The sequence below is a fragment of the Trichosurus vulpecula genome, chromosome 8, assembly GCF_011100635.1.
Source record: "Trichosurus vulpecula isolate mTriVul1 chromosome 8, mTriVul1.pri, whole genome shotgun sequence".
NCBI lineage: Eukaryota > Metazoa > Chordata > Mammalia > Diprotodontia > Phalangeridae > Trichosurus > Trichosurus vulpecula.
Window position 1 is genome coordinate 130,758,426 of NC_050580.1, and position 72,089 is coordinate 130,830,514.

Consider the following 72,089-nt stretch of genomic DNA (forward strand, 5'->3'; position numbering starts at 1 on the left):
ACCTACTATATACCAGGTTTTATACTAGGAACTTCAGTAATAAAGATATAACCAAAATAATTTCAGCTCTAAAAGAGTTTAACATTCTTCTGTGGTGGGAGGAAAGTAGGGGGAAAACATGTACACAGAGAAGTACAGAATATTTATCCATCTTCCTTATTTCTGTTCCAGTCTCACAGTTTCACCACTTCAGAACCACCCTCAATTGTTCCCTCTATTCAATCCCTTTTATCCAATTAGTTGACAAGCCTTGTTAATATCACATATTCATCCTCCTCTCTGCTCACACAGCCTCCATCCTAACTCAGGCCTTTATATACCATATATTATTATTATATTATATATAACAATGCATATATTGTAATAACCATCTATTTGGTCTCCCTGCCTTCATTCTCTCCCTTCTCCAATCCATCCCTGACAAGGTCACCAAATGGATATTCCCAAAGCTACTCTTTTGCCCAAGTTCTAATGGCTCTCTCAAAAGAGGGGCTTTGAGATAGGGGTTACATCTCTCTCCTCTCTCTCTCCCTCTCTCTCTCTCTCTCTCTCTCTCTCTCTCTCTCTCTCACACACACACACACACAGTGAGTTAGTACTCACAGAATTATAAAATTGATGGATCTATACATTTATAAATTCTCAATCCCCTCTTGTATATTCAGAAGATTGCCCATCCTTTTAAAGTTATTAAAATATTTGGATATGGGATGTGTCTAACTGCAGAGAGCAGCAATTTTTCATTGAAGACATAATGGGTAATTACATACAGTAGTTGAATGCGGACATCAACAAATAGCAACTCAGATAATGGACTCAGTCATATGCTCATGATTTTTTTGACATAAATGTTTTTCCCTTCCCAATTATAGTTTTAATGAAAAGATTCAAAGGTCATTCCAGACTGACAGAAGAGATGGTAACTCCCAGATTGCTTCTGTCGCATGGAGAAAGCTTTACCTTTCTCTTTCTCCATATATATTCATGGACACAAAAAGGTTCTTTGAAATTTGCTGGAATCTTACTCTAACACTGTGAGTCCTAGAATACAATTTTTTTTCCATCTTGAGGACTAAAGTTACAAAATGTTCAAGAGACCTTATTGCAGGGTAGTTTATCAGTAAGGTTTGGGCTTTAATGATGATTTTATAGGTATGTATTTTAAAAAATTCCAGACCTGTGATTTCATTGATATAGGGAATTCCCAGAGTAGAAATGATACTCAGTGACACAGATTGGCCAGTCCTCTGTAATTTATAATTTAGGGTCTCATTGATGGATAGCTTAACTGACTTGCCTACAGACACACAGCTAGTCTGTGTCAGTGGCAGGATATGGACTTGAGTCTTCCTGACTCCTAGGCCATCCCTTTCTTTGCTATATCATGCTACCCTTCTTAGTCTATCATAGCAGACTGTACATTTCTAGTCCCACTCTAGATTCAGACCAAATTTGAAGGATTATAGAGTTTGAGTTTATATTTCTAACAAAATATGGTATAATATGCAGGCTAGAATAAATTTCAGTTCCTCTTGTGGACCTAAGATAAGTTACCTGTACTTTCTGTGTCTCTCTCATTCTAAAAATAAAATTGACCTGTGCATGAAATGAGAAATAAATGGGAGTGGGCTGGTTGGTGTAGATAGAAAAAGAAAGAAATGGTCTAGGGTTTCTCCACAGACCCAGTTCTATTAACTAAGCTAAGAGTGTCTTAGGTATAGTTTTAGATCTTACGAAGTCAAGGAATGACCTTCCTCCATCTCATCTCTTGACCTTTTTTTTATATGGCTCTCTCTCAAACACTAGAATAGTAGCACTTGCCTATTCAGTAGTTCTCAAGATGTTGTAAAGAAGAGATATCGAAGTTTTTGAGCTTCTTGAAATATGGTGCTATTTAAATTCCTAGTGATTATTTTTAAACCTGCCCTTCCTTCCTTGGTTTCTAACATCCTATGTGATTAAAAATAGATAGCATTTTAAACACCTGCATTACTTTTCTTTCAATCATTTATTGTGCTCTTTTGCTTTCTGTAGTTCACTCAGGTTAGAAAGAGAAACCTCAAGGTCACTTGCAATTCCAGGAAGTTTTACTTACTGATTTACCTGCTCTGCCCTCATGGCTTATGTGTAAATTCAAAATGACAACAAAAAGAACACACAAAAATTAAAACACCCCCCTCCTCCAAACCCCACCCCATATTTTATTCAAAACATGCTATATCTTTTTGTATATTAGCTTATCCAAAGCTTACAGGCCTAAAACTAGAAACTCTATTTTTAAAGTATAGAAATAACATCCCTACCAATGAGTGCCAACCAGACTTAAAGTGTGATAGGAACACTCAGTCAGATAGCTTGTTCCTCTGTATGTGTAAGATCCAGGTACTTCTGAAACACCAACCCAAGTGCAAAAATGTTTTCCTTTGTACCTTATTAAAACTATTCTTGTTCTAAAAAGGCTCCAGACCTAAGGGAGAGTGTACAGGCAGAAGCCTAAGTGGGCATTTCAATCAAATTTTCACTGTGGTCACTAATATTGCCTTTAGTTCTTTCCTCCTTTTATCTCCTCCCCACACTTCCAATCTCACTCAGTCCTAGTGCTCTGTGGACTCGTGTTAAAATGATGAAACTGTTGACTGGTCCTTCCCGCCTCCTCCCCCCACCCTACTTAATTGATTGAAGTCTTTCAGAGTGAGGAAACAAGCCTCAGAGGGCCCCACTTTGCTTTTAAAGGGACTGTTCTTGAGGCTGCTGGTGCAAAGCCCTATGTGAAAGACAGCCCTGAGTGTTTGACATGCTAGAGAAGCACAAGCTTTCAATTTTACTCTGTAACAGTGTCTGGAATCAATACTACATAGTGCAGAACAATACAAAGGCACTTAGGAGTCTGTGTGTGACCTGGAGTCCTGCTCCTTATGTATAAGTTGTCAGACTGCATTTATATCCTGAGAGGAGCATGAGCAGAATCCAAACAGGATGGTATTTGACAAATTGGATTGTTCTCTCTATCACGTACCCCGTTACTGCTTTCTGTAGGTACCAGGTTAGTAGTGGAAGAGAAATGGAACCTTGAATTTTGAATGATTATAGATTCCAGTCTCTGATCTACAAATCAAAGCTGAGGGGTGAAGATCTGGGGGGAAAATGCCAATGTCTTGGATTCTGCTTCAGAATGGTTTGTTTGGGTGGTGTTTCCAGGGTTGAAATCCATAAAAAAGCCAGTTTTTTTCCTGATGAAATTCATCAAAATGGTCTAATTTTTGATGGATTACTAATTCTGACCAACATGGGACCCAATAAAAATGATAGGTAGCACGAGATCAGCTTTGATATCAGATATAAAGATGAGTTCATCATGTCTTGTTATTAAAACAAATCTGTTGATTGAGTTAGGCCTAGGGAACTCCCATTTGAGGAAACTGCTACTACAAGTCACTTTCATTGCTGTTTATAATTTTCTACAGTTGCTTAGAGCACTGAGAGGTTACATGATATGTACACAGTCACACAGCCAGTATATGACAAAGGTGAGACTTGAACCCAAGTCTTCCAGGTTTCAAGGCCATCTGTCCTTTCACTATGCCACTGATGTACTGAAGTGAGTCCAACCTATTAAACTTAGAATGATAGATACAAAGGTAGTGGGTGTGATGGAATAAGTTTGCATTTTAAGAATAGAGCTACAATTTACATAGGACTAATGAGATTTGGCTCTAGATTGTTGATATGGGCTGGTGTGTATGTGTGTGTGTGTGTGTGTGTGTGTGTGTGTGTGTGTGTGTGCAATAACCATTCCTCTGTCTCACCTTACAGATTCCTTTTTTAATTTTTTTTTACTTTTTTTGTTTTATTCAGTATTTTATATACACACAGACACACAGACACACAATCACATAAACACAATAGTACCCTGGTTAACACTTCCAAGGTCTTTTAACCTGGTAGCTTTCTCCTAGAGCCTACCTTTCCTCCCAAGCTACACATCTTCTGGAATGATTACACTCATTGTCCAGCTGCCAAGTGTGTTGTTGCTATTGTGTGCTGCACCCCTTCCCCAAATTAATTTGCCCCAGGTGCTGTTATGACTAGTTATGGCTCTAATTAAGACAATATCCTCACATGAGGAAATCCAGAAACCAGAGGGAAGAAGTATGGGGAAGAGCATTTGGATGAGGATCAAACAGGCAGAATCAGAAATGATATTGTCATCAGATTTTACCACAGAACACCTGGACAGAGAGAGGAAATCGATGAGAAATTTGGGAAACAGATCACAAGCCTGGCACAGAGGTGTGATACAGTAGTGACGAGGGACTTCAATTATCTGGACATCTGCTAGAACTTTCTCTGCCAAAAGAAAAGCAGCTAATGATTTCTTGACTTGCCTTAATGACAGTTTCATCCTGCAAAAGATGGGAGAACCAGCAAAGAGGAAATTCTGTTCTGGGTCTGATTCTTACCAAAAAGGAAGAGATGGTTGTTGGAAGGAACAATGGGATTCTTGGGGAGTAGTGCCTGTTTCATCTTAGAATTCATGATATAGTAGGAAACAAAAGCCAGGCATAGTCTGACATGCTTTGTAGTATTTGAGAAAATGGATTTTAAAGGGATCAAAAAACAAATAAAGTGTGTGTATATGTGTGTGTGTGTGTATGTGCATGTGTAAAATTCTACAGAGGAATCTAACTGAAGGATAGAAAGCTCTTAAAAATAAAATTAGGAAGACACAAAGATAAATGATTTTGCTAAAGAGGAAAATGAGGAGTTATCTAAGAGATTTTTTTAAAAAGCCATGTCCGAAAGATAACAAGGGCAACTGAGGTAGCATGAATATGCAGGAATACTGAGTTATAGATAAGCAAGGAGATAGCAAGAGAATACTAGATGTTCTTGATGAATTCTAGTTGCCAGGTGCAGATGAACTATGCCCCAGGATATAGAAAATACTGGCAGGTATGATTGCTGGGTCACTGTCACTGATATTAGAAAGACTGTGGAGAACAGAAGACAGTGAAGGATAAATGCTCTTCTCATTAAAAATGGTGCAGGGTGGGGAAGGGGGTGGGAGAAGAGAACTGAATATTTTAACTATATAGTAGCATGACAGGTTTCTTGAAAAAAAAAAAAACCAACAACTGTAGATCATGTAATTAAAGGGATAGTGAACACCTAGGAAAGGAAGCAGTTTTTCAGGGAGAGTTAACATGGATTTATGAAAATTACATCTTTCCAGATTAATATTATTTCCTTTATTCACAGGATTACTAGCCTGGAGATCAGGAGAACCCTGTAGGTAGAGTTTATCTAGAATTTAGTAAGGATGTTATAAGTCTCTCGTGCTATTCTTGTAGAACAGGCATGTGCTAGATGCCAATAGAGTTAGATGGATTCACAACTGGTCAAATAGCCAGATTATTTACTCAAGGATAGTTATGAATGGTTCATTGTCAACTTGAAAGGAAGCCACTAGTACAAGGATCTGGGTAGGTGGGGTGGCAAGAGTTTCAACATTTTTTATCAACAACTCAGATAAAGTCAGTGAAGTAGAGTGGATAGTATCTGGAGTCAGGAAGATCTGGGTTCAAATCCTGTCTGACATTTACTAGGTGTGAGACCCTGGAGAGATGTGATTATATAGTAGGTCATCTGAAAAAGATGTGAGACTTTTAGTGAACTGCAAAGTCAGAATCAGTCAGCAGTGTAATATGGTGGCTAAGAAAGCTCCTGCTGTCTTATGCCATATGAATAATGGCAAAGTGTCTAGGACTTGGAAAGTGCACTTTTTTCGTGGTCATTATGCATATTACACTCAGTTTTGGAGACTACTTCTCAGACTAGATATGCATAAACTGGTGTGTTCAGAGGAGGGCAACCAGCCTGGTGATGAGCTTCAAATTTCTATCATGCTTGGGCTGAGTAAAGGAAGTTGCAGTGTTTAGCCTGGGAGTGGAGGGAAGATTTTGAGAGACAGGTTGGTTGTCTTAAAGTGCTTGTGTGGTTGTCCTGTAGGAAGTGGGAAAAGACTTGTTCTCCTTTGTCCTCTGAATTGGTAATTAAGGTGGGATTTTTAAAAAAATACTGTTTTCTCTTTTAGAATGCTAAAGTAATCAAGTGCCTTTGATTAACTCTTACTAGGTGCAAAGTCCCAGGCCCGCATCCTTTTGTTGATTAGGTGTGAAACCTTCAGGCCCTGAACAGGGTATAAAAACTCAGAGGTTAGCATTTTGTTTGGGGCTGTCACTCACTGGAACAGTGTTGGTGTTCAGACTCTGGGTAGCCACTGGAGCCCCCCAGCTTTGGAAAAAAAACCCCGATGTTGGTGCCTCTCTTATTGGTCACTATGTATGTGATATCTTGATCAGACAAAGCCTGTCTGTTGAATTGTGTTATTTGCTCTGCTTATATTGTCTGTGTTCGTAATTTCTGTTTATATTTGCTCTGAAGTTCAGGGTATTGACTTTTCCCTCTGAACTAAGTAAATAATATATGTATGTTTGATTAAAGTGAGATTGTTAACCCCTTAAAGTTGCTTTCCTTAGAAAAGCAGTTCTTGTGGCCGGTCTTGTTGGGTCTTACACGCCTATAGCAGCAGCAAGCCACATTGTTGTTACATCCTCAGAAAGTGGAATCAGGAATTCTTCCTGAAGTATATGATTGCAAAACAGCAAAACTAGGCTTGATGAAAAGACAAACTTCCTAATTATTAGAGGTATTCAAGCATGGAATAGATTTCCTTGAGGGGTAGTAGGTTCCCCCTCATTGGAGTCCTTTAGGCAGAGGCTGTACATACTAACTTGTTGGGCATGTTGTAGAGGGAATTCTTGTTTAGGTGTGGATGGATCAGACTAGAAAGCTATCAAGCTTCCTTCCATCTTTAAGATTCTTTCATTTAAATCAATAATAATAATAATAAATAGCATCCATATAGAGCTTACTATGTGCCAGGCACTATGCTAGGGATCTCATTTGATCCTCACAAGGCAGGTGCTATTTTTAGCCTCACTTTACACATGAGGAGACTGAGGCAAACAGAGGTTAAGTGACTTGCCCAGGATCACACAGCTAGTAAATGTCTGAGTCCAGATTTGAACTCAGGTCTTTCTGACTCCAGGCCTAGTACACAACCTAGCTGCTCCAAATCAAAGCAGATATATGAAACTATAGGTTGACCAAGCAAATACATTAGATAGTAATTATTTTCTTTACAAAAAGATTCTTCACAAGATTTGGTGAAGCATGTCTTTCTTGCCATCAGTATCCCCATTCTGTACCCATTTCTGTCTCAATGACAGCTTCTAGTGCCTGGCACATAGTAGGTGTTTAATAAATGTTTATTGACATTGATTAATATTCTTGTAATAAAGCACACAATGTCTTCATGCCCTTTCTCCTGTTTCCCTTTGGAAACTGGCCCACTATTAACAATTTATTCACTGATGGCTTAAAGTGTTACTGCTAGAAGTGTATGCACCGCATCAATATATCAAGCTAAAGGCACAAACAGAGCTTGATGAATTTTAGATATTAGCCAATGGGAAGAGGATTTTGTCTGCCTTAGGGCATAACCTTGAAATCACAGACTCAGAGCCACAATTAGCAATTTTTGTGCCCAGGGTAAGTGGCAGGAAACATCTTCAAACACTGCTGGTGAGGCAGGGTGTTTGTGTGTGTGTGTGTGTGTGTGTGGTGTGTGTGTGTAAGTATACAACCTATTAGGTTTCTATTTTAACTAGTTATTCTTCAAAACAAAGCTGAAACTGAGCTGAGCTCAGTTTTTTTTTTAAATTACTGGAAGACTACAAGTGTTGTTTGTTACTACTTTCAGTACCTTTGTGTAAAGCCCTTGGTTGTACTTCCCTAGTTATGACTTTGAGTAGGATCTGCCTATTCCACTTATGATGGATCAATCATTTATTTGTTTTAGAAAACGATTCATCCTCTGTATAGGGAGGGTTCCATAGTTTATTTAAAACATGATTCAGTTGACAAAGTTTGATTTACATACAAATTTTCAGGAGTACACATTATGTAAAATGTAGGACAGTTGAATACAGCATATCTTTTATATTTGGAAGTCATTGAAAATGACCCTAAGAAACTGGATATTTATTGATAACTGTGGCTGCTTAGTTTTAGGTCTGAGTATTTTACTGTCCCAGGAAGGCCTCAGGAAGCTGTCAATGGGGGGATTGACATTGTGAAGTTCTTTACTAATGGACTGGACAATGAGTTTTTCCTTGCTCCTTATGGCTTCCTTAATGTTCATATATGATGATCCATTCATTCGTTGGTTGAAATGGTTTCTCTGAGCAGTCAAATAAAACTTATGGGAAGGGCATATTTTATGATGACCCTCATTAAATGAGAACTGGACCAAGACTGTGTTTGCTAGCCCCTCAAATCAGTGTTGCCATCAAATAATAATACACTTTCATCTTGATTGATCAAAGTCAATTTTGAATCAGTGACCTAGAAGTAAGAGACCCTCATAATCCTTTTCATTCATATTAATGACTTTTGCCTGATTATTCTCCATATTCATGGTTCACTTGTCTAAAACATGTTTTAAATTTATCTTTTAATTTGTTTGATGGATAGCCACATTTGAGGGAAGGAGCAACTGAGCTCTTGAATGTTTAAATTTTCCATATTTTTAAAAACCAGTGTAAATCAAAAGACTTGGAAAATTGAACAACAGGAAGAAAAACAGGTCAACCACCATCCTAGAGATCGATAGAAAAGTTTGATTTTCTAGAAACTCCATTTCCTGACACAGGGCAGTTTCTTTCATTACCTTTTGCTTTATGCCCAGAATTAACTATACTGTGTAGAAATGGCCCCATTTTTTCTACTAATGTCTTTATTCTTCATTTTTTCATCTTTCTACCTTTATGTTTGCTCAGGTGAACAAAAGGAGATTAAAAAATAAGCCTAGTTCTGTCTGTAATTACAGAGCACCAGAACAAGTGATTGAAAAGCAAAAAAAAAAACCAAAGACCCTCAGTCAAACTGGTTATTTGGAATTGTAGAGAAAAACCTAAAGGTTCTCAGCTTGTTTGATTGAATACATTGATGCATTGTTTCCATACCACCTCTTCCTCCAGTTCTTTATATCTGTTTTTCTGTCTGACTGCCAGTGTGTTTCTCTTTCTATCTCTGCTTCTATTTTCTTCTTTCTCTCCCTTCCTCTCCAAATTGGTTTCAGGATGCTCACCAAGCTTATAAAAATATTTCACAGCTGTCATTTGGACATGGCAATTCTTGCAAATTGTCATATTAGAGTAGGACCTTGTCATGGTAATTAGGTCACTTTAAGTCAAGGGTAATAAAATGGCACTTCAGGTTCATTTGCTTTCCTCCTCTGATATGTTAGAGCATTTATAGTTAATGAAAAGTTAGGGATACTATCACAATTCCTAACATTTAAGAAGTGGATTCTCTAGCTCACAGCTGAAAACTTCCCCTGTTAGTATGTGAACTCTTTGAGCATAGTGCTTTACCCATCATTCATCTATTCATTGATATTATTCATCCTCTATCCTATGCTATAGTATCCACTAATGGACAGGCACCTGGAGGGGAAATTGAGGAAGGAGCAGATTTTTCTTGGACTTTCCCTCAGGCCTTGAGGAGATAGGTACAGTTCCTGGCATCCATCTAAGACTTCAGGTGTGGGGAACTGTAACAGCAAGCACCCTAGAATACCCAGAATGGCCTGCTAGCACAGGTTCTTTGATCTGCTTTTAAAGGAAAAATAGCTTTTAAAGGGGTCAACAATCTTGCTTTAATTAAACATATATATCATTCACTTAGTTCAGGAGAAAGGTCAGCACCCTGAACATTGAGAAAATACAAGCAGAGAAAACAGCTCAGATCAACAGACAGGGCTTCTGTCTGAGAAATTAGCATAGATCAACAGACAGGGTTTCTAACTGTCTGACCAAAGTAATACATACATATTACCAGAGAGGAAAGCACCAACATCTGGGTTTTCAAAGCTGGGGGGCTCCTTAATGACTACCCAGAGTCTCATCTGGCCAAATCACATGAACTTTTTTCCCATGAGTGAGCCCTGAAGCAAAGTGCTAACCTCAGAATATGTGTGTGTGTGTGTGTGTGTATGTGTATTATATGTGCAGCCAGAAGGCATCACAACCCACTGTACATCAGTGCCTAATTACCAAAAGGTGTGAAAGCCTTCAAGCAAGCAAGCCTCCCTATAAGCAAACTTCCCTTTTAAGCAAGTTCCTCCCCCAATGGGTTGCACATGACTCAGGATGTATCACAGTTGTGAGCTGGAGTTTTAAAGAAGCAAAACATTGTGATTAAACACATATGGTCACATTAGCCTATTAATGGAATTACAGGATTACAGGAACCTGCAGCCTCAAGGCCACATATGACCCTCTAGGTCCTGAAGGGCCACACTTGAGGACTTAGAGGGCCACAGATGGCCTCAAGGCCTGAAGTTCCCCACCTCTCTAAGTGTTCTATTCCAAGTTGCCTGTAGGGGTGATATTTCCCTCCCTCCCTCTCTTTATTTGTCTCTCTCTGTCTCTCTCCCTCTCCTCCTGCCCCTTCTCTTTCTCTCTCATCAAATACTTCTGTGGGGCCTAGTTTAGGCCACATACCCCGGACTAGATAGGCCTTGCCTACAGCATTCAATTAGGTCAGACAGACCCAAATACTGTCCTCTCTAAGTAGGTACTGAAACAGATAAGATAATCAAACTATGGAAAATACCAAGCAGAGATACTTTGGTTTGAGAGAAACTCAGGGTATAAACCCAGGGGGAGGATAGCAACCCCAAGAGTCCAGCTAAAAGAAAAAATGTTCTGGATATAAGGACTGTAGGGCTACCTGCAAGAAATGAAAAAGGAGATACATGAGGGGGAGGAGAGAGGAAAAAAAAACCAAACAGAAAACTACAGCCAAAAGAATGGCAAGGAAAATTGATACCTTAGAACAAATTGTGAAATCTTCAGTTAAGAAATGAGTGCTTTAAAAATTTGAATTGGCCAGTCAGAAACAATGACTCAATAAGACAGCAAGAAATATTTCAAAAGACTAAAAAAAAAGAATTAGTAAATAATATACCAAAAATTGTTGACCTAGAAAATCGGTCAAGGGGAATAATCTAATAATTATTGAAATGTCCAAAAACCATGAGAAAAAATCTGGTTACCATATTTCAGTAATTATAAAAGAAAACTGCCCAGAACTCTCAGAAGCAGAGGGCAAAGTGAAAAGAGAAAGAATCCACTGCACCTCTGAAAAGAAACTCCCCAGTGAAAATTCCCAGGGAAGTCAAAGTGAGAATTCATAGTTTCTGGGTCAAAGAAATAATATTAGAGGAAGTAAAAATAAAAAAAAGAAGGTCTTTAAGCTCCAATGAGCAACAATACAATTCATAGAAGATTTAGTAGCTGTTGTTACTAAGATTGATTGGAATATGATATTTTAAAAGCCAAGTGATAAAGGCTCACCACCAAAGATATCCTAAATGGCAAAACTAAGTATAATTCTACAGGAGAAAAATGAAACTTTAATAGAATAGAGATTTTTCCAAGCATTCCTAATGAAAAGGCCAGGGTGGAATAGATAGTTTGAAATGGAAACATAGGCACCAAGAGAAATAAAAGTCCACGTATTTGTTAAATTGAGAATATGTGGGAATGAACTGTCCACATATTAATAGGATAATAAGAAAGAACTATCTTTTCAGAGCACTAATATTTTTTAAGATCATAGAGAAGTAAACATGACAGAGAGTAAGTGGTTTTGTTTTAATGGTCTTAGTAGAAGACAAAAATGGTGGGCACATGGGGTCTATACTGGTAAGAAAGGAAAAAAAAGAAATCACTTTTTTCACAATGGAGGTGCATGAGATGAAGAGTGTATCTGTCTATCTGTCTGTCTGTCTGTCTATTGAAAGCTATTGTCATAGAGGAAGAGGTGGGGAGAGTAGCATCTTATGAACTTCAGATTCAGTTGGATAAAGGAAACTGAATAGAAACATAACACCCTCTACACCCACCTGCCTACCTCACATCCCCCCCCCCCACTCCCTGTGAGAGCTTGAGCGCACAAGCACACACACACACACACACACACACACACACACAGAAAGAGAGAGAGAGAGAGAGAGAGAAAGAGAGAGAGAGAGAGAGAGAGAGAGAAAGAGAGAGAGAGGAGGGAGATTTTGTATAGAAATACATTAAACTAAAAAGAAAAAAAATGAAGAGGAAGAAAGGGAGGGACAGATAAGGGTCTAAGAGGAAGGGCAAATTAGGTAATGGAATAGTCATAACTAAAATTCAAAATAATGGGGTTTTAAAAGGAAAGGAAGAAAGAATAAAGACCTGGGATTAAGGTGGGGTAAGAGGAAGAGAGGAGCTGCAACTCCTCTGGAGAACAACTCTTTTACTTACAAGATCACAATTATCAGGCAAACTCACACTGATTATACCTTTTATTTGTAAGGAGCTGAGGTGGGAACAAAGAGGAAAATGTCACAAGGGGATGAGATAGAGGCCATGGCCTCTAGTTATGAATTCTTTTTAAGCTCTTGATAGCCCCTCCCCTTCCTCTGCATAGTAGGACCCTTGAAATCTTTCCTCAGTTCTCAATTCCCTCCTTCCTTTAGACAAACTTATCAAGGCATGACCAACTTCCTTATTCAATTAGAGCAGATGTCTTGTCACGTTTAATTGAAGTATCTTTGATTCAAGGCCTTCTTTACACCTGGTAAGCAACTGTGATGTATGCTCACTTGATAAGTGTATTTAGCTTAGCTTCTTAACACTTACTTTAAATGGGATGTGGTGATTTGACTGACGATCATTGCCTATCTTTACAAGAGGGGGGCGGGGGGAGGAGAAGAAAATCCCTTCAAGCTTTGCTTTTTTAAAAGAAGAAACAGTGCCCCTAATTATTCTCTCCTAGTTTGTAAAGCATCTCAACATTGTGCCATCCAGTTCCGCAGAGAAGAATTCCTTAACATTTCTTCAAATCTTCCTAATTTTTCACCTCAACTACACTTTAAAGTCAGCTTATAGCATTGTGTGTGGGCTTCTGTTTCATGCTCTTGCATAAATGGAACACTGAGGGTAACAACATCCTATCCACAAATCTGTGGAGGGATTTCACTGCTAGGATTATGTGAGATCTCATTCATCCTGAAGGTGAAAGAATCATGCTCTGTGCTCTTTTTTCTAATTTGTAGAGAGTTTTAGAAAGTCACTAATGGTCTTTTCTTTGTAGGTAGTTTTACATAAACATAGGAAGCTGGATTAAATGACCTCCAATTCCCTTCCAGATTGACGATTGGTAATGACCATGTTCCCTTTTTTCTTTTTCTTCTTTTTTGTTTCCTATATTCTGCACCATATGAAGTGAACACAGTGTTGAATTTCTTTAGGTCTTCCCACTGCATTGTCTTGCTTCTAAAACCTAATGTTATGATCAATGCCACAGAGTATTTCTAGCTGTCACTTATTGACTTTCTTTCAGTCTCTGGTATCAAAACTTCTGTCCCTGAGTGAAGCCAGCAGAACCGATAGTGAGAGAGATGAAAAAAGGTCAGAGAACCATCTCCCACCTCTTTTAGAAGAAACTTTAATTAGATTGCATGATGGGGAAAAAAATCACCTCATACACTCAACTTGGCATAAGACATGGGAAAAGACCAGAGAGAGGAGTATTGATATATTGATAATGGTAGGAAAAATGGCTAGAATTTTGAGAGAAGATTATTTATTTGTGTGACAGATGGATTCTTCCATATGTCATTTTGAAAAATGATTGTCTCATTCCAAAGACCAGGAGCTGTCCATTAACCAGTGATTTGGTTTTCTCCAGTGTATATTTGGCTGATCAGTATTCTTTATAGAGAACTGATGAGAATGTGAATGCCTATGTATATCAGACCAGATTTTCATCTGCTTCTTCAAGACCTCCATGTCAATTTCATATATAAAACTCCCAGAAAGGTCCAAAAGAATTGTGAATACAGAAAGTAGTGATGGTTAGTACTTCTTCTAAGCTTCTCTGATAATTAAGGAAAAAACCTATTACTTTAAACAAGTTTAACTACCAGTATTATATTTCAGCAAAATACTGACAAATTCCAAATTTAGAGAATTCAAGTATATTTTGGACAATCTTTTGATTCCACAAATGTGAAAAAATGTTCCCGTATACTAAACTGGCACACACATAGGGGACTTAATTTCAGTTTTGCCTTTTATAGATTAGTACTTCATCTAAACTTCTCTGCTAATTAAGGTAAAAACCTATAACTTTAAATAAGTTTGACTACAAGTAATATATTTCAGCAAAATATTAACAAATTCTAAATTTAGAGAATTCAAGTATCTTTTGTTTCCACAAATGTAAAAAAAGTTCCTGAATACTAAGCTGGCATACACACAGGGGACTTAATTTGAGCTTTGGCTTTTATAAGGACCAGACTAACAAGAAATGCCACAAGGGCCAATAGTTTTCTAACAAAACTTACAGTTTTTGAGACCTTTAACAAATCCTTCCATCGTAATCTATCTTGCTTGGCTCTGTCCTTATTCAACAGGGACAAAGGACTTCTCTTCTTATGTACTATGGAAGTGGTCAAGTTGGAGATTTTAAAAATAGCCATAATAACACAATAATAACAGCCAACATTTATATAGATAGTGCTTTCAAGTTTGTGAAGCACTTTATATCTTATCTCATTTGTTGGCTTTAGAGAAACTTTGCTTCTTTGCCATTGATGAAATTGTGAGAATACATACACACACACGTATGTGTATGTATATGTATATATGTATATGTGTATGTATATATGTACTGCTGTACTTTATTAGACAGTGATTCAGTCAACTAACATTTGTTATCCTATTATGGGCCAAACATCATGCAAAGCATTGGGGATACAAAGAAAAGGTACACCCCCCACCTTCCTGCCCAAATGGTTCCTAATCTCAAGGACTACTCAGTCCAATAGAGGAGATAACATGCAAATGACTTTGTACAAACAAGATACATGAAGGGTAAATTGGAGGTAATCAACAGAAGAAAGTCAGTAGCATTAAAGGGACTGGAAAAGGTTTCTTGGTGGAAAGTGGGATTTTAGCTTGGACTTGAAGGAAGCCAGGAAACCAAGATGAGGAGAGAGGGTAATCTGGGCATAGGGAGATAGCCAGTGGAAATACCCAGAGTTGGGAAATAGAGCATCTGTGCAAAGAAAAATGAGGAATCTAGTGTCACTGGATTGCAAAATGTTTGTGTGTGTGTGGGAGACCAGAAATGTTGCACATTATGAGGAGCTTTGAATAACAGAGGATTTTGCATTTGATCCAAGAGGTGATAGAGAGCCACTGGAGTTTACTAAGTAGAAGGTAGTATATATAAGGAAGGAAGGTTTATGCAGCATACATTTTTTTTTCACTGTAAGTGGAATTTAAAATTTAGTAGATTAATTTTATTTTGGTGCATAGGTTAATAATGTTCAACTGCAGGTTGGTGCCTGAAATTAAATGGTTGATGTTTAATATTTGTTGGCTATTGTTTAAGATTACCTAGAATACTTTTTTGATAATTGGATATAAAAACAATATTTTGTCCTCACAATTTTTCCCTGATTGGTACAACTAATTTAATGTAGCATATCTGTCAGGGAGCATACAATTATGAAATTGAAGGTAAAGCCACATGTCAACAATTTTCCATGTTTTAACTTAGTTAACATCCATGAGCACTTGGGTTAATATTTAGACATTAACATACTTTGAACACATAATATATCTCTGTCTGTCTAGCTGTCTGTCTATCTATCTAATATACATATATGTATATATATATATATCACATTTTAGAACTTTTTTCCTTGTAAGAGAAAATAATTAAACCCTTACTTAAATTATTTGACATACTTTTAATAATAAATCCTTCTTCAGTATATCTTGGACAGTTTATGAAGGGACAAAGAGACTGGGAAAGATAAAGATGGTCCTGTTCTGTTAATTTATAAAAGAAAAACCCAACTTTGATGTCTTCACTGAGATACAGATAATAAACTATTTTCAGTCTTGCTTCTTCCTCCATTTTTAAAAACAAGGATATTTTTAAAATGAAAGAAGACAACCTATTAAGCAAATACCTTTTAATAAGGTCACTGTTGAAAGGTATAAAGCACATTGCTGATGAATTTTTTTTTCTGAAGACCTAAAAATTTGGTCATCTCACCATTTTCCCTGGAGAACTGATTATATTTCCTACAAAGTATTCCTATTTTCCTTAAGGCCATTAACCTGTAAATATTTAGTCATAGAAACAATGAATGAACTTTTGATTCTTTTTTTTTTCAGGAAAAAGCAAAGTTTATTAAGGATTCACCATATTGGGTTGTCTTAAGAATCTTAACTTTTGTGACGCTTGTTTCACAAGCGGGCCAGATTCAATCTGAGCTAGATTGAGTCTGAGTGCCTTCATGGAGGCAAGATGGAGATTATATACAGAAATATCGTGGGAGGGATTGAGGGGTGGTCTGGGGTGACTAGAGGAGGGGTTTAGTGAGTGTCTTGAGGAGGAGTCCAAGGAGGATCCCGTTGGGACTGGGGTTACCAGAGGTCAAGACTCCAGGAAACAAGAGAATGGGATTTTGGTAGGATTAAGGTGGGAAGCAGCAGGGCTAGGCCAGGCAGAGATTTGGGCCTAGTGATAAGGAAAGGCTTATGGCCTCAGGGGAAGGCCAGATCTAGTGGGAAAATTCAAAGAGAGTTCAAGGGGGCTCCCAGAGACTGTATCCCCTCAGGTTCAAGGGAGTTCCCAGAGACTGTACCCTCATCATTCCCCGCCTCAAACAAATAGGATCTAAGTTCTTTTGGGGTCAGGGACGAAGGTCTCAGCTTCTGAAACTGCTTCCTGCTGGTGAACTTTGGATTCTTGCCTTTTCAGGTATTATTACTTGCTAGGATATGGTTATATCTGATTATGAACCTAATTTTTTTGCATTAATTGATAATGCAATCCAATGACTCAACACCAGACCTTCCATCACTTTACTTTAAATGATTAGTGACAGCTATTAACCAGGAGAGATTAAAGAGCAACAGAAACTAATCAGATATATTATAAATTATGGTCCTGCTCTAATGTCAACTCTATGAAAGCATCATTTCCGATCAGCTCTTATGTACAAGTCAGATTTTTCCTTCACTGAACTAGACTTTTGTCCAGGGAAACAGTAGAACAACTGAGATGGCTACATTTTGTCTTTTGTCTTTGTCTTGACAAGCTAAACTTCGATTTTTTGCTTTGAGTAGTAGGATAAGCAACATTGTTTTCCAGTAGTGCTGGTAGAGACAGTTGTTACCAAAAATAAATACTTTTGTAAGTGAAGATCTTACTGATTCAGACTCAATGGGAAAGAAGTCCTGCCTGAATTGTAGACTTGTATTAAAAAAAAATAGAGTCATCATTTTCAAGTACAAATAGTATCTTACTGCCAGCAAAATGGGGGTCATGCTAAATAGAGTTCTTATGGGTCCTGCTTTAATGAATAACCAAAATTCATTTGCATATAATATTATCCTCTTGCATATAAAATAATTAATATGCTCCAGCCTTAAGATAAAAAAGGCTACAGGATCTTAATCCTATTAATCCTTCAAATTTATTTCATATTATACCCCTTCATATACTATATTTTCTAGCTAGGCTGGTAAAGCAGTTACCCAGATTTATTGTCTCACTTTCCACTTCCACGTGTTTGTTCAGGCTGTTTCTAAAAGCTGGAGTGTACTTCTTCCTCATGTCTACCTTTTAGAATCTGTAACTTCCTTCAAGACTTAGTTTAGGTGTCACCTCTGATATAAAACGTTTTCTCATGCCACCATTTATTAGCATTTTCTCCTTCCTCAAATAACCTTCTATTTATTTATCTCTGTATGTCTATTTCTTGTTCACCCATTCCAACCCTCTAGCTTCTTAAGGGCAGGGAATATTTTGTTTTTTCTTTGTATCATCCATGTCTCTAAATTTCCAATTTTTATTGAGAGCATCACTGCTTTGGATTAGCACCTCTGGTGAGAGGGCTTTATGAGCCCTGTTCAAGGCTGCTCACCCACCTTTGGTGTCCACCTATCACCCAACTCTTACCCATGGCTTCAAGAAACTGTAGCATGCACAGCAGCTATACCCTGGTAAAAACTGTCTTGGCAGATGGGATGAACAAGGTTGAGAGTAGCCAATGAGTTTTAATTCCATTGGTGAGTTAAGAGGATGCCTACCTCAAGCATGTGAAGACTTCTTCTGGTGGAATAGGCAGATGAGAACAATTTGTTCCAATGGCCATGAAGGCAGCTGAAGCAAGCATTGTGAAACACTTAGAACTTGGTGATACATCAAAGATGCCAAGGTCATCCACTGAATCCTGGGCCATTGCCACTCATCCTGACATTTGCTTTGCCACTGAACTTCAATGACTGGAGGAGAGTGAGACAGATGATTTGTACAAATCCACTTCACTTAAACCCAATTCGCACAGAAGTCAAGACATCACTTGTGTGTGATGTTATTGGTTCTAGAAAACAAGGGATGAACAACGACCAACATTTGTAACCTTGGCATTATGAAGGAAGTCTTCTTGGATACTTTCCTTGCCCTCATTGCCCAAATGCAATTAGTTACCTAGTCTTTCCAGTTCTAGTACAAGAACCATTCCCTTCTCTCCACCCACACTGATCACCCTAGTTTACTTCGCAATCATTTCCAGCCTGGATACATATTATATCCTCCTGATTGATTTTCCTGTTTCCAGTTTCTTCCCTCTCCAACCCATCCTCCTCCCTGATGCCAAAGTCATATTCCAAATTCAGTTGTGACCATGTCATAATCATGTTAAAAATGTATAGTGATTCCCTTTGTCTTCTAGGACAAAATGCAAACATCATTTCGTTACTTAAAGTCTCCTACATTCTGGCTTCAATCTACCTTTCCAGACTTGTCAATCCCTTACCCCTCACCACACCCCCACTTCATATACTCTATTCTAGACAAACTCAACTACCAGGGATTCCCTCAACTCAATGTGCCATCTTCTGCTTCAGCTTATTCATCAATCACCAAATATTTAGATATCTGCTACTTACTACCTGTGTTACCTTGGGCAAGTTATTTTATTTCCTGTCTACCTCCAGAGTTCAGTCTAAGAAAGATAAACAAAATTAGGCCATATGTGTGTTAATTTATCTCAAAGCAGGTGGGCATGCGTATAGGAGCTGCAGTCATAAACTGAGCTCACTTTGGGGTGAGGCTGCACAGATTACAAAGCCATGAAGCAAGGAAGAGCCCCTGACTGAGAATGACTGTCCTTTTGTTAGCCAAAATTACAGTTTCCATAAAACAAGGAAGTGCCCCTGACTTTAGGATGTCTGTGCAAGCTTATTCTGGTCATGTGGTTGTTGATACAGCAGAAGGATTTTGAGTTCATTTAGAGAGCATCTCAAAGGATTATTATTATTACGTCAGTCTAGAAGGACTCAAATTGTCTTCTCAATTTACTAGTCCAGGTTTTCGGCCTTCTTTGGGTGAAGAGGGGTTCAAGCAGGTCTCACATTCCTCAAGCTCTGGTTTCTTTATCTACAAAATGAGATTAGACAAGGTGACCTTCCTAATTATGTCTTGTCTGTAGTCTTCACTGGTTCTTTATTGCCCTAATTCAAATGTTCCTCAATGTTCGTCGAACTATTTTCATCACTGAAGGATCAGCTTGGCTAAGTTCAGAAAGCTTTGTTGCCAGAGGGTTGGCCACTAGGTGATGATTTTTTTTTTTCAGTTACAGCAGCTAATGAAGATTTTTACCAAGGAATGAATAGGCTGTGATACCCATCAGGGAGGAAGTGCCTACATCAATGAAATCATGAACCTTTTAAGTATTGTTAAGTATGACCAAGAAGCTGTTAGTCTGTATGTTTTATGAGTTTTTATTCATCCCATAAATAGGCTTAGCATAAAACTAGTATAATTTTATTTCTTATTCAGGTGGGGGAAAATTACAAGATAATTAATATCCTAAAGTCAGAAAATTACTCCTATAGGAAAGTGTCTCTACTCAAAAAATATAATCATTCGTTCTGATTTGGCTCCTATACAACAACATAACACCTGTGTAGAAAATTCATATAAATTAGAATGATTCTCGGTCTGTCCCATTTGGGATGTTTCTACATTCTTATTTTGTTCCTATTTTTCACCAAAGGTCGATTTGACCGGCAAACAAACAGATTAATGGCTGAGTAGGTGATGCTGTCAGTTAAAGTATTGAATTAGACAATAAATCATAGAACAGGTTAAGGTTGGCATCTTTAATACTTACAGAAGTGTACTTTAAAGCAGGGCAACACTAGCAAATTAAGAGAAAAAGAAACCCTAAGAGGATTCTTAAATGGCTTTAGAAATTCTTCAACTTTTAAAGTTATAATCCAGGACAATTAAAGCCATTGATCTCTTTCTCTCTTTCTTCTGTCATTCTCTCCAAATGGTTTTAATGTTCTCTCATCCATCAGAAAAGCCAATATTCTGCCCAGGCTGGAGAAAAGAAATAGTTCATATTGTCAATGAAATGATTCCATTATCTTTGCAAAACTAGAAATAGTGTTTTCAAGAATTTATTCAGATTCACCATCAATCTAGCTAGGTGTTGCAATTATTTTACTATGCCCCATGATGGACAGGGTAAGCAAGTAAGTGGTGACTAGGAAAAAATATATGGAAACTCAACCCATGGGATGTCATCATCTCTGCTATCTCTTATGGAACTTGAATTTTTTCCCTCTCTTCTGGAAGCTTTCCATTTTCCTACAAACAGACTGAGGTCTCTCCAATCCTAGAAGGTATTTGTTTGACTTACAGCTCATTTAACTTCCATTCCAACCTTTACCTCTCCTTTACTTACTGCCAAACTTTTGAAAAAATTTATTTACCCCAAGGCCTTTGTTTATCTCCTACTTTCTTGTCAACTCCTTAAAATCTGGCTTCTACTCCTATTGCTTCCTTAGAGGATACTACTGAACTTGGATTTGCCTAACCTGATAGTCCTGTTTTCCGTAAGTGCTCACCTTTGGACCATTTGGTTGTTGTTGTTTGTCCTTTGTTTTCTAAGAGAACCAGTGACATCACGGGGCGATGTCTTGATTCCAGGGTGAATTGGATTTCAATGAAGCAGAATTGTATAAAGTCTTCAGCCTCACTTTCTCCTTCAGAGTCATCAAAGTTTAGTGGTAAGACAAAAGGGAATGCAATGGATGACCTTCAATATCTGACCAAGCTCTAAGCACACTATAGTGCTTTAGCTGCCTTTATGGCCGGTGGAACAAATTGTTCTCATCTGCTCATTCTGCCAGGGGAAGTCTTCACATCTGGTGGTTACATCCTCCTAATTCACCAACAGGTTTGAGTCTTGCCTGTTACCCTCATCCTGGTTTAGCTGGTCTGCCAAGACAGTTTACTGGGGTGTGGCCTCTGTGCATATTATATCTTTTTGGAGTCACAGGTGAGAGTTGGGTGAAAGGTGGACACCAAAGGTGAATAAGCAATCCTGAAAAGGGCTCAGCAAGCCCCCACATCAGAGGTGATAGTCCTCCTGGAACACCCATACAACCTATACGCTATCATTTGGTAGCATTTAATAGTATTGATCTTCTCTACCTTCTAGATATTCTCTTCTCCCTCAGCTACAGCTATTCCTTTTAGTCAGGTCATTTTTCAGGTTTTTTTTTATTGGATTGGCATGGATCTGCTGTTCCATTAGCATGAATATTCTCCAGGGTTCTTTCCTGAGCCTTTTCTGTCTGCACTCTTGCAAAACTTCTCAGTTCCCACTGGCTCTGCAAAGATGAATCCCAAATTTATATTTACTCCAAATATCTTCCCTGAACCTCCATCAAACATTGTCACCTGTTGTGTATCTCCTCCTAGAAATCCCTCAGGCCCCTCAAATGCAACATGTTCATAAAAGAACCCATTATCTTCTATCCAAACCTGTCTGTTCTCCAAATTTCTATTTCTTTTGAGGTCACCACCATGATCATGTTCTCTAAAATTTATCAGTTGGGCATTACAAAAGGAGTTATACTTTACTCTTCTATCTCCCTTGTCACCCATATAGAATCAGTTGCCAAGTTTTGTCAGATTTTTCCCCTTTTTAACATCTCTCACATTTGTTCTATTCTGCCAACTCAATGCCAGGTCACCATCAGACTCTCACTACCTCTTCCCTGGACAACTATTATCTCCCTAATTACTCTTTCTGTTTCTGTTCTCTCCTCTCGCCAATCTATCTCTCCCATCTCTCATCTCCCCTATCATCTCCCATCCCAGTCTTTCTAAGGCCCAGGGAGAGATCACTATGTCACTCCTGTATTCACAAACTTTTGATGACTCCACATTGCATTTAGTACAGAACTCAAATTCCTTGCTTGACGCTTAAGGTCATTTATAATACCCACCCAACTTACTCTTTGAGGCTTATTTCATATAACTCTCCTTTCTTCACTCTTGACTAGCCAAAATAGACTGTTGGTTGTTCTCTGAGCTTGATTCTTCTATATGTATACATTTATGGAACCTGTGCTCTGTGCTCATAAAAATGCACTCTTGTCTCAGAATCCTTGTCTTCGTTCAAGGCTCAGTTAAGGCCATTTCCTCCATGAAGCCTCGTTTTATTCTTCCAGTTACTGTTTTACCCATTCCCACTAGAATAGAAACTCCCTGAGAGCTGGGTCTGTATAATTTTTTCTTTGTGTCCCTAATTCCCACTACATTGTATTCCACATAGTAAATGCTTAATAAATTTTTTTGAATTAAACTAGAGAGACACCATACTTCATTTCCCCGTTTTAAACCCTCTTTTTCTGCCTTTATTTTCTTTGTCTTGGTGAGTACTCCCAATGTTTGGATTTTTGACACTCTCCTTTCTCTATCTTTTCTCCCTTGGTATTCTCCATTACTCTGCAATTTTTAGAAAGTTGCCTAAAGCTGCAACTTGTAGAGAGAATATTAGAGAATTTCCTGGAGAACTGCAAAGTTAAGTGACTCACTTAGCATCACAGAGCTAATATTTGTCAGAGACAAGAAATAAACCTAGGTTTTCGGGACTCTGAGGCTAGTTCTCTATCTCTATGCAACACTGCTTCTTGTGCCTAGAATGACTTAATGACTTTCTTATAAAGTACGAGAGGGTGTGTATATATACATATATATATGTATATACACACACACATATATACATATACATATATATACATACATACATATACATACACACACACACACACACACACACACACACACACACACACACACACACACATATATATATATATATATGAAATTGGTTGTGTCACATGGGAGAGGGCCATAGGAATGGGAAGCTTTAAAGGCTAACCTATAGAAAGAGGAGAAACATTCCTTTCATAAGAAAGTTGGAAGAAGGGACAGTTTTGCTTTTTCTTCTTTTAAAGCTTAAATTGGACCACTGTGAAAATTATTCTTCCCTACCCCTCCAACATGTCTACTTTTCATGCCCTGAATCATAGCTCCAGGCATGGTGGATAGAATAATCAGTCAAAAGGGCTTAGTTTGCTAGTTTCAAAAGACAACTTCGAAAGTTTCAAAGAAGCAGACCCTGATTTTCAGGAGTTGTTAAACTCTTTTTAAATCTGGTTTTTCATATGATTCCCTCTTCAAAATGTCTAGTTTTAAACTTTGTTTTAAGGAGGAGAATTGAAGAATAACATGGATTCATGAATGCCTGATATTTTTCACTTAATTTTAGGAAGGTTTTAGCATGAGTTCTTGGAAAGTCTGTGATGTTCTGAGATAATGTAATGTATACTATAGCAAAATGTGACATAATGGAAAGAACACTGGGCTCAGAAACACGAAACCTGGTTTCCGATAAATTATTAAATTAGCTTAAAAACTGTATCACCATGCCAGGCCTCAGTTTCTCCATCTGTAGAATTAGAATAGGGATGAGATCATTTCTTACATTCTTTTCCAGTTGTATTATTCCACAGTTCTTTGATGATTTGTTTGCTAAGGTAATGCATTGTGGCAAACTTCTGGTTGGATATATTTCCATCTTCTGCCTTGATTTCCCATTGGAACTTGTAAGCAGGCTAGATTGCCTTTTCGAGGTTTTCTTTGGAGACCAGTGATACAGACAGACATTGCCTCAGCGAAAATATTTGGCTCCCCTTGAGTTATGCTTTGTCATCCCTGGCACACTGATAGTTTTATGTAACATATGTGCTGTCTCTTTTATTATACCAAAATAGATCATTTAGTGTTGTGTCATGGGAGAAAATACTACTGAGTCCCTGAGCCTTACTGTAAGCTTGCACTAAGCTCCCAGGATACTGTATTCTATATTCTTTGTTCAGAGCTCTTCCTCCTATGATTCAGTCTCTTGGAACTGGCATAAAGAAGCATGAGATTTCTCCCTGTTGGCCCTTGGAAAGTTGCCTGACTCTGGAGGTCCCAGTCAGAGAGGTTTCATGATTCATCTTTCTAGCTTCTTATCCCCCACAGAAAAGCCTACATTGCTCTAAACTGCAGTTCCATTTGTTAATGCCTATTTCCTGCCAAAGTAACCATTTCACCAAAAGAGGGAAAAAAAAGATGGTCAGAATATTTTATTAATTTCTCTATGTGCAATGAATGAGGAATTAATGTAATGGGCTCTATAATAATGAGCTGATGACTGAGAGGTGATGGCCCAAAGGCAAGTATTCTCAATAAGCAACTTAATTATATATATAAAGAAGATTGGAGTCTGGGAACATTATATTACTAAATCAATCAACTCAGGCTTGTAGGCTCATTAAAACTAGTAATGTTCAACTGAAAAGGTCAGTTTATTAAAAATAGATCAGCATTTTCCAGTTAAAGCATGTATCACTTACTGGTGCTAGGGAGAATTGAAGTCTGGTGAATCATTTATTCCCTAACTGTAAAGATATGATATTAATATGCTATTCATGCTATATATAAGAATATACACATAATAATATCTCCCTTTACTTTCTACAGTTATCTTTATCAGCTGTAAAGTCCAAATTGCATTATTTATGTTGCAGGCAAGTATATCTAACCACCTAGTGTTATTTTCCCCAAGATATCTCTATTCCCTTACCTTACCCGACTTCTCTGCATTGATTGTCTACATGGCCTGTAAGAAGAGAGTAAACAATTCCAGATTGGTCTTATTATTCAAATGGTTTGAAGCTGAAATGTGCTCAAAACAGATAATTTTAGGCCAACAAATAGTTAATGGAAAGATATTCTCAGAGGGAAAGATAAGAGAAGGAGCAAGTGTGTAGCTATAAGTGAAAGATGTCTTATTAGTATAAGTAATTGAATTGAACTATATTCAACAAATCCTTTTTAAGCACCTCCTATGTTCAAGGCACTGAGTTAGATGCTGGGGATGCCAAGACAAAATGGAAAATAAGCTCTGCTCTTAAGGAGTTTACTGAGGAATTGAGAGAAGAGTTTTACTGAGGACATGGAAAGAAAACTCACTTTTTATCATTTAGGTTACACTGAGTAAAAGGCTTTATTTGATCTAAAGGTAGGAGGCAAGGAGAAGTCCAAAAAGAAGTTTGGAGAAATATTCCATAGATACAGAATATTAAAAAAACATAGTTATGCTGATTTCACAGATACTGGCCTAGGAGTAGAGGTGGACACAGACTTAGTCTTTTAGAGCTTCTTGGACTCTGATTCCAGCTGTCAATCCACTAGGCCTCTCAGTAGTTGATAGGTGTCTTAGTGATATTAAATCCCTTAAATATGGTCTAAATTTAAGAAACTGGAAAAATGTTTTATTTAAACTTAGCCTTTTCTGAGGTGCCAAGATAACTGTACATATTTTTGTCAATCTCATTGATTTATTTTATTTTTTAACATTCCATTTGGCAAATCTATAAACATATGCTAAACTATGTACATATCACATCTTTAATCAGAAAGAAGGTGAGTGATTCACCCCATGTCACAAAACTAATGAGTAGCAGAGCTGACTCTTGAATCAAATATTTCTGACTCTAAATGCAACCCTTTCCCCACAATAACTTTCTGCTAATAATGTCTGTTACAACTTACATTTGCATAATACTGTTTTTCAGAGCGCTTTCACATGTGCTATTTTATTTGATTCTACAACAATCTGATAAGACAGGTAAGAAGAGCATCATTATTCCAATTTTGCAGATGAAGAAATGGACTCAGAGAGGTCAGGTGACTTGTTTAAGGTCATATGGTTAAAGAGTTAAAAACCCTGCTCTTCTGACTCACACTTCATTGTGCTTTCCATTGTACTCTTCTGTTTCTCATGAAAATCTTGTTCATTAGGATCATATATTCAGAGCTGGAAGGGACCTTAGAGATAATCGAGTTCAACCTCCATGTTTTATAGATAAGGAAACTGATATTACGTGCCTTGCTCAGTCATTCAGGTGAGAGAGTCCAGATTTGAACTTAACATTTGACACCAAATGTAATTTTCATTATAGCACAGTGCCGCTATATTCTCTGAGGCCGCATGGCTTTGCATCTTTCTTTATTCTGATCTTTTCAGAATCAGAATCTGAATGAAAATCACCAATCCTTATTTTTAACCTTTCCAGTAGCCTATATTAATAAATTAAATTATTTATCATGACTAGGATTGTCCAGAAGCCACAAACAGACTCTGCTTTTAGGAAACTGTAATCACTCATTTGGGTCTTTGCCTTATTTAATGGGAAAAAGCAAATAAATCATTGTCATTATCACCACCATCATGATTATTATAGGATCTTATATTTATGTAGCAATCAATCAGTATGAATTTATTAAGGGCTTAATGTGCCAGGCATGGTACTAAGCAGTAGGGATACAAATACAAGAGTCACGTGGTCCTTTACCTTAAGGAATTTATATACTAATGGGGGAAACATCATGCACATTCATGAATATGTAGATACTGCATATATATATATATACATGTATATATATATATATATATATATGTAGTGTGTGTGTGTGTGTGTGTGTGTGTGTGTGTGTTTATATCAAAGTATTAAAGGGGGATACAAGCAGCTGATGGGCTCAGGAAAGGCTTCATGTAGAAGGTGGAACTTGGGCCAAGCCTTAAAGGGAACCAGGGAGCTAACAAGGAAGAGAGAGTACATTCTAAGTATGGAGGGATAGCTAATGTAAGGGCAAGGAGATAGGAGATAGAATGTCATGTGTCTAGAACAATAGGTAAGGTGGCATGTTTGGTTGTTGTTCAGCTTGTTTCAGTCATGTCTGACTCTTTGTGGCCCTTTTTGGGGTTTTCTTGGCAGAGGTACTGGAGTGGTTTGCCATTTCCTTCTCCAGCTCATTTTATAGATGAGGAACAAATGAGGTTAAGTGACTTGCCCAGGGTAACGCAGCTAGTAAATATCTGAAGCCAGATTTGAATGCAGGAAGATGAGTCTTCCTGACTTCAGGCCCCACACTCTATCCACTATGCCACCTAGACCATAGAGTAAATGGAGTGGAGTAATATTGTAAGAAGATTGGAAAGGTAGACTGGATCTAGGTTGTGAAAAGCTTTTGAATCCCAGATAAAAAAAATTTATATCTAATCTTAGAGAAAACAAGGATCTCCTGGAATTTGGGTAGGGCAGATGGAAGTAAAACAGTTAGAACTGGGGTTAAAGGAAATAATTGTACTAGCTGAATGGAGGATTGATTGGGGTAGGGGGACCATTGAGTTATTTAAGCCAAATAAGAGGCTATTGCAGAGGTGATAGAAGGCTGAACTGGGATTGTGGCTATGTGAGTGGAGAGAAGGGAATGTATGTAAGACATGTTATGGAGAAAGAAATGATAAATTGTGGTGAATGATTGGTAATATGGGTGATTAAAAGTGAGGCATCAACTATGACTTTAAGGTTGTAAAACTGGGGGCTGGCAGGTTGACGGTGCCCCTCACAGTACTGGTGAAGTTTGGAAGAGGAAATTCGAGGGATTTGAGGGAAAATAATTTTATGTTCTAGACATGTTGAGTTTGAGATGTCTGTGGGATATTTAAGGTTTATAAAATACTTTACATTCTGTCATCTGATCTTCATATCAGCCCTATGAAGCAAGTGCTGCTATCATTATTTTTTATTCTTATTATGTACTAAAGGAGCACTGGATTCAGAATTGTTTAGTGACTTGCCAAAGGTCATAGGGGTAGGAAGCAGCAAAGCTGGCATGTGGCCCAGGTCTTCTGACTACAGCTACTTTTCCCACTTTTGAAGATGGAGAGGTATTTTCTAAGAAGATGACTAGAAATAATTTTTCATATTGGCTCTCATGAAAAGAAACCTGGGTCATTGCTCAGCTAAGCTATTTCTGTTCCTTATTTATGATAAAGCATGGCCCTCGTAGATGTAAACATGGGTATCAATTTTTAACATGCTGAATTATAACCCATTTTCTTCCATAAAAATATTAAGGGGAATGGTCTTGGAAATGCCAGCTTTTTCTTTTTCTTTTCTTTTTTTTTTGATGCACTGAACTGAGAATCTTCCCCTCAATCATTTTAGACTCTGCAGGGGGATACAACATTCACAAAACTTTGGAGCAGTGACATTGTCAAAACCATCTCTCCAAAAATTATTTTGGTATGTGTGTGGAGAAGGAGGTTGAGTTGGTTTTATTGTATATCCAACAACAACATGATGCATCATTTCATTTTTTGTTTATTTTGTATCTTTATTCTCCTGGTAGAATGTAAGCCTCTTGAAAATAGGGCTCATCTCACCCTTGTCCCTCTAGCACAGTGACCACCACATAGGTACTTAATAAATGTTTGTCAGTTGATTGATAGGGCATTTGGTCTAATGTGACCAGTACTTCAGATACATATTTATGAAACACAATGTAAAATTGTTGTAGCTCATGTACCAACATCTGTTGCAGAGGAGAAAGAGATAGAGAAATTACATGAATAATTTGTTAAGAACCTTCCTCTCATACATGCTATGTGATGTCAGCAGGTGCTGGAGTTTGGTAGAAGGAGAGAATTTGCTATTCACAGGACAGGAGCAGCTTTCTCAAAGTTGATGTGGGTTACTTAGGTGACTAGGACAGGGAATAGAGGGTAAGTGGTAATGGGGATGGAGAAGGTCACATGTAGGCAAGAAGACCTCTAGTCCTTGATGGTATTTGTCCCTTCACTCCACACCTCTTTCCTCCCACAATTTCGGTGAGAGATGCTGTGGCAATAGCAGAGGCTAGGATAAGAATATTAGCAGTGGCAATAGTATCACCTCCTCTCCTCAATGGCCTTGGATCCTGCTTATCTGGAACCTTACTTTAAAGGAAGAGAATATGAAGAATTGCAGAACTGGAAGAGAGATGAAAAGTCACTTAGGTCAAACTGAATAGAGAGTGAATTTTAGGGGGCAGTGTTGTATAGCATATGGCCCTTACCTTTCTGGCTCATAGGATGACAGAGAATGGACTGGGCATTGGGTCTTTGGTGCTTGGTGTGAGGAGCACCTCCCCATTCAGCATGGTATAGTGGAAGGAAGAGACAGGAAACCTGGGCTTGAATCCCTGGCTTTGCTATCCACTCTCTCTGTGGTCTTGGGCAATCAGCATAACTTCCATAGTTCTGCTCTTCCTCCTTCCTGCCCTCCACCACTTACCCCTCCCCGCCACCCTCCCTTAGAATCCCTGGCTTTCTTTAAGACTCATACTCCTAGCTGCTATTGCTTCCACTCAATGTTAACCTTATATCTACTCTGTATTTGATATACAGGTTATCTCCTCTTTTAGAATATGAGCTCCTTGGGGGCAAGGGTTTTTTTTAATGCTTTATCCCCTTTATCCCCAGCACTTTGTACAGTGCTTAGAATTTACTAAGTGTTTAATAAATGCTTGGTTGCTTGTTTGATTGGACCTTTGTTTCTTCATCCTTAAAATAAGAGTATTGTCTCTGTAAGGTTCCTTCCGGCTCTCATAAATAATACTCTAAAGCTTCGATAATGTCAACTAGGTGGTGCCCTTAATCTCGGGGCTCGAGGATTTGAGTTCAAATCCAGCCTCAGACACTTACTAGTTGTGTGACCCTGGTCACTTAACCTTGTTTGCCTTAGTTTCCTCATTTGTAAAATGAGCTGTAGAAGAAAAAGGCAAGCTACTCTAATATTTTTGCAAAGAAAAATCCAAATGGGGTCACAAAAAATTGGATATGACTGAAAAACGACTGAACAGCAAAAAGAGGGATGTGGTAGGAAGTGGTCTGCTATATGTGCAAAAGATTCTGAGAAAAGGAAGGAATACCAGAAATATGTAATGTGAGTGAGACAGTGAAAACTCCTCACTTTGTTGGAGCAGCTAGGTGGCGCCATAGTGCACAGAGTACCCTACCTGGAATGAGGAAAACTCATCTTCTTCAGTTCAAATCTGGCCTCAGACACTTAGTAGCTGTCTGACCCTGGGCAAGTCACTTAACCCTGTTTACCTCAGTTTCTTCATCTGTAAAGTGAGCTGGAGAAGGAAATGGCAAACCACTCCAGTATGACTGCCAAAAAAACCCCAAAAGAGGTAATGAAGGTATATTCACTATTGAAAATGACTGAACAACAAAAATGCTACAATATTCTTTGTTAGCTGACCCTATCTGTTTGATTTCATGGTAATGACAAAGCTAAGCAAGTTGATGATTTCTAAATGACAAAGTAGAGATATAGTTGTTGAATGAAGCTGAAAAATGAAGCCTAAATCTTGTCTTTAACCAATTAACTATATAACTTTGACTATGCCACAGACTTTTCAGGCTTCAGTGTACTCACCCATAAAACAGGGATAATGATACCTGCCTTGACTAACTCATAGAGAGTTGGAATGAGAACTAAATGAAATAAATGTGAAAATATTTAGTAAATTGTAAAATTCTACCATAAATGGAAGATAATACATAATATACATAGACATACATATATGGATATAATATGTAACATATAACAATGTGACATATAATATATATATACATATGTCTGTATATGTCTATATATGTGTGTATATGTATATACATACATATGTAGACGTATATGTGTATAGACATATTTGTGTATGTACAAATGTATTTGAAGCAGGAGGAAATTATTCAGTATTCATTTATTTATTTTCTGAGAGCTATGTGCTATTATGTAAAATTTGGTGTTTTAAATGAATGAATGAATCACATAATATGGTCCTGTCTGGGATATAATCCAAAAGAGTTTCATCATTGAAGTACTAGAAGTATCTCATGATAAGAAAGACCGAGACATGAGGAAATCCATAGTATAGGTCATTATTGATAGTGCTATGATAAGGCCCCATTGTAGCTTTTGTCCAAATAGTTCTTGTGATTTGGGTGCCAAACCTGCAGTTTGGAGCCAAATTCTTGCTTTTAATAAGGACTTAGATGAATCAGCAACAACACATTGAAAGTCCAGAAAGGGATACACAGTATACCTGTGATTTCACTACTATTGGGAATACCCAGATGCGGAAGCTCTCTCTCTACCAATGGAGGTTGGTACTTTCTTTGAAACTTATAATTTTGGATAGTTTCCTGCCTTCTTCTGTAGGCTGCATTCTGGATCTTCTTTATCTTGCCTCAGAAAACTCTTTATCCTGTAAACTTAAACCAACCCTGGAATTCACACATTGAAAGTACCTTCCACACTTGTGGCTTCTCCCTCAGACTGGATAGTTCCTCCCATGATCTCCATTTTAAAATGGCACCCAATCTCATATTTTTTAATTTCTCAGTGAGTGGGGGAGGAAGTCAAAGGAGGGAGAGAATTTAGAACTGAAAGTAAAAATAATAAAGAAAAAATGGTACCCAAGCCAGCCATGTCTTCATTCTTCTCTAAGCTGCATTCCTGACTCTGGTCTTTCTCTACATGCTTCCACATGGGGTACCTTAATCTCTCCCTACTCCTTTTAACTTTATTTTATGTGTTGTCTTTCTCCATTAGAATGCAAGCTCCTTGAGGGCAAGATTTGTCTTTCTGCTTTTTATTTGTATTCCTAGCACAGTGACTGCAGTGACTGGCACATATAAGTGCTTACTAAATGCTTGTTGACTAATTACCCTGAGTTGTTGAGTGACTTGTCCAGGGTCACAGAGACAGTGAATGCTGCAGATGGGACTTGACCCCATTTCTTCCAGCCTCCAAGGACAACTTTCCCTCCACTAAGCACATTATATCTCACTCAGCTTCATCACAGACAGGGACACCTTCCTCCTTCCTACTTCTCTTTCTTATTGAGTATCCTAAGTTATTCATGTATTTCTCTGAGAGCTAAAGCATTATCCTTCCCTAAACTTATCATTTCTGTCTTCCATGACTTGGTAGAAAATTGAAGTATTTGCCAGGGGATTTGCCCTCTTTGGGACATCTATACCAAACCCACAGCATCACCCTATGGGGTAAATAGCTTTTTTCTGACCTTATCACTGTTTCACCATAATTTTATTTTCCTTTTCTCATCCTATTAGAACAATGACTTATGGAAGTTCTATATTTTTAGAATGATCTTCGTGAAACCACTACTGTCAAAGACACAAAAGACTTCAAAGATCAGCCGACCCATCGATCAGAGCCACTGTGGCACAGTGGACACAATGCTGGACTTGGAGTCAGAAAGACCAGAATTCAAATCCTATCTCAGATAATTATTAGCTCTGTGACCTTGAGCAAGTCACTTAACTTCTTTCTCTTTTAATTCCCTCACCTGTAAAATGGGATGATAACAGCACCTACTTCACAGGGTTCTTGTAAGGATCAAAAGAGATAAAATATTTAAAGAGCATTGTACTTGAAATGTTCTATGTTAGCTATTAGCTCTTATAGCCAATACACGACTATAATTTTGGATATTTGGTTCCAGCACACCATTTTAAAAACATATTTCAAAACAAAAATAATAAATCATGGCTTTTCTTTGTAAAATATATATACATTAAAACATTTCCATTTTTTCCCAAACTGTCCCTCTCCTTTTTCTCACCCACCATAGCTTTTCTTATTTGAAAATGTAAGAATTCACAGAATTTTCTCTTTCCCTTTAAAAACTATACTACCATTAAAAAAAATACCTTGGCCTTAAAGTTTGAGAGAGCTTTGTCCTTTTGTCAATTGCCATGTTCAAAAACATTCACAGGTGATGACGATACACCTCATATGTAAATAGAAATTGTGTCATCGATTCACTTTGCCTTCCTTATAAGTGACCCATTAGGAAGAGAACCTGGGATGGATGAGAGGAAGAACACGAAGGGCCAAACCTGCAGACTAGGAGAAGAGATCTTCAAGCACTTTTCCTCAGTGATTCGTAACCAGAGGCAATCAGAAAAAAAAAAAAAAAACAACAAATTATGAAGCATGGCATGGAGAGAGAGATTTGTTTTTATGCTGGGCGCACTGCTTGGTATTTGGAAGGTTTCCCTGGAAGAAAAGTTGCTTTTGAAAGGCACTAAAAATCAAAGGCACAGAACAGTTCTCTCTCAGAAGAAAAAACCTCATAATGAGCAGTTGAGTGAATGTTTAGAGTTATGAGACACTGTAACCCTATAATCTTGCTCCTGAGGACCACAGTGCCACATTCTTCTAAGCAGAAGCTGTGGGCCAATTAACACTTTTGGCTGGCTCCTCCTTGTTGGGGGTGACTTGATGCCAATTTTCATACGAAAGAAAGGGTTTCCCTTTCTGGCACAGGTCCCCTGCAATTATGGAATCATATCATTTGTCTGCGGAAGATAGGATGCCCGAGGGATCTTGCAGAAGGAGCTGGGAGGACTGTTCTCCTACGCCCCCTTGGCAGTGTTTCCCACAGGCGAGTTGTGTTTTTAGAAGCAATTTCTAATAGCATCATCATGGGACTTCCCACTCTTTGGATCCTCCCATTGGCCTCCTCTATTGCCAAGGCAGGAGAGCTCATCTATGCCTGTGATGATTAGGTTACTTTTAATTTGATAGTGACTTTTAGATCATTACTCACTCATGATTCATAGGATTATCTAAAGCTAAAAGGGACCCCAGTGATCCCGTTCAAATACATCTTTTTTCAGATGAGAGAATTGAAACCCAGGAAAACTAAGTGAATTGCCCAAGGTAGTTGATGGATTTTGACCTTAGATTCTCTGGTTCTAGAGTCAGTGTCCTTCCCACTGTGCCACCCGGTTGTAGGGCCTATGCTTTTCCTAACATGAGGAACATTCCCCAAATGGAATTAGTCAGTGAATTTCTTCTCACTGGTACTATTCAAATAGAGATCAGATTTGTGTTTTCCCATAGTCTCATTTTCCCTGGGAAACTTTGCTTGGCTGCTGAGGTCCACATGGGTCTTTCCCCTCCTTTACTTCTCAAGATGTGAATTTTAGAACCTTAAATGCTAGTGCTTGATTCTCTTGTCTTGCATTATTCGCCAGTTGTCTTTACCCATCTGTGTTCAAGACATTTCAGTAATAATTTAGTGAGTACCTACTAGATGTTTTGCATTGTGGGACATATAAAAGACACTTCTGGCAAATTTCCTGCCTTTTGCAATCTTGCTGGTGAGACAGTACTTATCCACATCAAAGCATCTGAAACCAGCGGAAGATAGTGTACTTAAACTGCTAAATTGGGTGTAAGCACCTGCTACAAAACAGACAACATTATGGGAGAATCAGGATGATGTGAGACCGGTGTTGGTTGGAGTATCCAGGATAGTTTAGAAAGTGGAATTGCACCATAAAGGATCTGATAGGATTTCTGTAATGGGAGAGGAAGGGGCAAGAGTGTTTTAATTGCATACAAGTATGTACTACTTCCTCACACCTGATTTCTTTAGCTCCATCAAAGAGATTTTTCCTATGATTTTTTCTAGAATGGAGAGACAAGGTGTTTAGATGGATAGAGAGTGAGACATGAAGTGAAGAAAGTCTGAGTTCAAGTTCTAACTAATGGTTGGTTGGTTGTTGTCCTTGGTTCTTAGAGGACCAAAATGACATCACTGTGCTAGAGTCAAGTTTCAGTGTGTCTGACTGTGACTGATCAGACCAATGTGAGCTGCCCACAGGTTGGGCACAAACAGTCCATGTGAATTTTTGGGATGTGTTCTCTGAATTTGCACATCTTGAATTTCTTTTGAGCTATTTCAATTCTTCTTTGCTCATAGAACACAGCACCTTCTCCGATGTGGATACACCATTCTGAATGGTCCTATGCCAGTGTCTACCATGTCACACAATCAATTCCAAAGTTCTTAAGAGAGACATTTAGAGTGTCCTTGTATTGCTTCTTCTGACCACCACATGAATGCTTGTCCTGTGTGTGAGTTCTCCATAAAATAGTCTTTTTGGCAAGCCTACATTTTGCATTTGAACAATGCGGCCAGACCATCAGAGTTGTGCTCTGTGAAGTGGAGTTTGAAAGCTTGGCAGTTTAGTTTGAGAAAGGACCTCAGTATCTGGCTTCTTATCCAGCCAAGTGATCTTCAGAATCTTCCTAAGACAATTCAAATGGAAGTGATTCAGTTTCCTGGCATGGTGATGACATACTGTTCAGGATTCGTAGACATACAACAATGAGGTCAACACAACAGCTCTATAGACCATCAGTTTAGCAAGTCAGTCTAATTCTTCTCTCCCACATTTTCCTTTGGAGCCTTCCAAACACTGAGTATGGCCATGAGTAAGTTGTTTAATTTTGTAGTGTTTTTCAGTCAGTTGTTCTCAAATTTTTTGGTTTCAGGATCCTTTTATACTCTTGAAATTATGGAGGACCCCAAACTGTTTATGTGGGTTATATCTATTGATACTTATCACAATAGAAATTAGATTCAGCTAGGACTTGAGTTCAAATTCAGTCTCAGACACTCACTAGCTGTGTCATCCTGGGCAAGTCACTTAATCTCTACTTGCCTCAGATTCCTCAACTGTAAAATGAGCACCTACCTCCTAGGGTTGTTGTGAAGATCATATGAGACAATAATTGTAAAGCCCTTAGTACAGTGCCGGGCACATAGCAGGTGCAATACAATTTTAAGCTATCATCATCTTCATCATCATCATCTTAGTATCATTATGAAAAAAAGGCTTTGATTTTATAGACCCCATGAAAAAGGGACTTGGTGAGATCAGTATGGCTAGGATCCAATTGTTAATAGAGAGTGTTCCAAAAGTCCTAGCATAGCTTTAAGCTACTCTGTATTTTCTGTATCCCATGAATTGTTTGTTGCAGTGTTGAACACCCAGTGAACATTCAATTTGTTGCTATTGTTCCATCATGTCCAGCTCTTCATTTGGGGTAGTCTTGGCAAAGATACTAGAGTGGTTTGGCATTTCCTTCTCCAGTTCATTTTACAAATGATGCGAACAGGGTTAAATGACTTTCCCAGGGTCACACAGCTAGTGTCTGAAGCTGAATTTGAACTCACAAAGATGAATTTTCCTGATTGCAAGCTCAGTGCTCTATCCACTGTGCCACCTAGGTGCTCCTCTGACAGAGGTGAAAGTCTCATAGATAGTGAGAATCAGAGGTAGGATTTCAATGCAGATCTTCTGACTCTGGAAGGAGGGCTCTTTCTATTGTGTTATGATGCCTCTTTGACCTTGATTGACTTTAAGTAGTCCCTTAATCTCTCTTTCTGAATCTCAGTTTCTTCCTCTGTAAAATGGGCAGGTTGGCATTTCATGTCTCCCTCAACCTCGGGTCTATGATCCCATGAACCAGAGCTCCTACTACTGCTGTCCACTGCTGTTGTCCTCTCCCCCACCCAACCTTTCTTATTGTCTCTACCCTCCCCAGAGGTTATGAAGACATAGAATGGACTCTAATCTATTGAACACATGGTGATGGAGAACTAGATAGAATCATTGTCCTGAACCTTGCTCAAATCATCACACTGGAAGAAAGCATTTCTGCTGTGTGTTACCAAAATGGGAAAGCAAAGCCTTCCTTCATTTGCACCTCCTTTGCAGGGGGCTCTAATGACTTAATGTTTACAAAGCCCCTTTCAATCCTCTGATGAAAGGTTGATGAGACAATCAGAGTTCACCGTGTTGTAATTATAAATGAGCTGAGAGATGTGACAGGCGTGCGCTGCAGTGTGTATTAGAGGCAACCTTAAACTGAGGGTCCATTATCATCAGGGAAGTGGGCCATGGCTCCGTGCTGTCTGTAGGAGCAGGTAATAAAATGGACTTGGTTTATTTATACTGTACACCACTTCCTCATCCCTGATTGCTTTAGGTGTATCCAAGAGATTTACCCGTGATTTCATCTCGAATGCCAATAAAGCTCATAGAAAATAACTGTACATCTTTTCTCCCTGAGAACAAAAACCAGACAAGTAATAAAAATGATATATTGCAGGCTTCCTGGTTCAAAGATGAGTGCAAAGAGAAGGTGTCTCAAAATCATATGTGAACACACTTTACGTGGGACAAAGTGGGGTTTGGAAGCTCTGTGATTCCAATGCTTGCCAGGAAGAATTTCTACCATTAAAGAGACCAGCTGGCTAGGATAATTTCTAGCTATGGATCATCAGTACTTAGATAAGGGGCAACAAAAGGTCACTCAAGTTTGGAAGTATTAAATTCATCCCCTGTAGGATCTGCTTTCAGATGAGAAATCAGTAGTTCAGTGGAGTGGCAGATAGATAGAGTGTTGGACTTGGGGCTGGGTAGACCTAAGTCAGAGTCCTGCTTCTCAGGTACTTACTCACTGTGGGGCTCTGAGCAAAAGACTTAAGCTCCCTCAGACTCAATTTCTTCACCTGTAAAGTGGATATAATAATAACACTAACTCATAGGGTTGTTTTGAGGATCAAATGAAATCACACATATAAACTGCTTTGTAAAATTTAAGGTGTTATATAAATGTTAAATTATTACTATTACTACTAGTAGTACTAGTGGAACATGGAACATAGGTTAGTTAGATGATGCAGTAGATAGAGCACTGGGCCTAGAGTCAGAAGACCTGAATTCAAGGCTGATATTAGACAATTTGCTGGCTGTATGACCCTGGGAAAGTCACTTAACCCTGTTTGCCTCAATTTCCTCATCTGTAAAATGAGCTAGAGAAGGAATCAGCAAACCACTCTAGTATCTTTGCCAAGTAAACCCCAAAAAGGGGTCACAAAGAGTTGCATATGGCTGAAAATGATTAAACAACAATAAATGGAACATGGAACCTAATCCTCATGATTTCATCAAAAATTTATTCCAAAATTTAATTTCAAATTGTTTTCTTTGCCCTCTCTCTTTTTTGTGCTTCCTTCCACCTCCAATAGCTGAGGGTTCTAAGAGTGTGGGGACAGTGTAAAATGGCTCTCTGGCTTCTGCTGTTGAAACAGTAACCATACCTGGGCAGTAGGCGAGCCTTTGTTCTTCAGAAAAGCATATTTGTACACCAATAGAGCATGCAAAGACAGTGTCAATTATTTGTATTCATAAGCAGGACATAGTACACATACATTTATATATATATACATATGTGTATATTATATTTAAGATTTAATAGCTCAAAGCTGCACTAAGACTTTTGGGACTCTCTCTCTCTCTCTCTCTCTCTCTCTCTCTATATATATATATATATATATATATATAAACATTAATCTGTGTAAAATAATTAACAGAATTAGGTACTGAGAAGATTTACAAATTATATTCTGGTTCCTGGAATTCGGAATCTGCTGGGGACTCAGAACCTCCAGATTCCAGGAGCCACTTGTAGTACATGGACATTGTACAGGGTATTTTCAGTCAGGTCTCTAGGCACCTGATTATAGGTCTGGAGCTGGAAGGTACTGGAGAAGCAAGATAATCCAACCTCCTCATTTTACAAATGAAGAATTGAGACTCATGGAAGATAAAACGATTTTCCTAAGGTCATACAGGTAGTGAGAATCAGAGGCAGGATTTGAACCAGGCTCTTCTGACTCCATTGCTGGTATTTTTTCACACTCCTTCCTTATTTGCTATTTTACACACAGAAGGGCTCAGACCAATCTTTTTTCTTCTCTAGCGCCTGAGAGATTGTTGTTCAGTCATTTTCAGCTGTGTCTGACTCTTCATGACCTCATTTGGGGATTTCTTAGCAAAGATACTGGAGTGGTTTGCCATTTCCTTCTTCATTTTACAGATGAGGGAACTAAAGGCAAACAGAGTTTAGAGACTTGCCCAGAGTCATGCAGCTAATAAGTGTTGGAGAACAGATATGAACTTAGGAAGATGAATCTTACTGACTCCAGGCCTGGCACTCCATCCACTGCTCTTCTAGCTGCCCTATTTGAGAGATACATAGGTATATAATTAGACAGATAGATAGGTAGACAAAATAGATAGTAACCATTTACTATGTGCCATGCATTGTGCTACCTTTTGTCAAAACAGTTCCCTTGATAGTGGAAGTTCCAGTGATTATTCCCCCATACTATGTATACCCAACTCCTACTTCCTCTTAACCTGAGCCCCTGATGCAGAGTACTCAGATGTCTAAGAGCAAACCCACTTTTCTTGCTAGCACTCCCCCTTTTTTCATTTCCAATCATCCCCCCAGTCCCCATTCCACTCTGCCCTCAACTTCCATTATAAACTCTGGAAACCTCCACCCTGCCCCATTCTATTGTAAATGAACTCTCTTAGGTCCTAGGTCTTGTCACAGCATATTCCTTCAGTTTTCGTATACTCTTAGAAGCCTGCCTTCCCCCAGAAGACTTCATACCTCTAGTATATGTTCTTTATCTTCTACCTTCTAGCACACATTGTCAGGATAAGAGGGTTAGAAATCCCCCTTTTTTATTGTTTCCCTGCTCCTCTCCATTCTGAAAATTAGTAGCATTTATCTATTAGCCAAATATTTCCTACCCAGGCAGATAAACAAGCAATCAAAATGTTAACAAATTTTTTTATTGATTTCTTTGTGATAGTGACTAAGTAAGGTGAAGTGGTAATGACAATCTCAAGGAAAACCTCGTGAGTCAACTTTGTGAACTCTAAGTTCCAAGAATTGAGTATAAATATCTGAACTCTGCGTTTTTATATAAAGTGCATTGATCTGTCTGTGGTTTTCAGGGTCACCCATAGGCAGAAAGTGTGAGGTGCCTGCTTTTCTTATTTCTAATTTAAGACCTGGGATTGTCTTCTTGGAGGGAATCTGCTCTCAATGGTGGTGGAACCACTGCCTCTGTATATGCAAAGAAAACATCCCCTGAAAGTCAGACCCCAGGGAGAATCCCCAGTTGTTCCACCCTTGTTAAAACTCTGCTGCTCAGATAGGAAGGTGGGGAAGGAACCAGTCTGGGGATGTACTGAACTCCTGTGACTAGACAGGAGGATGGAGAGCTGAGGATTCCTTAAATCAGCCATTTAAGTTGCACATGGATGAACTGCATATTGACACTGTGGCTATAATTGCTGACCTGTACATCTTTTGCACTCAGATCAATTCTCATAGCTGTAGTAAAGCTTTTGCACACTCAAAAGAAATGACCCACAAGTATATTGCTATTGATGCTTTAGGGATAAGAATTTCCAGTGGGGGAGATAAAAGTGATTGCATGCCTCAGAGCAGAACTCCCAAGAAGGCACCCCCAACTCCTGGAGCAGTGGTAAATTTCTCTTTTGGATCTTCATTTTTTTTGTTTGTTTCCTTTAATTCTGCTTCTATTCCCAAGTTCCCATTCTTACTGTTGTTGTAGGTCTTGCCACTGGACTCCCCATTCTTATAAGCTTTCTCTGGACCTTGTCACCCCTTTCAGCTATCAGTCTATATCCCTTTCCTTTTAATTATCACCAAACTTCTCAAAAATGTATATTACACTTTTGATGTATATCCACTTCCTTAACATTCATTCACTCATTAACCTTCTGAAATCTGATATCCATCAATTATTCTGAGGTCATTGTGTTAAAAGTCATCACTGACCCCTAAATCACTAACAATGGCTTTTACTCAGTTCTCATTCTCCTAGACCTGTCTATTATATTTAGCATCCTTTATTCCTCCCTCTCTATCTTTGAAACTCTCTCCCCCCTTGGCTTCTGTGTCACTGAACTCTCCTGATTTTTCTATTTCTCTCTGGTGGACTTTTCAGTGGCTTCTTCCTCTGCTCCTCCATTAAATGTTGGTATCCCTCAAGGCTGTATGTTGGCCCTCTTGTTTTCTTTCTGTATAGTCTAACCATTAGTGATCTCATTCACTCTTATGGCTTTAACTTTTGTCTCTCTGTGGATGATGTATAAATTTATATCCGTAGAATCAGACTCTCCCCTGATCTCTAAACCCTAATTTCTACCTATCTACCAGATATCTTCACTTTCTGGCTCCTAAAACATGTCCTAAAACTGAAAACTTTCTGGCCCCTAAAACATGTCCAAAACCCAATTTACCATCTCCTCCCAATGCCTCAAACTCTTTCCAACTTCTTTCTATTTGTTAATGGTAGTACATCATGCATATAAACTAAACTTTAAATCTGAGCACCATCTTTTACTCCTCTGTCTCCCTTTGTTCCCCTGATCTTGGTTTTATTAGTTCTGCCTATGCATTTTCCTTCTCTCCATTTCTGCTGTTATCAAGCTGGTTCAGAATGCTCATTGCTTCTCATACAAATCCAATTTTTCCTAAAGCATAGCTTTCTCCATGACACTCTCCTTTCCTTTTTCACTTCCATTTGTTTCCTAGTCAAACACTTGAAGTTACAGCTCATTTTCTACAAAGAACATGCAAGCTCATTACCCTGGCATCAGAACCCTCCTTAACTCGGTCTTTGCCTTATTTTGTACTATTCCCCTGCAATGAATTTATGGACTCTGTGCTTTTATTAATGTTCTTCCAACTGGTAGTTCCTTCTTTCCCATCCCCACTTAATTTCTACTTTTAAGTATCCCTTCGTAAAATGTCACCTTCTCCATGAAATCTTCCTTATTCTTTCCTTTGTACTATGAAATCATAGGGATCGTCATAGTGTTTTAGAGTCGAAAAGGATCTTAGAAATCATCTAAGATTTTCAGTTTCCTTATTTTACATATAGGAACTTCTCTAATTGTATTTCCATGCATGTTGAATTATGGTTTTCTCATATCCTCTATTAGACTATATATGCTATGAGATCAGAGACCATGTCTTATTTATCTTTATATCCCCGAAATACTTACAACATTGTCTTATGCCTAAGGTGCATTCAATAAATATGTTGGATAAATAAACTATGTAATCCTTATTCACTCAATCCATCCTTCTCCTTTTCATGTTACTCTTATTCTCTTTTCATGTTACTACTATGCTCTCTTCCATCTGCCATGTACAATATATCCCCCTATTTAAATATAATCTCTAAAACTTTCTTTTTCATTATTACTTAATTTCTGAAGCCCTTGGCTTCCCTGTTACAATGGATATCTATTTATATAAGAATATGGAAGGTGATATCCTTTGCCTGTAGCTCAAAGAGATATATAGATGGAAACTTTGTTATCACAAACCATCACTAACTCTAGAGATTCATTTGTAGGCTAAGTATCCCCTTGTTAAAAAACTACCACATAGTTCTTTGCATTAGGCACTCCATCTACCAACTGTGGTTATTTTTACTTGCTCTTCCCCGTGCATGGAATCCTATCCCTTTGATTTTCTGTCTCCTAGCTTCCTTGACTTCCTTCAAGTCTCAGATAGAATTTCACCTATTGAACAAAGCTTTCCCTAATTCTCCTCAGTGCTAGGAATGCCTTCTTTCTATTAATTATCTCCAATTTATCCTGTGCATGTCTTGTTTGTACATACTTGTTTGAATATCGTCTCCCTCATTAGACTGTGTGAGCCTCGATAGCAAGAACTATCTTTTGCCTTTCTTTTTATTCTCAGCACATAGCATAGTACTTGTCATATAGAGGGCACTTAATAACTGCTTGTTGGCTGACACCATTTTGGCACTTCAGGGATAACAAAAATTGAGGAATTTACTATCAAGTTACTGGTAATTCTGCCAAATTGGTGTCTGTGGGTTCAATTGGATGTTCATGGGACAACTTCTAGTTACTAAACCACCATTTTTGATCCATGGAGTGACTTTAAGTATCCAGACTATAGCTAAATGCCTAAACGCTAACAAAAAATCCACATTTTTGACCATTTTCACTAACTGAATCTTGATGGTAGTTAGGGTAACTTAAATTGAAACATCCAAGAGGTGCTGGATCAGCCTGATAAAATACACATTTTCACTAATCCTTATGGCATATGAGAAACTAAGTTGCATGCATTTAAAAATCTGTCCCTCAGTGTTGGTGCATATTAATTGCCCCTTCTCCCTGACTCCCTCTAGGGTAATGTTAACCTCCAGATCCTGCTCAATTTATCAGAGAGAGGTAAAAGGGTATCATCATTTTTTAAGGTCATAAATTTTTCCATGGTTGTAGACCCACCTCCTTGCTGAAATTGTATGTCTGGCCATGTGCCAGTGGCTCAATACTCCTTGCTATGCTTAACAGCTGGCAGTATTTTACTAGAAGTCTGTGATGCAAGGCCATGCTTGGCCTGTCCAGTGCTTTCTGTTTGCTCATCACTGAAAAGAATGATTTATATTTTTGCAGGGCTCTTGGGTGAAGGGAGGTAAAATTCTTGCTTTTTCTCTCTGGTTTCTTTTTCTTTTCTCCCGAATAGCTAGTTAGAGAATCAGAGTGTCTGTGAACAATATGTTTTCCAGGCAAATTCCTTCACATTTTCAGTCACATTATATCTTTACATAAGCGAAGCAGTGGAGACTTTTGGTAAATGACAGCAACAACATGGTCCCCTAGGAGGACAACCCAGAGAGGAGGGATTTCTTTTGGATGAAAGATCCCAGCTGACCCCAAGTCCAGTTGGTGGAGTTAGAAGTGATGACCATCTCTGAAAATGGCTAAATGCAGAATCTATTGACATATGTTCACAGAGACGACTACCAGTTATGCATTTGGCTTTGTGGCCGCACTACAAGCAGATGACAATGTAACTAATCCTTGTCACAATTGTAAAGTAGGTTGGCTTTGGCTTCTGTGCCTTCCACCTACCTTCCTTTTGCCCCTCTGCCTTTTTTTTGCCACCCCTAATCTCCAGTAAAATGACTGCTGTGGAAAAATTTGAAATAAAGTGGGTGCCAATTTGTCATATTATTGAACATACTGTACTGTAAGAAATGTGCAATTCATAGAAACATAGTTTGAACTGACATAGATCAAAGAAAATAGAACTGGAATAATGATATACATAGTGTCTCCGACAATATAAATGAAAACCACATTAAAAGGCAGCTGAACGCAGATTAAATTCAATAATATTAATAGTTCATAATAATACCAATGGCTAGCATTTACAGTACTCTGAGATTTGCAAAATCCTTTACAAATATCTCATTTTATCCTCACAACTGTGGGAGGTAGGTACTATACTTATTTCCATTTTGCAGATGAAGAAATGGAGGCAGACAGAGACTTGCCCAAGGTTACACTGCTAGTAAATGTTTTAGCCAGGATTTGAATTCAGGTCTTCCTGATTTCAGGTCCAGCACTCTATCCATTGTGCCAGGTAGCTGCCATTACTACAAGGGCATAATATTGCATATCATGTCACATATTATTGCTTTGTCGGATCATTTTTGCTGAACCGTTTTCTTCATGACTAGAGAGGGCATGAGGAAGAGTATACTGAAAAGTGACTATGATTTTAGAAAAAAGAAAATATACAAGAAAATCATTAAAAAAACCCCACTGAGGTCAGAAGTTATCAGGTTAGTGTAAGAGGTACAATGAGAAACCATTATCATCATACTGATGAATGACTAATGATAAGGAGAATATCCTCAAATATATTGGCATCAAGTTCTAGAAAGAAAAATTAAAGTTGTTATAGTATAAAAGCTGCCTGTTGGCTAGTATTGGTCCTTGTCCTAGATGACTTTCATTTTTAAAAGTTCTACTGATCTTTTTTGTCACTGTATCATGTCCTTTTTAAAAAGAAATATTTATTGATGTCTTTTAAAATCATCTGTATCCATCCCCCTTCCTCTCTCAGGGAGTCACCGAACTTATAAATAACAATCTTTAAGACAGAAACAAAGAAAAAAGGTGCAAGGAATCTGCAAAAATGATCAGCATAGGGGAAAAGTTTGAAAACATATGCAGTATACAACATTTGTTGACCTTTCAACTCTGCAAAGGTGTGAGATGCAATGTCTTTTCATATCTCTTCTCTTGAGTCATGCTTATTCTTTGTAATTCTGCAAAGATCTCTTCTCCATCTTTGATATTTGATCCCTAGTTTCCCCTAATTCAATTCAATTTAACAAATATTTAAGTGACTACTCTCGGTGATAGGAAAAGAGTAAAGTATTCCCTGACCTTGATGGTTCATATTCTATTGCAGAATGATTGGGTTGGGGAGAGTGTGGTAGAAAGATAAATTCAAAAAGTACACAGAAATAAGTATAACAATTTTGAATAGGGAGAGAGCGTTGATCCCTGGGGGGTGAGGAGAATTAGGAAGAACTCTTCAGAGAGAGAGGATGGCAACTAAAATGAACCTTTAAGAAGAGTTGGAATTTAAGAATACCTTGGGGGCTGGAATTTAAGAATGACTAGAAGGTCCAAGCTGTAGCAATGGATGAAATGATTTTTTCCCATAAAGCAAGGAAAATAGATTATTTCACAGCAAAACTATAATATCTACTTGTAATGATTTGTATTTAAAGTACATCTGCACAGAGAGGAAAAGAAAATATTTATTATAGAATATATTTCCTTGACAATTGATGTTCTTCATCCTTCTAGTGTTAAGGAAGAACATAAGAATATTGAGAAGTGGAAAAGAGGTGGAAAGGCATTCTAGTATGGGAAAAGCCTATGCAAAAGCATGGCAGTAGGAGATAGAAGGTTAAGTTTGGGAAACAGCTAGCTGGTCTGTGTGGTTGGAACACAGAGCAAGTAAAAGGGAATAATACTCCTCAGCTAAAAGATCTTGACTGACCTCACATCAGGGTCTGGCAATGCATTTACCTCCTCCTGTGAATTTCTCTATAGCAATAAGGACATAATCCATCAACAAGAACCTGCTTACTACCCCCTGCTGCTCCCACCTGAGCTCTCTTACCAACTTTCACGGTGAAAAGCATGGCTGCCTCAATTAACCCCTTAAATCCTGAGCTCCTTTGGGACACAACAAGGACTTCTCTGAATATATAAACTGGAACTGAGTAAAATGCTGGGGTTCTTGCCACTGGACTGCATTATAAATAAGACTACAATATTCTCCTGTTACTAGAAACTAAATCCCCTTGGACTGTGTCCCCAAAGCACCCACATTATTACAAATTTCATTCTGTAGCAAGTACAGCTTACGTATAAAGGCTCCAGTGTGCTGACTTGATACCACTGGGGCCAGGCTCTCTTCTTGGCCTTGGGGAGTTGTGCAAATGAGCTCCTATTTAGCCACATGGTATCAGAGGTATGAAGCTCCTTTTTCTCCTTGGAGAAAAATGAGCTATGATCCTGTAAGTAATTATGGTAGGAAATTAAATGCTATTCCTCTTTTTTTTAAGTACTCATTTTTATAGTGCACATTTATGTAATACTTTAAGATTTGGAAAGTGTTTTCCTCAGAAAAACCTGTCAGACGGGCAGTTTAAGTACATTATTATGCTTTTGCAGGTGAGTAAACTGTGGTAGAGAAAGGCTCAGTGCCTTGCCATAAGTCACAATGATCAAGTAATAAGTGTCTGAGCTGGTATTTGAACCCCAGGTTGTCTGGTGTTCTTTCCATGATTGCTTGTCTTGCCGATTTGGTTCCCTGTGGTGGACAGGGAACCTAATTTTCTTGGCTTCTAACACAGTGTCCTGTACATATATACACTTAGTGTTTGTTGTTGATAATAACAAGATGCCAAGAACTAGTCACTCATACTGCCTTGTCATAAGTAATTTGCTATGACTGTTCCAATAGACTTATAGGGAAAAAAGTGAAGGAAAGGTCCGAAAAAAAACCATAACCAACCCAGAAAAACCTGTTTTGAAGAAATAGCTATCAAAAACAACACCCTTCAGAGCTATCATCATTTTCATTTAAAAGGATTTTAATTTGATTTGATCAGTCTTCAGACATTGATTAAAAGATAGTAGACATAAATGACCATATGACAAAAGCACACAGAGATCTTATATTTCAATTGTGGTGGCAAGTCATATACAAGGTGAATATAATGTGGATTTTGAATATGCCAAGTATTTAAGAGAAGTACAGGAGTTCAGATAAAGGAGAGAGTATTCTTAGGTCCTGGGTCTGATGAATGCTTCATGAAGGAGATAGGGCTTCATTCAGTAGACTAAGATTGGGGCGGGGGGGTGATGGAGGGAATTCATAGGCAATGTTTTGTAATCTAGGACTCACCCTACATTTTGACTCACTCATTTTATCCTATTTTCTCCTTACTTAGGAGTCCAATCCTAAGGCCCAACTCCCAAAGATCAATGTTTCTTTTTTGGCTTATTACCTTGGCCCAGCATTTACTCTCAGAAAATCTCCAAACATAATTTGGCATGATTTATCTGTTAGTTTCCCCAAATGTGATTTACAAGGTCTAAAGATCCTATACAAGAAGCTGAAGTAGTAGATACATTCAAATAAAGAGAAAAAGGCCCTTTAGGTACAAAAATCTTCATAGCAAGTCTTTTTGTAGTGGCAAAAAACCAGGAAACTATGGGAATGTTGAGTAATTGAAGAAAGGCTGAATTAGCTATGGTATATAAATATGACAGGATACTATTATGCTATATGAAATAAGGAAATAGATGATTTCAAAAAGACTTGGAAAGATTTATGTGCACTTACGCTGGTGAAGTGAGGAGAAACAGAAAAGCAATTTCTACTCTAACATCAATGTTATTTTAAAAATGAACAACTTTGAATACTATTATAAACTAATGAAGAATGACATAATTAGAACCAGGAGAACAATTTATGCAACAGCCACACTGTAAAGATCAACAACTATGAACTGTAAGAACTATGATCAATACAATGACCATGCATGATTCCAGAGGAATGGACAATGGACCATGCTATGCATGACAAGAGGTGATGGATTATAGAGTGCACAATGAGACAAGTGTCCATATATACACACATACATATCTAGTGCTTAATAAAAAGAAATGTTTTCCCATTCAAGTTTATGTACAACCCTTGGCAGTCCATGGATTCTAAGCCAAAGAACCCTGCTCTAAGTACTTCTAGTTTTGGTGAATACAGATTTATCAAAGGTTACTTTGGATTGGATACACCACTGTACAAATAGTAAGGAAGCATATGTCATAAATTTGCTTAGTATGCTGAAGTGTCCCTTGTTAGTTCAAGAGGGCAATCACCTTGACTGGTTGAAAGGCTCCCTTCAGCAGGTGTAAAACAGATGAAATAGAATAATTTATTATTTTGGTTCTGAATAATTTACTTGACAAAACATCCATAAAAATCACTAAAATGTGAAATGAGGAAAGGCGGGTGAACAGCAGGCAAGGAAATACTGATAGAAACAGCCCGACTACCAAGAAAGCAAGTCACCTTGAAATATCTGCTAGCCCAAGATTTTTATTATTCAGAACAAATTCTCGGGAGGTAAAAAGGCAGGTAGCAAACAGCACCACTTACAAATTGTCCTTGCATTAAGTAAACACTTCTTTGTCAGTGGAAAGTACAGATTTTTTGTTTTCTCTGTCATTCGTGCTTCCATTGTAATGAAAGTAGTTTTAGTGGGGCCATGGCATTGTCGGGGAGGGGGAGAAACTGTACCCTGTGGTAAACTTTCATCCCTGGCTAGATTCTTTTCACTTCCTGTCCCTTTCTATGTATGTGTTAAACTTCTCTCAGTCTATTTGTATTTAGTGGAGCTCTTTACATGGGAAGTGTGACCTGAGAGATTCTGACAATCATGTCAAAAAATACCCTGCAGATTTCAATGCATCCTTGTAGAATATTGTGTCTGAATGCATACATGCCTGATAAGACATAGGGAAACTTCAGATCCCAGCTTGTAGGATTTGTTTTCTATGGCAACAAGGCCATTAATTTTAGTCATTTCTCCATCTTCACCTTATCTGCTATTACAAATTCAGGTCTGTGTAATGTCACTGGGGAATCACAGAAATTTTTCTTGTAGTAGAACAATTAAATGGCCAGTTTGTGCTCTCATTTTTTCTAATCTTGTTTAGTACCCATATCACAGTTCCTTTTACTATTGTAACTTATCTTGATGAAGTGAGAAGAAAGGAGGGACTGGCCAAAGGGAAATGATATCAGATTTATCATTAAACCAGATAATTAGATATATAAGACGTGCTTTAGAAGGTTAAATTTCTGGATTGTGGAGGAAGGGGATAACTTTTCTTTTTTGTCTCTTAAAATATTTTATGGCTCTCTTTTGTTTTTATATCACAACCATTCCTTAATGTATCCCCCTATTTCCTACTCAGCAAGCCATCCCATATAACAAAGAATATAAAAGAAAGTAAAAATGAAAGACCATTTGGTAAAAGTAACAAAAAACATTAACCAAGTCTATGCATTCTAACACCCCAACATTTGCAAAGAAAGGGAAGGATGTAGCTTTTCTTAGTTCCCTTCTAGGAGCAAATTTGGCCATTATAATTCATATAGATATTCTTACGGACCTAGAAAAACTCTAAAACATTGCTCTGATAGGATAATAAAAACTGGGTTTCCAATAATCACGATTCAGGCTTTAGTTAATATTTTTAGCTAATGTTTGAATCAAGATCCTAAATCTGCCAAACTCAGTTGAAGTCTATGATATGTACAGAAATTTGCAATGTCAAGGTGGCCCTGATGTTACCCAATTACAATAAAAGATCCAAATGAATGTGACTACAACAGGGAAGGGCCTCAAATTCATTCCAGATGAGTATTGCTTGAAAAAACTGGGAATGTTTAGCCTAGAAAAAAAAGTGTAAGGAATATGATCGATGTCTTCAAGTATTTGAAGAGTTTTGAACTGGAGGATTCCAGTTATTCTTCTTCATCCCAGAAGGCAGAACTGAGAACAATAGTTGGAGACTGCAGAGAGGCCAATTCATGCTTGATATAAGAACACTTTTTTAATGGCCCCTTAATGGGTATGGTATGAAAGATATTCTTGTTCAGGTACGAGTGGAATAGACAGCCTCTAAACTCACTGCTTATTATGAGATTCTGTGCTCCTGTGAATTAGAGCTAACCACGAGTAGACCAGGCTGCCCCAGGAGGCAGAAGGTTCTGTTGTCTTGGAGGCCTTCAAGCAAATATTTCATGTCTAATTGTCCTGTATGATGTAGAGGGAATTCTAAAGTACAGGTTGGCAAAAGGAATGGCACTAACAAAGACATCGAGGTGGAAACAAGAAAAATATGTTCGGGGATCAAACAGTATAGTTTGGCTGGAGTATGGGGTATGTCTAAGGGTATAATGGCAAATAACTCTGATGTGCTCATTTGGAGTCAGTTTATAATGGACATTGTATTTAGATTTGTGTTTTATTTAATTGTCAGTGAGGAATCATCAAGGTTTTTTGAGCAAATAGGTGATTTAGGAAGATTAATCTGGTGACAGTATATAAAATGAAATAGGGAAGAGTATGAAAGAATTAAAATTATTAAGCGTGATTATATGCTGGGTATTATGTTAATATTTGGCTAAACAAAAACAAAAAAGATGAGGCAATCTCTTCCTTCAAGGAGCTTACATTCCAAAAGAGAAATCCTTCATGTGTAAGGGAATAACACACAGGGAAAACAATTTTGGTCTGGGATGTGACGGAGATGGTAACTTGATCCATAGAAAAGTCAGTGGACAAGCCCTTTTCTAGAAGCAATAGCAGTCCTGATTTGATTATTGTTCCTAGAGCAAGAGGTAGGTAGTGATAAATACCTAAGCTGTTGGCCAAGGAGGCGTAAAGGATCATGGCAATGAACAAAAAGTGAAGTCATTTATGAAAAGTCACATCTTCAAGCTCTCGTTAATAATGTTTTTGATGCTCTGCTCTCAAGATTCTTTGGAAGATTGTGCCAAACATAGGTTTGGTGGATAGGAATGATTTTCACTGACCATATGCCATCTCATAAGTGATTCACAGATATTCAGTTGTTTAAATCAAATGAACCCTTCTGTTTCACTGATTCCTGTGCTAAACTTTTGACTCAATATTCTCCACATCCATCCACTCCACAGTGTGGAGGAGATTCGCCAGTACATATGAGTTCATGTATATGTTGTGAGCACATAATCTGCAGATGGAGAATGACACACCATATAAATGTGTGTATGTGTATATATATACATATATATGTGCTCTGTTCCATTGTGCTTATGTCTACATGTATGAATGGACTCTTGTTTTATGTCAGTTCAGTCTAAAAATCAGTTCCCAATTTAAATTCATTCTGTCAAGTAACCAATCTGATGGACATTTTGACTGAATTAACTGGTTTTCTTTTGGCTGAATCATATTGTGGCTCTAGTTGGGAATAGATACAACCTGACTAGGAATGCTGCAGCTGTGTGTTTCTGGGATGTGGCCAGAGGGTTGTAGGGTCAACTGTCTGTCTAAAAGTCCTGCTGCTGAGTAACTATGTCATCTGGTGTTCTTACAGAAAAAAAATGAGCATACAACTGAATAGTGGGTTCAGTTGTTTCAGCCTCCTAGATATAACACAGCTTAAGCAATGTTCTCTGGAGGTTGTATGTTTGTTTTCCCTTTACCCAGTTCTAAAACTCTATGTATGTGTGTATGAACCAGGCGGGGGGCTGGGGGGAAGGGATATCAGAGGAGGACTTCAAGGAGATGTGTTTTTCCTTCATAGTCAGGCTGACATAGGACTATTGGACACCAAAGATAGGATTGTTTGAGTTTTAAAATAAAAAGAAAAAAAGTAAGACATATTTCTTGGGATTTCAGCCATGTGGGAGGCACTTCTAGTGAGGAACCTCCCTTTATTGATACAGACCATAAACTCCTTTGTAAATGGGGATACTGAAACATTAAATGCCTAGCCCATTATCATATAACTGGTATGTGCCAGAGGCTGGAATTAAACCTAATTCTTACTGTCTGTAATGTCAACTTTTCATTTCTATAGTGCTTTTAAATTCACAGACCCTTTACATGTATCATCTCCCTTGAATGTCACAACAACCCGTGAAGTAGATACTACAAATAGTTATTCCCATTTTTTTTACTGGATCTGTGATTTAATGGATTGAGGAACTTCCTGGCCCAGTAGAGATATATATCTAACTTGTAACTTATTATCTTACAGCAGTGGTGCTCTAAGTATGGTCTAGAGATTTCTGAGGATCCCTGAGGCCCAACTACTTTTATAATAGTACTAGGATATTTTGATTTCTAACATGGTAAACGCAGATAGGTATAGCTCACATAAACTAAAGCTCATTGGGGTTTGCAGTAATTTCTAACAGTGTAAAGAGGTCCTGAGACCAAAAAGTTTTAGAGCCGCTGTCCTAGAGAATTGCCTGGAGGCCCTGAGAAGTTAAGTGATTTGCTAAGGGTCACATATTCAGTATGTGTTAGAGGAAGGACTTGAAAGACTGATTATGAAGCCAGTCTTCTCTCTAATAATATCCATGCTGACTCTCTTGGTCCATTTTACAAATATGGAAAGTGATAGAGCAGTTAAGCTGCTTGTTTATGGTCAAACATTTACTTTTTGAGCCAGGAAAGAACCTCCATTTTCTTGACTTGAGGTCTATCCAGTATACAATTCTGCCTCTCACTTGTAGCTGCAAAACAAACCCCTTATTGACATCTTTTTTTTTCTCATGATGAAAATATTATTGGTTTCTCTGTTCTCTCTTCTTCCCATTGTGAAAATGCTAACATAATTTTGTTAGATGAGGTTAGTTTCTCTTTTCTTACTGGTTTTTATTTTTGTTCTATAACAGACATTAGCAGTCTTTATCAGCATCATTGTACCCAAATCACAAGTGCTTTTTTAGTTATCAATTCTCCTTTTGCTTTCTTGGGATTGGAGGTTGGTGAGATGGAAATGTGAATTGTGTGAAAATTTTTTCAGCCTCCCTGGGATGAATGGGAAAATGAATTGCTCTGAAGTGCTCTGTGGGGGTCTATCCAGTATAATATGATGTGCAGTATTATTATTGATATTACTGGCTGTGCGGCATCTACTTTGCATCCTCAAAGGAAAAGAAAGAGAGATTTATCCATGCCAAGTCCAGAAAGTATTGTATAGACAATCCATTTTCTTTGGGAAATAACAACACATTAAAGTTGTGTTAAATGAACAATCTTGAGTAAAACAAAATCAGGAGATCTTTGAGACTGTCTATTTATTTGTCAGGGAAGGGAAACAGAGCAAGGCAATGTTTTTTTTTCCCACTAGCCCATGGTCCAGTATCGATTTCTCTTCCTGCAGGTGTGTGACCTTCAACAGCAATAATCCATGTGCTAATACAAATGTATATCAATAGTCAGAATGACATCTTTCACATAGGAAATACTGCTGTTGCTATCTTTATTATGTAGCTACTCGAGTACCATCTGCATCAAGAGATATGGTTGAGGGGTACCCACGCTCCCCCTCCCTTCCCCAGTCCTTCAGGAGAGCGAGGTCTGTAGTCCTATAAATTATACCAGAATAGGTCTCTGAGTGCTAGCACAAGGACTCCAGGTGTAGAATTTCAAATGCAGTTCAAAAGCGATTTCGGGGGATTGAATACCCATAGCAGAAGGGGGGAAGGGGAGTGTTTCAGTCTCTCCTGTAACACTATACTCCTGCTGGACTGCACAAGTGTCCCATACAGAGCTGCTTATGTCTGATGAAAGGCTTGTTTGCTTCCCAGAGCATTTCATTTCATTTTAGACACACATACTACTTAGTGGAGGGGAGTAAGGGGGGGGGGCAAGTTAATGTGTATGCATTTCTTGCTCTTAACCTAGATCTCTCTCTCTCTCTCTCTCTCTCTCTCTCTCTCTCTCTCTCTCTCTCTCTCTCTCTCCTCTCCCTCTCTCTCTCTCTCTCTCTCTCTCTCTCTCTCTCTCTCTCTCTCTCTCTCCCTCTCTCTCTCTCTCTCTCTCCCCCTCCATCCCTCCCTCCCTCAATCCCTCTGTCCCTCTTCCCTTCTCCCTCTCCCCCTCTCCCTCTTCCTTTCCTTTCTCTCCGCCTCTCCCTTTCTCTTTCCTTACCTCCCTCCCCCATCTCTCTCCTTCTCCTTCTCCCTCTCCCTATCCTTATCCACCTCTCTCTCTACCCTCTCTCCTTTCTTTCTATCTCCTCTCTCTCTTTTCCTCTATCCCTCTTCTCTATCTCTGCCCCGCCTCTGCTTAAATAATTTGCCTTCTTGAGGACTTCCTGAAAAGTACTCCTTTGGTGTTTTTTGTATGTGTCACTGGTCCAGATGTTATCATCACCAGGGTAGTTGATTGCTGCAACATTCTTCAGTGACTCTGAATTCATTAGGATAAGAATAATTTTCTCACTGTCTTGGCTCCAACTTGACACACTCACATGCAAACCTTCAAGGAAAGCTGTTGCAGTCAGCAGCATATTTCATGCTCTCTGGTGACATATCTGCTTTAAACTGGGCATACTTCTTGCACCACTGAGCATGCCAATGAAAAACCCATTGGATCCAGTGTACTTTCCAAATTAATGGTACATAGACAAGAAGGAAATACAATTGAGAAATTGGTTTATGAATTATTTTCCTGGAGAAACCTGATTCAAGCACAGTAACTATTAAGAAGCATTTTATTTCATAGCTTTTAAATTATTGAATAAAATCTCAAACCTTGTAACAACTCTTCTGTTGTCATCTTAAACTATTTCAGCATTTGATTATCTTTTTTGGTTTTGTGAGGAAAAGTAGAACATATCTTGCCCAATTGGAGTGACTATAACCTGACCTATTTAAAAACACTGTTGCCACTGATATAAGAAATGAATAGAAGAACAGACATCAACACATATTCTCAGCATTGCCTAAGTAATTTTTACTAATGTGAATCAATTGCCACACAAATGCCACACCAAAAAAGACTAGAAAATGCTTACATTAAAAAGGATTTGGTCTCTATATCTAGCAGAGAAATGTGGCAACTATTAACAATTCCACTGTACAGTTTTGTATAACATATGGAATAGGATGGTAGAATATTATGAACAATGTAGTTTCACAAGCAGTGGAAAGAAAAACAAATTTATAAAAAGATGGTGCAAAGCTCAAATAAGCTAAATTATCCTAAGTTCATTTATGGATGAAATCAGAAGAAGAAAAACAAAGATGAGAAATTAAAAAGAAAAAACCTTTAAGGATTTCTAAAATAAATTCCTTCTCTATCAAGGATAGACAAGACATAGGGTTTAAATCTTTACATCATAGTCTCTGATGAGCTGCATGATGAAGTAGAAATTAAACAACTATAGGAAGAACAAATGGATAATACCAGATATACAAAGGGGAGGTTTGTATGGAGGTGACATAAATCTGAGGACATTGAGTGATTGATTCTTATGCTATTTGAAAGAGGGAAAGATACCAAAGCCTTGGGGAAAATTACTTGGACTTTAATGATACCTAAAGAAAGTACCTGAGAAAATAGCAGTAACTACTGACTCATGTACCTACTTTTTCACTTCTATAAACTATAAGGCTCTTTTAAAAGATACACTACACTATAGTAACTATATATGTATATGCATTCACTAAATACATACACACATATATACATATATGTATATACAACTTTGTAGTTGCACAATTGACAGATAATAAGTCCTATTATATCTGTTTGTTGATTACAGAAAAAGAAAGTATTTCATTTAATAGAGAAAAATATTGCATTAAAGTTCTTTTCTTTTATATATATATTTAATTTTTATTTTGTTTTTTGATTACATGTAAACAAAAATTGTTTACATGCCCCTTTTTTAAAATTTTGAGTTCCATATTCTTTCCCTGCCTCCCTGCCTTCCCTCCTCCTTTAGAAGACAAGCAATTTGATATAGATTACACATGTTCAGACATGTAAAATATTTCCATATTAGACATGTTGCAAAAGAAAACACAGACTAAAAAAAGAATAATAGAGAAAGTTTTAAAATATATGCTTCAATATGCAGTAACATTCCATCAGCTCTTTCTTTGAAGGTGGATAGCATTTTTCATCATATGTCCTTCAGAATTTTCTTGGAGCATTATACTGTGGAGAATAGCTAAGTCAATCACATTTGATCATCTTACAATATTGCTGTTACTGTGTACAATGTCCTCCTAATTCTGCTTGCTTAACTTTGCATCAGTTCCTATAAGTGTCCTCAGGTTTTTCTTTTTTTTTGTTTGTTTAGACAAATTTTTTTCTCAGTGCTTTTAAATTTGTTTTTAGTTTTGGACATTCATTTCCACAAGGTTTTGAGTTATAAATTTTTTCCCATCTCTACCCACCCCAAGATGGCATGTATTCTGATTGCCCCTTTCCCCAGTCTGCCCTCCCTTCTATCACCCCACTCTTCCCGTCCCTTTTCCCCTTATTTTCTTGTAGGGCAAAATAGATTTCTATACCCCATTGCCTGTATATCTTATTTCCCAGTTGCATGCAAAACAATTTTTTAACATTTGTTTTTAGAACTTTGAGTTTGAAATTCTATCCCTTCTTCCCTTCCCACCCACCCTCCTTGAGAAAGCAAACAATTCAATATAGGTTATACATGTATCATTAAGCAAAACCCTTCCATGTTGTGAAAGACTAACTATATTTCCCTCCATCCTATCCTGTTCCCCTTTATTAAATTTTCTCCTTTGACCCTGTGCCTTTTCAAAAGTGTTTGATTTTGATTACCTCCTCCCCCTATCTGCCCTCCCTTCTATCATGCCCCACTCTTATCCCCTCCTCCCCTACTTTCCTGTAGGGTAAGATACCCAATTGAGTGCATATGTTATTCCCTCCTTAACCCAAATCTGATGAGAGCAAGGTTCACTAGTTCCTTTTCACCTACTCCCGCTTCCCTTCCATTATAACAGCTTTTCTTGCCACTTTTATGTGAGATAGCTGACCCCATTCTATCTCTCCCTTTCTTTTTCTCCCAATATATTCCTCTCTCACCCCTTAATTTTTTTTATATATCATCTCTTCATATTCAACTCACCCTGTGCCCTTTGTCCATACATATACATATATTCCCTTCAACTACCCTAATATTGAGAAAGGTCTCATGAGTTACAAATATCATCTTTCCATTTGAGAATGTAAACAGTTCAATTTTAGTAAGTCCCTTATCATTTCTCTTTCCTATTTACCTTTTCATGCTTCTCTTAATTCTTGTATCTTTAAGTCAAATTTTCTATTCAGCTCTGGTCTTTTCATCAAGAATGCTTGAAAGTCCTCTATTTCACCAAAAATCCATATTTTGCCTTGAAGTATTATACTCAGTTTTGCTGGGTAGGTGATTCTTGGTTTTAATCCTAGCTCCTTTGACCTCTGGAATATCATATTCTAAGCCCTTCGATCCCTTAATGTAGAAGCTGCTAGATCTTGTGTTATCCTGATTGTGTTTCCACAAGACTTGAGTTGTTTCTTTCTGGCTGCTTGCAATATTTTCTCTTTGACTTGGGAACTCTGGAATTTGCTTACCATATTCCTAGGAGTTTTCTTTCTGGGATCTTTTTAAAGAGGTGATTGGTAGATTCTTTCAATTTCTATTTTACCCTCTGGTTCTAGAATATCAGGTCAGTTTTCCTTGATAATTTCTTGAAAGATGATATCTAGGCTCTTTTTTTTGATCATGGCTCTTAGGTAGTCCAGTAATTTTGAAATTATCTCTCCTGGAGCTATTCTCCAGGTCAGTGGTTTTTCCAATGAGATATTTCACATTGTCTTCCATTTATTCATTCTTTTGTTTCTGTTTTATAATGTCTTGACTTCTCCTAAAGTCACTAGCTTCCACTTGCTCCATTCTAATTTTTAAGGCAGTATTTTCTTCCATAGTCTTTTGGACCTCCTTTTCCATTTGTTAATCCTGCCTTTTAAGGCACTTTTATTTTCATTAGCTTTTTGGATCTCTTTTACCATTTGGGTTAGTCTATTTTTAAGGTGCTATTTTCTTCAGTATTTTTGGGGTCTCCTTTAGCAAGGTGTTGACTCATTTTTCATGAATTTCTTGCATCACTCTCATTTCTCTTCCCAATTTTTCCTCCACTTCTCTTACTTGATTTTCCAAATCCTTTTTGAGCTCTTCCATGGCCTGAGACAATTCATAATTTTCTTGGAGCCTTTTGATGTAGGCTCTTCGACTTTGTTGACTTCTTCTCTCTGTATGTGTTGATCTTCTTTGTCACCAAAGTAAGATTCTATAGTCTGAGTCCTTTTATGCTGTCTGCTCATTTTCCCAGCCCATTACTTGAGTTTTGAGCTCTTTGTCAGGGTATGACTGCTTCCAGAGTGGAGGGTTATCTATCCCGAGCTTTAGAGGTTTTGTGCTGCTGTTTTCAGAGCTACTTCTTTCCTGAGGTGGTATGATACACCTCTCCTGGCCTGTGCTCTGGTCTGTAAGTGCAAACACTCCTTTCTGCTGTGTAACTATGAGGAAGACTTCCTCTCCAAAGCCACGACAAGCTCTGCCACAATAGCACTCTTCCTCCCCCAAGGACCACCAACCAGGACTGCAACCCAGATCCAAGCAGGGCAAGCAAGAGAATCCTGCCTCACTGTCAGCAAAGAAATCCCTGAACTCCCACTCTGATCAGTCACTTGATTTCCCCCACTGTCTGTGGGCCTGGAGCTCTAGAAGTAGCCACCTCTGCTGCCCTGGGGCTGGGGCTGGGGCCAGACCATGGGGTTCTCTCAACCAGGTCCAACAGAGTTTTCCCACTGACTTCCTAATTTGTCTTTGGTGTTTGTTGGTTCAGAAGTCTGGAAACTGCTGCCATAGCTCAGTGATTCAGGGCCCTGAGGCCTGCTCCACCTGCTTTACTCCAGTGTGGTCTGTCCTGGTGCAGCCCATGCTAGGCCATGCTCCACTCCCAGCATGATGCAATAGACCCTTTCCAGTGACCATCCAGGCTGTCTTGGGCTGGAGACTTGTTTCACTCTGTAATTTCATGGGTTCTGTAGCTCTAGAATTTGTTTAGAGTCATTTTTTACAGGTGTTTGGAGGGATTTGGGGCAGAACACAAGTGAGTCCCTGTTTTCATGCTGCCATTTTGGCTATGCCCCACTAAAATTCTTTTCTTAACAAGGTAACTTCCATGCATATATCGAGATCAAAAATGATTCCTTGAAAGATATAAAATATAAATTTTTATTTACAGACCTTTTAATTATTAATATCAAGCAAGGCATACGACAGAGACACAAGCTTGTTCAAGGCTCTTGCTATAAATACAGATGATATGTAGGGTAGATCCCACTCAATCAAAGATACCACTGACCTGAAAAGGAGGCAATCTAGTCATTTCTCACTCCCTTTCCAACCCTGTAGAGTATAATAAACTCATCCTAGTAGGAAAAAAAATCCTCCTTGAGGGCAAAAACTATTTCACTTTTGCCTCTGTCTTGTCAATACGTAGTACAGTATTGGCATGTTGCAACTATTTAGTAAGAGTTTCTTGAACTGGATTTATTTGAATTAAATATAGCAAGGACTGATGACCTATGGATGGTCCACATGCTTAATTGGTAGTCATGCAGTTTCAAGAGATATATGAGAAAGATGCAGGCACATTTGTGGACCACCCTTTCTACTCCCCCTTCCTAGGATTTATATGGTAGAGTTATATGGGATCAGAAGTAGTAGATGCATTGTACCTATACAAACCAGATTATGGATCTATTAAAATATCAACATAATATATATTTTAAAAAATATTTTAGTGATATCTTTTATTTTTATGTTGCCTAGATTTCCTTATTTGGCTGTTCATACAGTTAAGCAAGGCAGTTTGTTATTTGAAATTTCAAGTTTCTCTTCCCAGGGAATTCACTTACTGTACCCCTGCAATACTCTTCCTGTTCATTTCTGCATCCTAGTTTTCCTTACTTCTTTCAAGACTCAGCTAAAATCTCATCTTTCATAAGAACCCTTTCCTTGTCCTTATTAATCTTATTACCATCCCTCTTAGACTAACCTCAGTTTATCCTGTATATATCTAGTTTCTATATAGTTTTTTGTCTGTGGTCTACCCTGTTAGACTGGGCACTCCTTGAGAGCATTTGTTGTTTTTTTTCCTTTCTTCTCTAGAACTTAGTAGAGTGCCTAGAACATAGTAGGTGCTAAGTAAATACTAGTTGAGTGACTGAGTTTCCATCACCTCACGTATCCAATCAGTTGCTAAGTCTTGCTATTTCTACCTCTGTACTATGTCTAAAGAACTTCTAATTCCTTTTCTACTCACATGACCACCACTTTAGTTCATCCTCCATCTCCTGGACTATTACTCACTTTTCCCCTTCTCTAGTCTATCCTTCAGATAGTTGTCAAACTGATTTTCAATAAGCAGAAATCTGACCATATCACTCTTTTACTCAGATAACTAAACTAGCTTCCTGTTTTCTTTAAGACTGAATATAAATGCCTTCTGTTAGGAAAAACCTGGAAAGACTTACACGAACTAATTCAAAGTAAAATGAGCAGAACCAGGAGAACATTGTAATAGCTATGTTGAGTGATGATCAACTATAAATAACTTAGCTCTTCTCACAATACAGTAATCCAAGACAATTCCAAAGGATTCATAATGGAAAATGTTATTCACATCCACAGAAAGAGCTGTTGGAATCTGAATCAAGACTGAAGCGTATGTACTATCTTCACTTTCTTAATCTTTTTTGCATTTTTTTCATTTTGGACTATTTCTTCTTTACAATGTGACTACCATGGAAATACGTTTTAGATGATTACATATATATGTATGTATAAGTACACATACACACACACGCACACACACACACACACACACACACATACAAAACCTATTTATAGTTCTTACCTTTTTAGGGAGGGGGAAAGGAGTGACAGAAAATTTGGAACTCAAAATTTAAAAAAATGAATGTTAAAAATTGTCCTTACATGTAATTGAAAAAATAAAGTACTATTAAAAATAAATGCCTCTATTAGGCTTTTAAAGTCCTTTATAACTTAGTCCTAATAAATTATTCCAGCCTTATTTTGCATTATTCCCCTTGTCACAATCTACAATTCAGTCAAATGGGCCTTTCTCCCTTCTCAATTCTTTTTCCCTCATTGAGCTCAAAGAGCTTTTATTCCATCTATCCGGATAGATGTAAGTACATACATACATGCATATATATTTATCTTTATACTTCTCTAGGTATCTTATATAGAGAGACATTTATATGTTTGTTCATATGTGTATATGTGTGTGTGTGTATACACATGCTTACACACACACGCACGCGCGCACACACACACACACACACACATTTTTCGTCAAGAGAATGAGGTCCTTGAGAGCCAGGGATTGTATCCTTTTTTTGTCTCCATATTTCTGATGAATAGTTTAATGTCTGGCATACAGTAGGCATTTACTAAATGTTTATTGATATGATGTTCATGCCTTTGAAATTTAGGCAAATTGGAAAATACCATTTGATATAAATAAAAATGGTATCTATTTGTCTTCTTTTCATAGAATATTTTTGGAGGCAAGAAAAATCTAGATTCTTCTAAATTAATTCACTTGCCATGGATGGTAGTGGACATTTATTTGTTGGAGTCCTTTAAACAGAGGCTGGATAACTGCTTGTTAGGTATGTTAAAAAAAATTCTTTTTCTCCTAGTAAGTATTTGGCTAGAGAGTTGCTGAGATCTCTTTCTATTTAAAATACTATGATTCTATGAATTTAGGAAGCGTAATTGTCTTTGAAATAAACAATCCAGTTAGGCCATAAAGGGGTTTGTTGTTTCTTACAATTAATGATTATTCATTATAACTAATTATTGAGTTAATGGCTGTCCACACCTGCTGACTGGACAGTGTTTGCTCTGCATGTAATCATTAAAGACATCTGAATGTGGAACAGGAGACAATAGTACTGAGCCAAAATTCAAATACTGCCCTTACTAAATGAAGGACAATGTCCCTGACGTCAAGGGAGGTACTCATAAATGAAACATGGTTCCTATCTTCACAGACATTAAAATCTAACGGAAAAGATAGTACAAGTAAATGGTAGCTGGTGTTAATATAACATTTTAAGATTAGCTCAAATGTACATACTAGTTCATTTAATGCTTATCACAACTCTCTGAAAAAAAAATAATACCATCGGTGACTTTGTTCCCATTATACTGATGAGGAAAGTGAAACATAAAGAAGTTCAGTGATTTGCCCATGGCCATGCAAGCACTGATTCAAACCCAGATCTTCCTGATGCCAAATTCAACTCTTTTTTAATTAAACTATGGTGTCACTAAGATAGGTATTCCCTCCCTATCTCAAAAATAAGTTAGAATGTGACAAGTGCTACAAGAGCCAAAAGAGCCCATCTTGACTGCCTGATTCAAGTTGGAATAGAGTGGAAAGAGCCCTGAACTCATAGTCACAAAGCCCAAGATTTTAGTCTTGGTTTTGCAGTCTCCAGATGTGAAATTTTTGAGAGTCCCTTGAATAGCAAGGAGATCAGATCAGTCAGTACTTAAAGTAATTTAATTCAGACTACTCATTGAAAGGACAAATACTGAAGCTGAAGCTTAAATACATAATGAGGCTACATAATGAGAGGACTGGACTCATTGGAAAAGACCCTGATGTTGAGAAAGATTGAAGGAAAAAGGAAAAGGGGACAGCAGAGGGTGGGATGGGTAGATAGTGTCATGGAAGCAGTGAATATTACTTTGGACTGACTTTGGGAGATAGTAGAAGATAGAAGGGCCTGGCATACTATGATCCATGGGGTTATGAAGCATCAGATATGACTCAGTGAATGAACAACAAAAAACTGTGAAACGGGATATCAGTTTACTACTCTGAGTCTGTTCCTTATTTGTAGAATGCTGAAAATAATACAGAGTATCCCAAAATTCCATGTGTAATTTTAAGCCTTGATCTCTTAAATAATAGCTAAGATTTATACAGCATTTACCATGTGCCAGGTACTGTGCCAAGTAAGTGCTTTACAAAAATTGTCACAACCACGCTGGGACATAGAGGTATTATTATCCACCTTTTACAGATGAGGAAACTGAGGCAAATGGAGTTTAAGTGACTTGTTTAGGGTCACACAGCTAGTAAGTATCTGAGGAAGGATTTGAACTCAGATCTTCTTGATTCCAAGCCCTACACTCTGTGTATCATTACCTAGCTTAAATACCTTAAAACTACACTAAGGTTTTTGGTACATCCTCCATTTTTACTCTCTATTTCACAGGGTCATTGCAGGAATTGAATGAGGCTATGCACATGCATGATTTGTAAATTAGGAATCAATAGATAAGTGTAAGTGATTATTATGGGACAGTGCTATCTTATGCATAGCCTGAGTATTTTAGATGGGTTGCAGGCTCCGATAGTTGCATGCTTAGTAAGAGGAATTATTATAGCAAGTTTTAAAGAGAAACAGCTATGCTTACCAACAACGATCTGCTGACATGGCTCATTATTTCCTCCTTCCCGGTGTGGTAGGATGCTGATAAGTAAAGGTCAATGACCCTCAGGGGAGAACTTTGAAGGCAGCATCATGCATAGAATCTTAATATCCTCACGACATTCGTGGTTGAGTATTCTCAAAAGGGAAAACTCATTCCAGTAACAAAATGTTAAGAAGGGTAGCAGAGAAGTAGGCTTAGCATGCAGCACCTTTGCAACCAAAACCTAAGAAAGGGAAATGAAGATATGAAAAGCAATTGATTTTTCTCATTTTAAAGACTGTTCTTGGTTCTAAAGAGGAAAAAATCAGAAGGAAATACTTGGTCCACTGAGTTAAAGCTTTTGTGCTGATTCATAATCCTCTCACCTGTTTTATTAAAACATTTTTTTGTTCCATTTGTTGTTGTTGAATCAAATCAAATTCTCTCAATCTAGGAATATTTATTAAGACCTTACTATATCCCAGGCACTCTACTAGATGCTGGGGATGCAAAGATCAATAAAAAAATAGTTCTTTTGGGGAAACAATAGGTAAGCATATAAGTTAATACAAAGAGATAAATACAATGCAATTTCAGGAAGGAGGAGAGACACTCACCACTGAGGGCATCAGAAAAAGCTTCATGCAAGAGGTGTATGTAATAATTTAAGTTCGACCCATGAGGGCCTGAAATAGGATGCATGAGTTTCCTAGAAAGAACCATTCTTCTCACTCTAATCATTGTTTTTATTTTCTAGTTTTGGAACCTTCTACTAACTGATTGTATATAGATGCAAAAATGTAGAGACAAGGTTTATGTTTTTGTTTTTTCTTGGTGAACTCAGTGCCTATAACAACTTGGAATGTAGGAGGTGCTAAATGGGTGAATTGTAATTTCTTTTGTCACCTCTAAAGAATACCAGAATGTTAAAGTTGCAGGGATCCTTAGAAATACTATAATCAAACTTCTTCAGTTTATGGATGAGAATATGGGTCTGGAGAGGGGGAGTGATTTTTTTAAGGGCTCATATGAAAGTAGAGAAAGAGGGGCAATTGGATAGATTGGGTTTCTTGACTCATTTTTTTTACATGAGCACAGGATCATGCACAAATAGACAATCAACATGTTTTTGATAATGCTATCATTCTCTCATCCATCATCCATTTATTGAACACCGGTTTGTAGAAAACATTATAAGGAAATAACCATTTTCAAAGAATCCGAAAGAATATAAGATATCCTTTGTAGGAAGTTTATTATTATAATTACCTTTACCTCACCATCATTATCCTCTGTATTCGTCAATATCTTTAATATATAGGACTTTGGAAGTATCAATTTGCTTTTTAACATATGGCTCACAACTTTGGTGTCAGTCACATGAGATTTATGTCTCTCTAAAGCTCTAAGTCCTCCTGCCTTTCCTCCCTCCCTCTCTTCCTTCCCCTGTCTTTGGACTCATTTTCCTCATCTGTAAAATGAAGAGGTGGGGCTATATAACTTCTAAGGTGTCTTCTAGTTCTAGATATCTATTTCTTATTTTGTTAATTTGAGGGCTTTAGATTTTTAAACATAATCACTCATTTTTAAGATAATCAGTTGTGCTACCATATAATTATACATGATAGTTTTTTAATTCCTTCTATCTTATTTCTGTTCAACATAAATTCACCTTTTTAATATTTTATTTGATTTTCCTTGCTTTTGTTTACCACATCAACTAAAGGTTTAGAGGTTTATAATATTTTTTTAAAAAGCTCTTCTTTACTTTGTTTACTTTTGCTAATATACACCATTTTTATACTTCTACTTTTAAAGATTTTTGTCTGTTCTTGTTTTGGAATTCTAATTTTTTAGTTTTAAAAGTTTTAAAAATTGGATGATCAATGTGTTCATCCTCTTTGTTTATATTTTAATAATGTATGTTTTCAAAGATATCATTTTCCTTCAAGAACCGCCTTAGCTGAATACTCGAAATGTTTGTGTGCCATCTCATAGCCATATTCTATTTGCATAATTATTAAATGCATCTGTGATTTGTTCTTGGACCCATTCATCATTCAGGATTACATTATTTAGTTGTCATTTAGGTTCACGTTATTTGTTTGTATTCCCAGTATTATTATTTAAGAAATATTTCCCTTTACCATTTTTATTGCTTTGTGATTTGTAAAGGATGTATATTTCATTTTTCAGTCTTTTTATATTTAGGCTTTCTCTTTCACTTAATGAATAATCCATTTTCTTAAGGTACATACTCTATTTTATAAAGGTATGTATATTTCTTAATGTTTTTCCATAAAGAACATTCCTTGTCTATATGCACATATTCTGTGTGAGATATTATATCCTTTTTTAGTTTGTTTTTCAAATGTATCTGCTCTTAGATAGAAATATCATTGACCCTTACTATTAATGTTACTAATTATGTCTTTCATAATTTAGTTACTTTTTTCCTTTATGAATTTAGCTGCCATGCTATTGGTACATCTAAGTTTAATAATGATATTTCAAAATTTACTATGATGCTTTTAAACATAATGTAGTTTCCCTATTTAATTCTTGACATTGTGAATATTTTATTTTGCCTTGCCTGATAGTATCATTGTAATTCCAGTTTTTTGAAACTGTTTATGTAAGAAATTGTATTCCAGTGTCTATTTTTCATGTATCTTTATTTTTTGAATGTGTATTTTATATCTAGCAAATTATTAGGTTATTATTTTCTTATACAGTCTCATATTCCCTTTCATTTTATTGGAGAGTTTGATCCATTTGCACTTCAAGTTATATATGTTAGGTTTGCAATTTTTTCTACTTCTTATGTATTAAATTTGGCATTTTCCCCCTTCCCTTTTTAGGTCAGAACTTTGACTCTATGATTAATTTTGCTTGCATTAGTTTGGTTCTAGTCCTTTCCCAAAATTTCTTCTCCTGACTTTTAGTTTGTTTTAATTACTATTTCTTTTTCCTTATATTTATTTATCTGCTCTTGATCCATTTTGACTCTTCTCTCTTTGATTAGAGTTAGAATCAAAATCCTTCTTCCTTATTTGTTATTCTCCTGTCCAAATTCTTACCTTGAATAGCATTCATTTGTGGTAGCATTTTACAAGAAGTATTTATTTGATTTGTCTCCTTCCTCATTTCTTTTTCTATCTAGGCTATTGTCAATTTTGCTAATTAATGAATTTCCCCCATTCATTGGGCTATATACTTATTTGTTATCATCTCTATGTCCCTTGGCTTGAGGTCATCTCAGTGTTCTGAAAGATAAATTATACTTCTTTACTCCATTCCTTTATTAATGCCTTTGTAGATCACACCCCATCCTTTCTTCAAATGATTATTTGTATAATTATTTTGTTTTGTTTGTTGTGGTGCCTTATTTATCTGTACCTCACTCCCAGAAATATCCACTGATGAAAAAGACAGTGAAATGTGATGGAGATCAATCTGTATCCTGACTTAGAAGACCCATTTCAATTCCATTTCTTTACAGTTAGTCATAATTTAACCTGCATAAGGATGAGTGTTTCTTACCTATCAATCAATGTCTCCTACTTCAATCCTAGATGCTGACCCCTCTTCTCCTGGGTAGGTTGCCATTTTGGGAAGCATGATCCTTGCTTGCAGAAGTAGTCTCCAAAGTGCCCAGTCTTCCTAGATCCCTCAAATCCTTGTAACAAACCTGTCATTAGGATCTTGTAAAACAACCCACACTACTTTGGACTATCAGAATGTACTGTATAGAGCCTGATAATTCCATCTTTTAGGGCAAGAACAAACTGCAACTTGCAGCCCATTCCCCTCTGTCAGGGGCTCTTCTCCTCAACTCATCCAAATTTTCCCACAGTTCTGTATGCTTGTTGAGAGACTTATGCAACGAAATTACTATCATTTGTGTCTTCATACCTAGTCTGAGTGAGAGTGTATCTTCCTTTACCTATTCTCAAGCAACTTCCTTCTATGCTATTGACTTATTTATAAGGGATTTGGGGTTTTATTCCATAGAATATATATTATATATAGTTTAAACTATCAATATCTTATTTATCATCACCTATATTCCCCAATATGTCCCTACAACCCCCTCTATCTGAGAGTTGTAGTACAAAAAGATAAAAAAGAAGAAAATAAAAAGCACTGGTAAAAACAAAGAACACATCAGTCAAGTCTGCCAGTATTTGCAATGCTCGACATCAATTTTTGTTATTATGGTTCTTCCCATTTACATTGTAGTCACTGTATATAGTGTTTTCCTGATTGTGTTTATGTCAAAATATGTCAGATCATATCTTCTGCCTAACTGTGTTCTTTGTATTCATCATTATGGATTAAGCTTAGTCTTTCTCTGGATGCACATTAATTCTTTCAAAATTTTCTCGTATAAAATTTTGTTTTTCTATAGCCCCCCCATCACTTAATTTAACCTTGTTTGGATATCATCCAACATCCAATGATCTTACTTAAAATATGGTACCTACTACAATATTTAAGATGTGGCCTGATGAAACCTGTAAATATATTGGGATTGATATCATGATTTGGACACTATTTCTATTAATGTAGCTCAAGATTGAATTAGTCAGTCAATAAAATGCTTATTATATGCCAAGCATCTTTTTTTAAAAAAAAATCAGCCAAACTAATGGTTCATGGAAAGCTTCTGGCTCATTAAAATTACTTATATTTCTAAGTTATCACTAAGTCATACTTCCACCATTCTGTACTTAGGAGTATAGGATCATAGATTTAGAGCTGGAAACAGCCTCAGAGTTTGTTTAATTCATCTCCCTCATTTCTCAAAATGGAAAAAAAGACTCAGAGGAAAGTGAGCTGCCCAAGGTTGGTAGAGTTAGAATTTGAACATAGATCCCTTGGCTCCATATCCCATTCTCTTTTGGAACTGATTTTATTTTGAGACACTTGGTTTTTTTAAGATAAATGTAGCACTTCACTTTTATCTTTAACATTATGCATCATCAAAACATCTAGTAAATTCATTCAGTTCAAATAATCATTTTTTCAGAATTAGATAAATTATTTGACATAATTGTGTGTTTGTTTGCATTGGTTCATTAATTTAGTGAGAAAAATAGAACTAGCAACCCTAGGTTGATACAACTTTATATATGCCTATAGAAACATATGACAGTATTCCTGAACCACCCCAGAGACTGAAATAAGCATTCTCTATCCAGTAGTGCATAACCATCTTTCATGATATACACCTCTTGTCATTTTTATTACTGTTTTCTTGCTGTAGGGCCTAATTTTCTCTTGTTGAGAATGCAGTTGCCATTTACATGCCTGATTAGTGCTGGGATGGTGAAGAAAATTGGCCACTTACCTCTGGAGGCTTACTGTTTTATAAGCTTGGGTCACACTTGCTTGTGTAGAATCATAGAATCCTAGATCCTGTGACATCGACACTTGCAACTTGAGAAATCAGATAGTCTTTTCTCTTGTCTTCAAAGGAAGACTAATTATTCATTCAAATTGTTTTAAAGACTTCCAAAGAAAGATAATATTTCATATCAACTTTGATACAAAAGAAAATAAACAATTCAGGCAAAAAACAAGAAAAGAAAAAAAAAACAATGAATGCCATTTGGAACCAAAAATAGGGTATGTATTCCTTCTCTGCTTTATTTTAAAAAATTGTCTTTGCCCCAAGTCAGATTTCTTACTCTATTGTTAGAGACCATTAACAAACAACAGCAACAACCAGCTTTTATTGAGTGTCTACTTTGTGCAAGGCATGGGGATACAAAGATAAGTGAGGAGTTTAAAGCTATAGATCATAGCTTTAGGGCTAGTAGGGATCTCAGAATTCATCTAGCATAACTTCCTCATTTCACAGATGAAGAAACTGAGGCCTAGAAAGATAAAGTGACATAAGTAGTGAGTGACTGATCTGAACTAAAATCTTTTGACTTTAAATTGAATACGCTTTTCGCTGAACCATGCTAGCTTTCTGCTAACATAGTCTTAATGCTACATTTATCAGTCAGTCTGTTGATCCTTTTCGCACAGCCATATCTAATTATGGCACATCCCTTTTGCAGAATGCAGAAATGGAAAGATAGAGTTTTCCACCAATCTATTAGAAGGACTTGCTGTTAATCAGCATGCCGTATACTGAGCATTCTATATTCATGGTAGATTTCAAGGGAAGAAATAAATGACAGAAGGAAAATAGGGTATGGTAAAGACAGAAAACTCTTCACTGGGTAGTAGGTTGGACTTGCTGACTTCTCAGGTCCATTCCAACTCCAAAATTCCTTGAGGAAAATTTTTAAAAATATATTACTCCTTTCTTGGGGGAAAGAACACATTGTTCATTAAAGAAAATCAAGAAATTGATATTTTACCACATTTGCTGAACTCCATAAATATTCTGGACAATGCACCTTTGTGTGCTTTGTTTCTCATATTTTTCCACTTGTGTAATATAATCTTTGCTCAATCCAATCTGAAGAAACATGTTTTACTGTAACTGACTAATATCATTTTGAGGGAAAGAATTCCCAGATTTTCAACATTTTCCATGATCACAGCAATTTCTTTTAAGGGTCAACTGGTTCAAACCTGTGAGAAGAGAAGGAGAAACCATTTACAAAATGGGAAAATTGTAGCTAGAAGCCATGGTATTTATGCCTGCCTTGAAAATAATTCATTTACATAAGTGTAAGTTTCTTTTTCTTCCCACAGTCATAATATGTAGTTCTCCTTTCTTCTTCTTCTTCCTGGTCAATAATTCATACTTTTGTTTCTTTCCGTGCAGAGAAATGTTTGTTTGGCCAGTGCACTTGCAATGACTTAAGTGCTAGGTGTCTTCCCTCAGGAAACATTGCTTCAGAGTGGTATTTAAAGGATTCTCAGCAGTATTTGTTTTGACAGTTTTCAAGTCAGTGTCCAGGTTTTCTTTGTGTAGGAAGAGAGGATAGGACACTGTCACTGGAATGGTAAAAGTACAGATGGCAAGAAAGCCATGGTGATGAATGATAAATACTGAGCAGCCAAGGCCAGGACAAGCCAGATAACGGATGTCCAATTTTGCAGGGTGTACCAACTTTAACAGTTCCATTTCTAGCGAGTTAAAGACCAGACTTATGAAAAATGACTTCCCATTTCCAACCTATAATGAAAGTAAAATAGTGCCAAGACAGATGAGATAGTGCCTTGAGTAATCCATTATGAAGCCAGCTGAGAAATAAACTCATTTGTTTCTCCCACTTGAATGGCTCTTCTTACATAAAATAACTGTGTAATCATCTTAAATCCTGAGTGGGCTAGAGAGGATGGTGGAATGGGGACTTCTGATTCTTATATTTCCATCAGTATACAGCTGCTCATCAATAAAAAAGAGAGGAAGTGGGCCAACATCCAGTTTCTCAGGACTGTACTAGGCATTCAGGAGTAATTTTTTTTTATTTCGTGTTTTGGTAAGCTATCTGTATCAGAAATGTACTCACCCAGCTAGATTTGTTTAAACAAGGCATGAGACGAGTATGGGCAAACTATTTTGTGAATTTGGATAATGTAAAGCTGGAAAGTTCAGTTCTCCTCAGTACTTTGGGTTGTGTCTATATGAAGGTAGAATGTGAATATGTGCTTGCAACACTACCTAGCATTATACAAACTATAAGTTTTTATTATTTTGATCTGGTGGTTTTTATCATGTTTAGAACCAGCATAGCTAAAAGAAATCAGATATATAGAGTGCTCCATATTTTTGGGGTATAGGGTATGTTCAGGGAAGACTAGTACCTCTGGGGTGAGGGCTGCTGAGACCTTTTCAGGGCTGCTTTCCACCTTTGGTGTCCACCTGATCCACCTAATTCTCACCTGTGGCTCCAAGAAGCTGTAGCATGCGCAGCAGCCACACCCCAGTAAACAGTTTTGACAGTGGGGTAACTCAGGTCGAGGGTAACTGAAAAGTCTCAAACTCAACAGTGAGTTTGGGGGGTGTCTATCCTGAGCATGTGAAGACTTCCCCTGGTGGAATGGGTAGATAAGAACAATTTGTTCCAATGGCCATGAAGGCAGTAGGTACTGTTGAGTGCTTAGAGCTTGGTTAGACATCAAAGACTCCAAGGTCATCACCTGCATCCTGAGCCATTACTAGTCATCTTGACTTTGTCCTGCCAGTGGACTATGATGACTCTGGAAGAGAGAGCAAGGCTGACAACTGTGCAACTCTGCCTTACTTAAAACCAATATATGCATGAATCAAGACCTCACCCATACCATTTTGCCATTTTTACCTATCTCCAAGTCCTGTGGCGACAGGCAAGTGATGAAGCAGCAGGTGCAGATACACTAGGAGCTGTACTCACAATCCTGCACAGAGGTGGCCCAGACCATGGGG